At 36.0% G+C, this 72,089-nt stretch overlaps 1 protein-coding gene across 1 annotated transcript; it reads left to right on the plus strand.

Annotated features, from left to right (window-relative positions):
* The first annotated feature begins 24,296 nt into the window (after window positions 1-24,296).
* On the plus strand, window positions 24,297-41,698 carry SPACA1 (sperm acrosome associated 1). Its single transcript, XM_058734681.1, has 7 exons — window positions 24,297-24,615; window positions 30,292-30,348; window positions 33,942-34,043; window positions 34,811-34,917; window positions 35,561-35,696; window positions 40,803-40,923; window positions 41,451-41,698. The coding sequence occupies exons 1-7, from the start codon at window positions 24,396-24,398 to the stop codon at window positions 41,605-41,607; spliced, it is 900 nt and encodes a 299-aa protein (XP_058590664.1). The 5' UTR covers window positions 24,297-24,395; the 3' UTR covers window positions 41,608-41,698.
* Window positions 41,699-72,089: the final 30,391 nt, after the last annotated feature.

Raw genomic sequence — 72,089 nt, forward strand, 5'->3', positions numbered from 1 at the left:
CACCCTGCAGATGTGCCCTGACCTCTCAGCATTATTTTTGCTGAGGACAGTGTCTGGAAAAAAGAAATCCATGAGAGTTACTCACCGACTCTGGAAGATATTAGCAATTCAAGCACTATGTCATAGAAAACAGCATCTCATGGATTTAAGATGTTCCACAAAATGAATACTTCCATTATACTTGAAGTCTATCAGGTTATCATTTGAGAACACATGAAAAAAAGATAATGTTTTCAGCCAGTAGCTGAAAATTGCTGCATAGGATGCATTACAAAGATATAGATGTAGGTGATCATGTGGCATTCACTGAACAAATATTTATTGAGCATAGTCTATCGAGCATTTCTATGAGAAAGAAGAATGCTAAGTGTCAACCCCGTCAGCAAGAGTCATAAGAGTCTACTGATGCTTTTTGAACATTTAAAACCAAATTCTACTTTCATTATTGAACAAGTCAAACCTCTGCCAAGAATGATCTAACTCAAGAACATTTCATTTCTTTCTTTTCCACAGAATTTAGGAATAATAGGCAACCCACTGTTTATTACCTTTGTTTCAAAAATAAGAAAACTAAGAAACTAGGTTGTCTAGATAGCATAAATTGCAGTGTAAATTGGGCAGTTTCCAAAATTTGCTTGATGCTGATGGCCAAACCTGACAGAACACTTAAAATATATGTGTATACGTAGGTATGCACACACACACACACACACACACACACACACACACACATATACGCAAGCACATGAATTATCTGGATTAACTAGGTAAGTAAATTACTCAAATGTTTATGATTTGTTACTCAAGAATGGTCCTGGGGCCCCTGGGTGGCTCAGTCAGTTACGTGTCCGAATTCGGCTCAGGTTATCATCTCAAGGCTCATGAGTTGGAGCCTTGCCTTGTGCTCTGTGCTGACAGCTCAGAGCCTGGAGCCTCCCTCTCTCTCTGCCTCTCTCTCTCTCTCTCTCTCTCTCTCTCTCTCTCAAACATAAATAACATTAAAAACAAACAAAGACATAAAGAATGGGCTTTAGACCAGCAGCATCACCTGGGAACTTGTTAGAAAGGAAGACTCTCAGGACCCTCCCTAAATCTACCAAATCAAAGTACCATTTAACAAGATTCCCAGGTGATTCATATGAAATTAAACTTTGAGAAGCATTGCTTTAACATATTTCAAGGAACAAAGTGAGATGAGAGTTGAGACAGTTATCTAAGGGGGAAAGTCTGTTTCAATTATCTATAATTTTTAAAAAGTGATTTTGGTGGTGGTGAGGGTAGATGAGGGGATGGTCAGGATGTCAAATTATCTGGATTAATACCACAATTTTTTATATATTTTTGGCCAGTGTATGTACTGTCATGATGACTGTTCAAAGGTGATCATTCGAGTACCTTTAATCCCTAATGGATTGAGAGAGGGCTGTGCTATATAGCACTGCTCATCATTTAAAGAAAAATTATTTATTATACAAGCCATGATAAAAATTTAAAAATTAAAAATAAAACCTAATGTTATGTGGCCTTTTAAGGATTTGTTGGTATTTTCATTTTCACATATGATGTTTACGTAGTTGTACACTGATTTGTTTATTCCAAGCTAAGGAGTGAGTGTGGACAAACTTGTGGAGGTTCAATGAAAAGAATCTAATTTTTAAAGCTTTTGTATTCATACTTTTTCATATACTGCTATGTTGAGCTAATTGTAATCATGATTATTAACAATTCCAACTATAATCAAACTTCCTAATCATGATTTGTAATGGCTCTGTCACATTCCACTGAGTTGATGCACAAAGATTATTTAATCACTCTCCTATTATATGGATATTCAGGTAGTTTCCATGTTTTGTTATTATAAATAATGTGGTAACAAACATCTTTGTACAATAGTTTAAGTCATTAAATATATTTTCATAGCATAAATTGCCAATAATAGAATTCTTGGATTCAAGTACATATAATATTATAGAGTTTTGAAGACATGTGGATTTTAGAAAAGGTCTGTAACAGTTTATTTTGAAACCTGCATTGTCAGAGCATTCCAGCTTCACCACATCTGGCCAGCAAGAGAAATAATTATTTCCAAATTTGCTAATCAATTAGTATACACCTCATAAATTTTCAAAATAATTAAAACTACCACTAAAATTCACTTTTTCTCTCTTGTTTTCTTAGAACAAAATTTCCCTACAAATGTTCTGCAGCCTAAGCCATAAATGCACTGTAGGTGTGTTGACATATTGTGTTCAGTGATCTTCTGAGTAAGGCAGGAGGTAGCTAAAGCCTCCTGGATGATCACCCCCTCCCAAACAGGTTGAGAAAAGTTTGGTAAGTGCACCCTTATGCTCATTCTTTCCCCTACTTTGGCTCTCTTTCTCACTCTTTTTTTTTTTAATAAAAAATTAATATACTTATTTTTTGAGCAATTTTAGGTTCACAGAAAAATTGAGTAAAAAGTATAGGAAGTTCTTGGTATAAGGTATAATGGTATAAGGGAAACTCCACCCTTCCCCTCAACTCCCTACCTCCCCTTTCCCTTATTAGTACTGCCTGCATTAGTGTGACACATTTGTTACACTGATGAGCCAATATTGATACACTGTATTGATTAAAAGTCCATAGTTTACATTAGTGTTTCCTGTGTTGTACATTCTGTGAGTTTTGACAAATAATGACACATATCCACCATTACAGTAGCATACAGAATAGTTTCCCTGCCCTAAAAATCACCTATTCTCCTTTTTATCTCTCCCTTCCCCTCACCCTCTGGCATGATTGATCTTTTTATTGTCTCCATAGTTTTGCTTTTACAGAATGTAATATAGTTGGAATTATACAGTATGTAGCATTTTCAAATTGACTTTCATTTAGCCTTATGCATTTAAGTTTCCTCCATGCTTTTTGGTGGCTTCATAGCTCATTTCTTTTAATTGCTGAATAATCCATCGAATGGATGTAGCACAATTTGTTTATCCATTCACCTCTTGGTTGCTTCTAAGTTTTAGCAATTATGAATAAAGCTGCCATAAATATTTGTGTGAAGGTGTTTGTGTGGATGTAGGTTTTCAACTCATTCTGAGTAAATACCAATGAGCTCAATTATTGTATAATACAGTAAGAGTATGTTTAGTTTTGTAAATACTGCCAAACTGTCTTCCAAAGTGACCATACCATTTTGCTTGTCCACCAGCCATGAATAAGAATTTCTACTGCTCCACATCCTTGCCAGTATTTGGTGTTTCAGTGTTTTGGATTTTAGGTATGTAGTGATATCTTTGTTTTAATTCACAATTCCCTAATGACGTATAGTGTTGAGCATCTTTTCACATATATTTACCAACCGTATGTCTTCTATGATGAGATGTCTATTCAGATACTTTTAAATCAAATGGCTTGTTTTACTGTTGAGTTTTTAAGAGTTCTTTGTATAATGTGGATTATGAGTCCTTTACCAGCTTGTGCTTTGGAAATATTTTCTCTCAGTCTGTGGCTTGGTCTTTCCATTCTTTCAACAGTGTCTTTCACAGAGCAGAGTATTAAAAATTTTAATGAAGATCAACTAATCAATTTTATCTTTTTGGTGTTGTATCTAAGAAATTATTTCCAAATCCAAGGTTCCCTAGATTTTCTCTTCTAGTGGTTTTATATTTTGCATTTTACATTAAAGGTTAAGATCCATTTTGACTTAATTTTTTTGCATGTGGATAACCAGTTGTTCTAGCACCATTTGTTAAAAGGTGATCATTTCTCTATTGGCCTGCCTTTGCTCATTTGTCAATTTGTCTGGGTCTATTTCTGGGCTCTCTGCTGTTCCACTGAACTATTCATCCATTTTTGCTCCCAGTATATCACATTGTCTTGATTACTATACCTTTATATTAACTCTTAAAGACAGGTAGTGTCCCCATCCTCTTTGTTCTCTTTTAAATATTGTGTCGGTTATTCTGGTTCTTTTACATTTCCATGTAAACTTTAGACTTAATTTGTTGATATCTACAACCTGAGATTTTGATTGGGGTTACACTGAATTTACAGATCAATTTGGAAAGAACTGACAACTTGAGAATATTGAGCCTTCTCTTCTGTATATATTGAATATCATTCCATATATTTAAATCTTCCTTGATTTATTTCATCACAGTTTTACAGTACATATCATGTGAGGTTTGTACTTAAGTATTTTTTTTTTTTGGTGCTAATATAAATGATACTGTGTTTTTATTTCAAATTCCAATTTTTAATTGCCGGTATGTAAGAAAGCAATTGACTTTTATATATTAGTCTTGTATCCTGCAACCATGCTACAATTGCTTCTTAGTTCCAGAAGATGTTTTTTTTATATAGACAATTATGTCATCTATAAACAAAGATTTTTATTTTTTCTTTCCCATTCTGTATACCTTTTATTTCCTTTTCTTGTCTTACTGCATTAGCTAGGACTTCCAATACAATCTTAAATAGAAGTGGTGACAGTAGACATCCTTGCCTTCCTCCTATTTTATGGAGAACTCATCTAGTTTCTCACCATTAAGTATGATGTTAGCTGTAGCATTTTTGTAAATGTTATATTTCAAGTTGGTGAAGTTTCCCTTCTATTCCTAGTTTTCTCAGTTTTTATCATGAAAGGGTGTTGGATTTTGACAAATGCTTTTCCTATAGCTATTGATATAATCATTTGATTTTTCTTTTTTCAGCCTGTTGATATGATGGATTACATTAATTGATTCTTAAATGTTGAAATAGTCTTAAAAATTCCACTTTGTCATGGTTTATAATTCTTTTCATACATTGTTCTATTCAACTTACTAATATTTTGTTGAAAACATTTGCATCTATGTTTACAAGTTATATTGGCCCGTAGTTTCCCTTTTCTAGTAATGTCTTTGTCTGGTTTCAGTATTAGGGGTACTATTGGTCTTATAGAATGAGTTAGAAAGTATTCATTCTGTTTCTATTTTCTGGAAAAGCTTGTAAAGAATTGGCAGAATTTTTTCTTTAAATGCTTGGCAAAATTCACTAATCACTCAATCTAGACCTGATGCTTTCTGTTTTGGTGGGTTATTATTAATTGAATTTCTTCAATAGATATAGGCTTATTTAGATTGTCTATTTCTCCTTATATTAGTTCTGATAGATTGTGTATTTCAAGGAATTGGTCCATTTCACCTAGGTTGTCAAATTTGTGGGCGTAAAGTTGTTCAGAATATTCCTTTGTTACCCTTTTAATATCCATGGGATCAATAGTGATGGTTCCTCTTTCTTTTCTGATATTAGTAATTTGTGTCTTCTCTCTTTTTTCCTTAGCCTAGCTAGAGGTTTATTAATTTTACCAGTCTTCACAAAGCACCAGCTTTTGGTTTTGTTGATTTTCTCTACTATCTTCCTATTTTCAATTTCACTGATTTCTGTTCTAGTTTTTACTATGTATTCTCTTCTGCTTACTTTGGGTTTAATTTTTTTTCTTTTTTTACTGTCTTAAGATAGAATCTTAGATTATTGATTTCTGGATTTTTTTCTCTTCCAATACATGCATTCAATGCCATAAACTCCCCCTAAGCACTGTTTTTGCTGTATCCCGCAAATCTTGATAAGTTGTACTTTCATCTTCATTTAGTTCAAGATGCTTCTTTTTCAAACCCTTGAGATTGATTGACTCCTGTAGTTTGGAAGTGTGTTGTTTAATAACCAAATATTTGGAATGACTTTCTAGCTATGTTTCATTGATTTTAACTTAATTTGATTATTGTCTAAAAATATCCTTTGTATAATTTCATTTTAAAATATCTGTTAAGGCATGTCTTGTGGTTCATAATTGTATATCTTGGTGAATGTTTCAGGTGAGCTTGAGAAGAATGTGTATTCTGTTGTTGTTAGGTGGAGTATTTTATAAATGTCAACTAGATACAGTTGATTTATCATGCTATTCAGGTCAACTATATCTTTACTTATCTTCTGCTTGCTTAGTGTCTTAATTATGTAAAAGATAGGTGTTAAAGTCTCCAAATATAATAGCAGATTTGTCTATTTGTCCTTTTAGTTCCAACATTTTTTTTCTTCACATATTTTGATACACTGTTGTTAGGTATACATACATTTAGGATGGTTATGACTTGTTGTACATAAATATATTCTATCTAGCAAGTAAAGAGTAATTGTGTAAGATTAATCCAAGATTCAAAAAAATCAAATATAAGAAGATCTTTCAGCTGCAACCTCTGAATAGTATTCACAATTCCATCAACTGTATCCTGTAGATTTAAAAGGGAAAAAGAGGAGAGGGAGCAGGAAGATGACAGTAGAGTAGGAGGACCCTAGGCCTGCCTTGTCCCACAAGGGACACAAAATTTTTTTCAATGAAAACTTGGCAAGCAAGAACTAGTGGCATGATACATTTAAAGTTCTGAATGGGAAAAATCTGCAGCCAAGAATACTCTATCTAGCAAGGCTATCATTCAGAATGGAAGGAGAGATAAAGAGTTTCCTGGGAAAACAAACTAAAGGATTTTGTGACCACTAAACCAGCCCAGTGCAAAATTTTAAAGGGGACTCTTTGAGTGAAAAGGAGAGACCAAAAGTGATAGTATAAAGGCAGGAAACACAAAGCAATACAAATGAATATTTCTGTAAAAATCAGTCAAGGAACTCTCTCTCTCTCTCTCTCTCTCTCTCTCTCACACACACACACACACACACACAAGGATATGACATATAATAACACATACCTAAAATGTGGGGAGGAGAGGAGAAATGAATAGGTTCAAACTTGAATGACCATCAATTTAATATAGACTGCTATTTGCAGAAGAGGTTATATACAAACCTAATGATAACCATATATCAAAAGCCATTAATAAACATGCAAAGAATAAAGAAAAATAAATCCAAATATATCACTAAAGAAAATCAGCAAAACATGAAAGAGAGAAAGACAAGAAAGGATCAGAGAAAATCTCCAGAAACAACCACAAAAACAGGTAATAAAATGGCAGTAAATACATACCTATCAATAATCACTTTGACTGTAAATGGACTAAATACTCCAATCAAAATGGATATGATAAAAATCCAGAATGGATAAAAATCAGAATGGATAAAAAAAAATAAGACTCATCTATATGCCTAAAAGAGACTCATTTTAGAACTAAAGATACCTGTAGATTGAAAGTGAGGGGATGGAGCAACATTTATCATGCAAATGGTGTCAAAAGAAAGCTGTAGTAGCAATACTTAAATCTGAAAAACTAGACTTTAAAACAAAGACTATAACAAGAGACAAAGAAGGGCACTATATAATAATAAAGGGGACAATCCAACAAGAAGATATAACAATTATAAATATTTAGGTCCCCAACATGAAAGAACCCAAATATATAAAACAATAACAAAAGTAAAGGAACTAATTGATAATAACACAGTAATGGTAGGAAATTTTAACACTCCACTTACATCAATGAACAGATCATCTAAACAGAAAATAAACAAGGAAACAGTGGCTTTGAGTGACACACTGGACCAGATGTACTTAACAGATATATTCAGAACATTCTATCTTGAAAGAGTAGAATACACATTGTTTTCAAGTGCACATGGAACATTCTCCAGAATAGATTACATATTTAGTCACAAAACAGGCCTCAAAAAAATATAAAAACACAAAGTCATACCATGTGCCTTTTCTGACTACAATGCTATGAAACTAGAAGTCAGCCACAAGAAAAAATCTGGAAAGACCACAAATACATGGAAATTAAGCAATATGCTACTAAACAATGAATGTGTCAATCAGGAAATCAAAGGCAAAATAAAAGAATACATGGAAACAAATGAAAATGAAAACACAATAGTCCAGAACCTTTAGGATATAGTAAAAACAGTCCTAAGAGGGAAGTATATAGTAATACAGGTCTACTTCAAGAGGCAAGAAAAATCTCAAAAAAGGTACCTAACCTTACATGTAAAGGAGCTAGAAAAAGAACAACAAATGAAGTCTAAAGTCAGCATAAGGAGGTAAATAAAGATTAGAGCAGAAACAAATGATATAGAAACTAAAAGAATAGAATAGATCAATGAAAAGCTGGTTCTTTCAAAAAGTTAATGAAATTGATAAATCTCTAGATAGACTTATCAAAAAGAAAAGAGAAAGGACCCAAATAAATAAAATCACAAATGAAAGAGGAGAAATAACAACCAACACCACAGAAAAGCAAAAATTATGAGAATACTATGAAAAACTATATACCAACAAATTGGACAACATGTAAGAAATGGATAAATTCCTGAAAACATATAAATTACCAATGTTGAAGCAGGAAGAAATAAAGAACTTGAACAGACCAATAACCAGCAGATAAATTGAATCAGTAATAAAAAAACTCCCAACAAACAAAAGTCCAGGACCAGATGACTTCACAGGTGAATTCTACCAAACATATAAAGAAGAGTTAATACCTATTCTTCTCAAAGTATTCCAAAACATAGGAATGGAAGGGAAACTTCCAAACTCATTCTACAAGGCCAGCATTATCCTGATTCCAAAATCAGACAATTATTCCACTTAAAAAAAAAAAAGAAGAAGAACTATAGAACAATATCCCTGATGAACATGGGTGCAAAAATTCTCAGTAAAATACTAGCAAACCAAATCCTGTAATACATTAAAAAATCATCATGAGCAAGTGGGATTTATTCCTGGGTTGCAAGGGTGGTTCAATATTCTCAATCAATCAATGTGATACATCCATTAATGAAAGGATAAGAATCATTTGATCATTTCAATAGATGCGGAAAAAGCATTTGACAAAATACAGCGTCCATCCATGATACAAACTGTGAGATCATGACCTGAGTCAAAATCTAGAGTCAGATGATTAACCAACTGAGCCACCCAGATGCCTTCGATTAATCTATTTTAAACGTTCTTAGAATTGATTAACACGTAGTACTTGCATAAAAGCTGATTAACTCAGATCTATAGGGAAAAAAGCCATCTCAAACTTGGGGAAATTAACTAATGTCTAAAAATGATGTCTAGCAATGTCTATTGGCCAGTACCCCCTAAATACTTGGCTCCTAGAAGAAACTACTCTACCAACTAGTCTATTAATGATGAAAATTCAGAGAATCTCTAGTCACAATCAAAAGTGGTTCTTGAGGTATAGAAAATGTGGAGCTGGGGAAATTACAAAATTTGTCCTTCAAGAGAAAATCCCAGAGCCTTATCTGTGAGACCTAATCTCATCATTGCACTGTAATGTGGACTAACACTGTAATTGGACTAACTCCTTATTCATAAAATTCAACTGGAGCTTTCTAAAGGTCTGCATTTCCCAGACTGTCATTTAAAGAATAGGAGCACAGAAAAAAATCCACTACCTACAATATTATTGAAACTCCTGCTGACTTTGGCTTATGCAAAAGATGGAATAAGAGGGATTAGTATTACTATGCCACCTCTAGCAACTCTCCACACCCCAGTCCTCCTCCAAAATCAGGAAAAAATATATGAGAAAACAGTTTTCAAGACACTGGCCATCAGGCAATGAAGTAAAGTCATCCCTGAAAAATGGGAAATAGGTGAATCTACAGTTGCCTCGGTATTATCTTGAGAAAATTTCCAGTCTGTGGCACAGGGAGGGTGAAGCCAATCAGAGCCTGGTCGACTCCCTGAATTGAGAAGATGGAGTTGACATTATACAATCATCAACAGGTCAATCTACCACAAAGACATTGCAATTCTAAATGTGTATGCACCAAACAATAGTGGTAAAATGTGTAAAGCAAAACTGACAGAAATGAAAGGAGAAAGAGATGACCCAAAATTATAGTCAGAGACTCCAACACCACTTTCCTAGCAATACATATAACAAGTGGACAGAACAACCAGCAATGATACAGAAGAACTCAACAGCAACATCAACCAACAAAATATAATTGACATTTATAGAACATTCTACCCTAAACTGAATACAGATTCTTTCCAATTGCCAGTGGAACATATACCAAAACAGTCCATATCCTGGGCCATAAAACAAACCTCAACAAATTTAAAAGAACTGAAACCATACAGAAGGAGTGTTCTGAATACAATGATATAAAAGGGACTCAATAGCAGAGAGGTAATAGGAAAATCTCCAAACACAAGGAAACTAAAGAATACACTGACAAATAATCCATGGGTCAAAGAGGAATTCTCAAAGGAAATAAAAAATAGTTTGAACTAAATGAAAATACAATATATTAAAATTTCTGGGACATACCTAAAGTAGTGCTGAGATGGATATTTAGAGCACTAAATGCTGACATTGGAAAAGAGGGAAAGTCTCAAATCAATACTCTAAGATTTCACCTTAAGAACCTAGAAAAAGATAAAATAAACCCAAATAAATGCAGAAGAAAAGAAATAAACATATGAGTAAAACTGAACAAAATTAAAAACAGAAAATGAAATTAATAAAACAAAAAGCTTATTCTTAGAAAAGATCAATAAACCTGACAAACCTCTAGCAAGTCTGAAAAAGAAAGAAAAAGAGAAGACACAAATTATCAATATCAGAAATAAAACAAGGGATATCATTACTAACCCTGCAGACATCAAAAAGATAATGGGGGAATATTACAAAGAACTCTACACCCATACATTTGGCAGCTTAGAGAAAATGGACCAATTCCTCAAAAAGCACAAACTACAAAAACTCACCCAACATAGAATAAGATAATTTGAGTAGCCCTACAACTGTTAAGAAAATTGATGAGAAAGAATGAAATCTGGCCATTTGTAGCAATGTGGATGGAACTGGAGAGTATCATGCTAAATGAAATAAGTCAGGCAGGGAAAGACAGATACCATATGTTTTCATTCATATGTGGATCCTGAGAAACTTAACAGAAGACCATGAGGGAGGGGAAGGGGGGAAAAAAGTTACAGAGAGGGAGGGAAACAAACCATAAGAGACACTTTAATACTGAGAACAAACTGAGGGTTGATGGGGGGTGGGAGGGAGGGGAAAGTGGGTGATGGACATTGAGGAGGGCACCTGTTGGGATGAACACTGGGTGTTGTATGGAAACCAATTTGACAATAAATTATACTAAAAAAAAAAGAAAAAGAAAATTGATTTTGAAATTTAAAAATTCCCCCCAAAGAAATATCAAGGCCCAAATGGTTTCACTGAAGGATTCTACCAAGTGTTTAAAGAATTAATACCAGTTCTATACAATCTCTTCCAGAAAAGAAATACTTCTCCATTCATTCTATGAGGTCAGCTTTACCCAGATATCCCCAAAAGACAAAGACAGTACAGCAAAAGAAAACAGACCAATATTCCTCAAGGATTTAGATTTTTTAAATCCTTAAAATATTAGCAAATAAAATTCAGCAATATATAAAAAAGGAATGATATATTATGATGAAGTGAGGTTTATTCCAAGAATGCAAAGCTAATTCAGTTATCGAAAATTGATCAATGTAATCAATCATATTAACAGGCTAAAAAGAAGAAAATTCACACCATAATATCAATTGATGCAGAAAAAGCATCTGAAAAATTTAATACTCATTCATGATAAAAATTCCCAGAGAAACAGGATAAGGAGAACTTCCTCAACTTCTTAAAGAACAAATACAAAACCTACAGCTAACATTGTATTTAATGGTAGAAGACTGAAGGCTCTCCTCCCAAAGTTGGGAACAAGGTAAAGAAGTCTGTTCTCATCACTTTTATTTAACCTAGTACTGGAACTTCTAACCAGTGTAGAAAGGCAAGAAAGTAAAATAAAAATGATACAAACTGGAAAGTAAGAAAGGGCATCATATGCCCTACTTGCATATGATGTGATTGTATAAAAAATTCCAAGAAATCTGCACAAAATTTGTAGAATAAGTGAGTTTAGCAAGTTCATAGAATGCAAGATAAACATACAAAAATCAATTGCATTTCTGTACATGATGAATACATCATGTATAGAATGGATACACAGAAACTTAAATTTAAAATACAATACCATATAAAATCATTTAAAAATAGGCATAAAGCTAACAAAATGTGTATAACACACATGGTAAAAACTACAAAATAAATAAATAATAATTGCAGATAAACGCCATGTTAATGATTGGAAGATTCCCATAGTAAAAGTGTTAAGCCTTCTCAAATTCATATATAGATTTAAAAAAAATTTTTTTAATGTTTATTTATTTTTGAGACAGAGAGAGACAGAGCATGAGCAGCGGAGGGGCAGAGAAAGAGGGAGACACAGAATCTGAAACAGGCTCCAGGCTCTGAGCTGTCAGCATAGAGCCCGATGCGGGGCTCGAACCCACGAACCGTGAGATCATGACCTGAGCCGAAGTCGGACACTTAACCGACCCAGCCACCCAGGCGCCCCGTCAAATTCGTATACAGATTTAACGCAATTCCGGTCAAAATTATTTCTAGACATTGACAGATTATTCTAGAATTTATATAAAAAGGCAAAGAAACTAAAATAGCTAAAAATAAATTTTGAAAAAGAAAAATAAAGTGGGAGAAAACAATCTATCCTATTTCGAGATTTATTATGTAGTTATAGTAATCAAGACTGTAGTGTTGGTAGAAAGATAGACACATGGATCACTGGAACAAAACAGAGAACCCAGAAATAGACTCACATAAATATAGCCAACTGATCTTTGACAAAGGTGCAAGCACAGTTCAATGGAGGAAGAACAGCCTTTTCAACAGACTGTACTGGAGTAATTGGATATCCACAGGCAAAACAACAACAAACTCTAAGTCTCAAAACTTATACGAGTATAAAGACTTGTATAGAACACAGACTTAGGTATAAAACATAAAGCTGTAAAACTTTAGAAAGAAACATACAAGAACACTTCAGGATCTAGAACTAGACAAAGAGTTCTTAGACTTGACACCAACTGCATGATTCATCAAAAGAAAACTAACAAACTGAACTTGATTAACATTAAAAACTTTTGCCCTGTGAAAGACCCTTTGAAGAGGATGAAAAGACAAGCTACAGACTGGGAGAAAATAGTTGCAGGCCATATATCTGATAAAGGACTAGTATCTAGACTATAATACACCAAAATATATAAAATATATTTTTTTAGGTGAAAATGCCAAAGTTGGTGAGGTTGCAGAGAAACTAGAACACTCATACATTGCTGGTGAGGAGATAAAATGGTACAGCCACTCTGGAAAATGGTTTGGCAGTTTCTTTTAAAACTAAACATGTACTTAGCATACAGCAGTAATTGTGCTCCTGGCATTTATTCCAGAAAAGTGAAAACTTATGTTCACACAAGTATCTATACACAAATGTTTATAGCAACTTACTTTTTAATAGCCAAAAAATAGAAATAATCTAGATGTCCTTCAATAAGTGAATGTTAAACTGTGTTACATTCATACCAGAGAATACTACTCGACAACAAAAGGAAACATACTCTTGATATACACAGTACATGGAGTAAAAAAAAAAAGTTACACACTGTATGATTCCATTTATAGAACATTCTTGAATTTACAAAATTATAGAAATGAACAATAGATTAGTAACTGCCAAGGGTTAAGGAGGGGGTTGAATAGCAGAGAAGTGGGTGTGGTAAAAAAGGACAACATGAAGGGTCTCTGAGGTGAAGAAAATGTTCTGTATCTTGACTGTATAAATATTAAATTCTGATTGATCTTTTACTATAGTTTCACAAGATGTTATCATTGGGGAAAACTGGGTAACGGGCACATGAGACTCCTCTATATTACTTCTTTTTTTTTAACTTTATTTATTTGAAAGAGACAAAGACAGCATGAGGGGAGGAGGGGCAGAGAGGGGGGGAAGAGAGAGAGAATCCCAAGCAGGATCTGTGCTGCTGCCAGTGCAGAGCCCGACATGGGGCTCAAACCCACAAAATTGTGAGATCACGACCTGAGCTGAAACAAAGAGTCAGATGCTTAACTGACTGAGCCACCCAGGCTCCCTTTCTCTACATTACCTCTTACAACTAACTACATGTGAATCTACAATTGTCTCAAAATAAAAAGTTTAATTTGGCAAATAGTAACTATATGTTGCCTACCAAAAACACAACTTAAATAAAAAACCACAATTAGGTTAAAAATAAAAGGACAGAAAAAGATATACCATGCTAATGTTAGATAAAAGAAAGTTGACTTAACTATTTTAGCATAAGAAAAAACAGATTTCAGAGAAAAGGATATTTCCAGAGGTTAAGAAGGTTACTTTGGAAAATAAATGGGTTGTTAATTATGAAAACATAAAAATCTTAAATATGTATACCCGTAATAATGGAGCTTCAAAATACAAAAATTGACAGAGCTCCAAGGAACAACAGGCAAAAATCCACAATCATAGTTAGAAGGGTCAGTGCCCCACTCTCAATACTTGATAAAACAAGTAAACATAAAATCAACAAAAATATAGTTGATTTGACAAACACTATCAACCGATTTGACCTAACCAACATTTATAGAACACACTGCCCATCAAGAGTAGAATACACATTCTTTTCAAGTGCACATGGAACATTTACCAACATAGACCATATCTAAAACCATAAAACTAATCTCAATAAATTTAACAGGATTTAAATTTAAATTTAACAGGATTCAAGTAATACAAAATATGTTCTCTGACCATTATATAATTAAATTAGAAACCAATAATAGAAAAAATATCTGGAAAATTCTCACATATTTGAAAACTAAATGCCATACTTCTAAACAACCCATGGGTCAAAGAAGAAATCAAAATGAAAACTAGAAAATATTTTGAACTGAATGAAAATAACACAACAGCATATCAAAAACAATGAGCTAATGCTAAAGCAGTACTTAGGAGGAAATTTATAGCACTGAATGCCTATCTTAAAAAATAAGAAAGGTCTCCACTGGATGACCTCATCTTTCATCTTAAGGAACTAAGAATAAAAGAGGAAATTAAATCCAAATTAGGCATAAGAAAGGAAATAAAGATCAAAGCAGAAACCAATGAAATAGAAAGTATGAAAGTAATAAAGTCAATGTAATCAAAAGCCAATTTTTTGAGAGTATATTAATAAAATTGATAAACTTTCAGCCAGACTGAGAGAAAAGGCATAAATTACTCAAATCTGAAATGAGAGAAGTGACATCACTATTCTACAGATATTAAATGGATAATAACAAAATATTATGAACACCATCATGTCTGTGAACCTGGCAACTAAGATGAAATGGATTCCTTGGAATTCACAAACTGCCAAAACTCACTCAAGAAGAAACAGATAACCTGAAGAGACCTCTACCTATTGAAGAGATGGAATTTGTAGTTAAAAATATTCCCATGAAGAAATATACAGGATAATAATTCACAGGTGAATTGAACCAAACATTAAAAATTTTTTTTTTAATTTTTTTAATGTTTATTTTATTTTTGAGAGAGACAGAGACAGAATAAAAGTGGGTTAGGGGCAGAGAGAGAGGGAGACACAGAATCTGAAGCAGGCTCCAGGCTCTGAGCTGTCAGCACAGAGCCCAATGTGGGGCTTGAACTCACGAACTATAAGATCATGACCTGAGCTAAAGTCAGACACTTAACTGACTAAGCCACCCAGATGCCCCTGAACCAAACATTTTAAAAGGCAATAATGAAAATTTTACCAAACTTTTCCAGAACATCAAAGGAAAGAATATTCCCCAACTCATTCTATGATGCCAGCATTGCAATAATACCAAAACTAGACAAAGATATTACAACAAAAGAAGACTACAGACGGATATCCTTTATGAACATACACATAAATATTCTAAACAAAATTATTAGCTAATTGAATGCAACAATACATAAAAAGGATAATACATTATGACCAAGTAGATTGCACCCCAGGAATGCAGGGTTGGGTTAACATTAGATAATCAACCAATATAACTCATCATAATAACAAACAAAAAAAATCATCTCAATAGACACAGAAAAAAACATTTGGCAAAATCCAACATTCCTGATTTAAAAAAAAAATCAGCAAACTAAGAATAGAATCTGATAAAGAGCAACTGTAAAATACCTACAGCTAACATCATACTTTATGGTAAAATATTGAATTCTTTCCCTCTAAGATCAGAAAGAAGACAAGGAGGTCTACTTTCACACTTTTACTTAACTTTAGACTGGGGATTCTGGCCATTTCAATTAAGCAAGAAAAATAAATAAAATATATCTGGATTGGAATGGAAAAGTAAACATGTCTATTCACAGATGGCATGATTATCTATGTGGAAAATCCAAAGGCATGTACAAAAAAATCTATTAGAACTAGTAAGTAAGTTTAGGAAGATTTCAGGATACAAGATCAATATATACAATTTGATTTTATTTTTATTTACTAGCAATGAACAATCAGAAATTGAAATAAAATAGTACTATTAACAAAACCATTATATATGAAATACTTAGGGATAATTCTGAGAAAAGATATAAAAGGTCTATATGCTAAAACTACAAATCATTGCTGAGAAATATAAAAGAAGATCTACACAGATTTACTTTGGGGGCACCTGAGTGACTCAGTCAGTTAAGCCTCTGACTCTTGATTTTGGCTTGGGTCATGATCTCATGGTTCCTGAGGATGAGCCCTACATTGGGCTCCATGATGACAGTGCAGAGCCTGCTTGGGATTCTCTCTTCCCCCCTCTCTCTGCCCCTTCCCCCAGCTCATGTGTGTGCTCTCTCTCTCTCTCTCTCTCAAAATAAATAAACATTAAAAAAATGTTCATGAGTCTGAAGACTCACTAATGGTAAGAGGTATATTATCCCTAAATTAATGAATTCATTGCAAGCCTAATCAAAATCTTAGTATTTTTGTTGGAACTGACATGTTGACTTTAAAATTCATATGGAAATGCAAAGACCTAGAATAGTAAAAAAAAAAAAAAAAATTTAGAACAGTAGAACAAAGTTGGAGGACTAAAACTACCTGATTTCAAGATTTATGATAAAGCTACAGTAATCACAATGTATGATATAGGAGTAAAAATAGACATTATCAATGCAACAGAAGAGTACTGAATTAGATTCACACATACGTGGATAACTGGTTTGTGACAATAGTGCAAAGGCAATTCAGTGAAGTTTTTTTTCAACAAATGGTGCTGGGACAATTGAATATCCATTTGTTAAAAAATTAAATTGAATCCATACCTCTGCTCATAAACAAAAATTAGCTCATGATTCCCATGCAAATATTCCTTAGATAGGATACCCAACAAGATCCATAAAAGGACAAATAGATACAATGGACTAAATAGAAATTTAAAATTTCTGCTCCTGAAAAGACACACTTAAAAGAATAAAAAGCCAAACTATAGACCAGGAGAAAATTTGGCAAAAACACATATCTAGCAAAAGATTTATCCAAAATATGTAGAGAACTCTCAAAAGTCAATATTAAGAAAACAAATTTTTAAAAAATGCGCAAGAGACTTGAACAGGCACTTCACAGTAGATCTACAAAAGGCACATGAAAAGATGTCCAACATCCTTAGGCATTAGAGCAATACTTGTAAATTAAAACCACATTAAGATATTTCTTTATACCTATTAGATATAAAACCACATTAGATATTTCTTTATGCCTATTTCATGTATACCTTTATACATGAAAAGATGTCCAACATCCTTAGGCATTAGAGCAATACATGTAAATTAAAACCACATTAAGATATTTCTTTATACCTATTAGAATGGAAAATCTTGACCATACGAAATTTTGGCATGGATGCAGAGGAATTAGAATTCTCCTACACTGCCAGGGGTAATGTAAAATTGTACAACTACTTTGGAAACCAGTTTGGCAGTTGCTTACAAAGTTAAACATACATTTACCATATGATTCAGCCATTCTACTCCTAGTTATTTACCCAAGAGAACAAAGCATATGTCCACACAGATATATGTACCAGAATGTTCATAGTAACTTTCTTTATAATAGCTCCAAATTAGAAACATCCTCCCAATGTCCACCAACAGGTGAACAGATAACTGTGTTATGTCCATACGATGGAACACTACCTGGCAACATTAAGGAATAAACTCACTAACATATGACAACACAGATGAATCTCAGAATACTTTGGTTGAGTAAAGGAAGTCAGATGCAAAAGAATACACACTCTAAGATTTCATTTATATATAATTCTAGGGTTGTCTGGATGGCTCAGTTGGATGAGCGTCCAACTCTTGATTTCAGCTCAGATCATGATCTCAGAGATCCTGAGATTGAGCCCTGTGTTAGGCTATGCACGGACAGTGCAGAACCTGCTAGGGATTCTCCCTCCCTCTCTCTCTGCCACACCCCTACTTGTACTCTCTTTTTATCTCAAAATAAATATATATTTTTTAAATAAAAATTCTAAAATAATACAAACTGTAGTGACAGAAAGCAGATCAGTGTCTACCTCGGGACAAGGATGTGGATATAGGGAAGAGTAGGTGATTACAGAGGGGATGAGGAACTTTTTGGAGTAGTGAATATGTTCACTGTCTTGATTGTGGTGAGAATTCACAGGTATATATAAATATATATATATATATATATATATATATATACACCAAAATCTCTCAAAGTGTACATGTTAGATCTGTGCAGTTTATTGTATGACATAACACAATAATTCTATTTTTCAAAAAGTCTCATTTGGGGACAGATTCTTTAGTAGCATCTCAAAGTCCTCAGTGTATTTTTAAGGTGAGTACAGGTGAAGTACACAACTTAATTTTGGTAAGTGTAAAACTTATTTTTACCTGCCTCTGAAACTCTCTTCCTGAGAATACCCATCCTCTGCCATTACCCATTTGAAAGTAAAATGGAAATCCCAAGATAATATTTTAGGGGCTTAAGGTATTTAGTGATCCCATGCAAAACTTCCTACTAATCACAGTAAAGATATCCAGTTCTATGTTTCTTCTCAACTTACATGCAGAAAAGGTATAATAGTTCTGGTATGACTGGGCCTGAGTATATCAAAAAATAGTATATGTATTGTTAACATATATCCTGAAACTATGGCAGTTATAACACCCTGTGGGGTTGGTCCTGTTGTGGTGGTAGGGAGTAGAGTTACAGGTAGAACTATTAAGAAATGAGATTGGGTAGGAGGGAAACTTTGAGTTCATAAATTACAAGTTTAGGCTTGTCACCTAGAAGTCTATGTTCAAAATGCAGGGTGAAAGGCATATCTTTTTTGAAGGAATTAGATGAACAAAACAGGAAAGAAGTTGAGTTGGGTCTGGAGCATGGGTAGAACAGTACTTAAATGGGATTGTGGGATGGACTTTGTTCCTGAGTAACCAAGGGAAATGAGAGTACTGGTTCCCACTATGGACTCAAAATTAAAAGAAAGAAGCACACTATAGATCACAAAAATTGCAGGGGAAATCCAAATCAGGGATAACTCTAAAATGGTTTTATGTATTAATTTGGGGCACATATAGCTGAGTGGAGCTGTGTACCTATAACCTGAATAACTACAGACAGGGTACCTTATTCAATCATAGAAGATGTAGCTTAGAAAGCCCTACAAATAGAGGAATTTGAGAGTACTATATGTTTTCTATCAAGACTTATTCACAATGTGACACTTATTCCTTTCACAAAATGTGACCACATTTCCCTAGAACATGATTTAACTTTCAATGGCCTTTTCAACCCTTGTTATTAAAATAGAGAAAGAACATCTTTTGGGCACTACTCTTTCCCTGATATATTGTAAATTCTTATTGCCTTAAGAAGGACTTTAAAAAGAAAGGCCTTTATGGGCAGCCGCATTAGATGAGAAAATAAAGGGGTGGGGGAGGCTGAGGCTGGAATAAAAGCATAAAGTTCTCAATGAACATGTGATAGTTTGAGAGGATGTGACTGTTTTAAACCACCATTCCTATATACAAAAATTCACAGGGCTTCTGACAGTTTCGACCACAAAAATCTCCCCCATGTGTAGCAATAAAGTTTTAACTAATAGGCAGAAGATGAGGGGTAAGGGTGCTGAACAAAAAGCTCTGCTCTTAAAAACTTGTCTCAAGAAGACAAAATTCTTTTCTCTTAGAGATTGTAAATAGGATAAAGTGGTTTGAGGGCCTTCTCTCTGGGAGATTATTATGGGGAATGCTTTTTACTAATTCAAGCTAATTATTAAGGCCAAAATCAATTTATCTCCCAGACACCTATTTTCATAAATACTACAGTAGTTTTAGTAACTTTGTAATGTTACAGAAATACTTAGAATATCATATTAACTGGATGTACATATGTATTTTTCATGCCAATCTTTTCACTGGCAGTGGTTTTTTACCTTCTGGCCGTGTGTGTGTGTGTGTGTGTGTGTGTGTGTGTGTATGTATTTGGTCATCTTAAGCTGCCAATGTACATTTCCACTTGATTTCTTTTGATACCTCCAACTTAACTTTAACCTTAAGCTTTTGATCCCCAAATTAACCTGCCTAAACAAAACAGCTACTGATTTTCCTAATTCCCTTTATTTTCTTAAATTTATTTATTTATTTTGAGAGAGAGTGCTAGCAGAGGAGGGGCAGAGACAGAGGGAAACAGAGAATCTGAAGCAGGTTCTGTGCTGTCAGCACAGAGCCCCATGCAGGGCTTGAACTCATGGAAACTGTGAGAACATGACCTGAACTGAAATCTAGAGTCATGACCTGAGTTGAAATCTAGAGTCTGGCCCTTAACCGACTGAGCCACCCAGGCACCGCACCCCACCCCCCCCATTCCCTTTATTTGGCTCCTCTCCTCTCTCTTAGGCAGCCAGTCATTCCATTTTGTTAATCTTTCCTTTGTAATTTCTTTCATTCATTTCTTTTTTTCATTTTTATGGTGATCCTTTATTTAGGCCTTTGTTATCTTGGGTTTCCATCACAAATCTTCAAATTGGTGTTCCTTTCCAGCCCTTGAGGTCCTCTAGGGTAAAGAGTGGAGATTAGATAAAGGAATTTCACTGCCTCTAGGCGTGCCAAGTATTCTCACACAAAGGAAGTTCAAGAAAGGTGCATGCAGACCTGGAGAGGTGAGATAAATTTGGGTGGGGTAAGGAAGAGGTGTCACAGAAGACTGGCATAACCCCTGCGCCTTGGAAACTGAAGCTAGGGGTAGAGACGCTTAAAGCCAGACAGGACGAGGGGAGCTGAGTGAACTGAAATGAAGTTGGTCAGAAGATTGAGGATGTAATTCCTGGTCCTTGGTATCTGAAGGTTAGAGTAGGGTCAATCCCTCTTGATAGTGTGTCCTCAATATTTACCTTTCACTTACTTGTGGCTTCAACTGGAGATAGTGTAAGTCTGTTGAGGATAGATATTACACATTTTCTCATAACTCAGGTGAATAATACAATATTTTATAAGTGATTTGTATTGTTGCTATCACAGATATTATTTTAACATTCTTTATTTCATAGTCAAGTCTTTCAGCTCCTCTTTGAGACCTTTAATTTCCATTTAGATTCTCTTTGAAGCCGTTTATTTGGTCATTAATTTTTCCTTGAGTTAAATTATATATCTTGAGAGTTTATGGGACTTGCTTTGCCCAAAAAGAATACTATTTTCAGGAAAATATGTGTCCTAAATTGACTTTTGAAGCATTTAACAATGTTGCCTATGAAATACCATACATCTCCTTTTTAAAGTTTATATTTGAAAACATTATTTTTCTTAGTATTTAAAGGAAAAATTTTGACTTATTAATTTGACCATGAAACTAAGGCCTTTGTATCTCAAGACCATTCCTAAATTTCCCATTTTAATTTCCCTCATAATTTGTCAGGCACTATAATATTTTTTATGGTATTTTAGTTAATATAAAATATTGTCAGAGACTCCCTACCAATACCAATTCAAACTTCAATGCTGATCATTTTAGAAGTCCTTGTCTTTTACTTATTTCAAAACTAGAAGATTTTGTGAGAAAAATTCAAATAAAAATTTCTGCTTTTGTTTCAACTAATCTACTTTTGTTAAAAATAAGTGGCTCTAAAGACCGTCCTAACACTTTTCTCGGTTATGTGCCTATGTCGGTCTGTGATGGCTGGATGTACATATGTTCCAAAAGCCAGAGTTTATGCCTTAAATTCACTTTGCAGTAGGTTATTCTTCAGCCCACGTGCCATAGGAATTGGTGTTAAACCTCAAAGTATGGGATAAGGTCATGTAGAAACAGTTAAACGAACTCTGTTTCAAATTTCACATTTAAATCCATTGAACCGTCTATTCATCAATATTCTCTTACTACCACATTGTAGCTATTAGGTCTAATCAAACTTGGAATAACAAGATAAAAACATTTCAACCCTAATTTGTTTTCATTGAACATTGCTTGAACTCTTGACTCTCTATTACCCCACTGAATGCTTTTTCATTGTTAACTTTAAATTATATGAATCACTAAGCACCCAGTGAGCATTCAGGAGATATGGTTGTGAGAGCCTGCTTTACAAATAATTTGCGGGATGATCTTATGTGAGGCATTTACTAGAAAGCCAGTTCTTAATCTCCTCACTGAAAAATGAAGGGATTGGAGTATTACATGATTTCTAAACTTTTGATTACAAAGTCTATGTTTCTGTTCTTAAAGAAGCCTAAATTAATTAAAGCAGACTTGTTGAAATTAACACTGTTGCATCCACACGATTCCTGAAACAGAATGCTATGGGCACCAGTGACAGTCACAACAAAGTTTATTGCAATGAGAGACAAGGCTGACTGATCGGGACCAACACACTTGACCAGAGTGCGGCCTCGAACATCCTGGGTACAGAGTTTTATAGCCGACCACATCATCTTATCATCACCTGGGAACAAAGAAATAGTTCCCAGATGGGGGTGGAAACAGTTCAGACCTTCTGCGGTTAAGCCGGTTAAGCCGCAACCAGCTGACCTCCTTGACCCTGCCTCTGGCCCACTTTTTCAAAGTTCTCAACATGCCCTTGGCCAGATCCAATCAAACACCAATCCAGTTGATTTCTCTTGAACTTTTGTTCCCTTGATTGATAGGACAAGGCTGTTATCTCTTAACCTACAGTGTCAAAACAAAGCTGTTATTTCCCAAGGCTACAGGTTAGCCCTACACTACAATTTAACCCTTACAACACCATCATGGAAGGAATTTAATGGGATTTCATTTATTTCTATGATATAATTGGGCATATTGACACTGAATACCATTAAGAGGGCAATGGGGAGTTATACTTATATCTAAGGTTTTTTGATTCAAGTGGCAATGCCATGGATTCTTGCTTCCAGTCTGATTCAACCTTAGAAAAAGGCGGGATTTCTTTTTTGGTAAAAGAATTGATTCTTGGGTTAAATCAATGTGTGGATTAATGGATTATTGTCAGAGAATGGCCTCTTAGTGCTTTATTCTTAGCTTGTTGCCCCTTTTAACATTTTTGTTACTGATCTGAAAGAGACATATTTTCCAAATCAAACTTGGGAGAACTATCTAATATGTTAGACGACAGATTCAGAGTTGAAAAAAATCTCAATGAGGCTTAAAACACAGGCCCAAAGCAAGAAGACAGAAATTAACAGGAACAAAGGTTACGTTCTAGATTTGGTTACAAAAACATCATCTATCTAAATATTGAACGTGGTAGAAGAAGCTTGGCAACAGACGCACCCTCCCCTTTTCCTTTTTCTCTCCCTACCACCTAATCTAGCGTAAAGAAGCCCTACGGGGAATTGGGGAATTGATGGCACAGCACAAAATCTTAAAAACTAAACAACACTCCAGTCTATTGTTAACAACAGATTTCAGAGCCAAGAAGGAGGGTCCTATATCCTCTGCAGATCAAGCCTCGCCTGCAGATATGGATCTGGTTTGCGGCACCATACTTAATGAGGTTATGACAAATCCTTCTTGATACATGCTGAGTAGGATATCCTGTACAAGGAATCTGGATCCAAGTCACATGAAGAGTGCTTCGTGGGTCTAGGGATATGGTTTGGAGAAGAGTAAGCGTAGGAAGGACGAACGTGTTTCAGAAGAGACAAGGGTGAGCAAGCAAGACCAGAGGGAAAAGCTGGCGGGTTGCTTAGTAACTGAGGAAATGAGCGCAGCTCCTGCCACCGCCTGAGCACCTGCAACGCCAGAAAGCGAGCCGCGCGGCCTAAGCCCAGTCGGAAGTGCCGGGCGAGGCGCTACGGGCGGCCTCGCGCGCGTTCCAAGGGCGCTAGGAGCCCGGGAGGCGTTCCGCTTGCCGGTGACGAGCTGTGACGCCTCAATGGTTACCTGGAGCGGCGCGGAGCTTCGGAGTCTGGCGGCTCCTCTCTTCGACGCACCTCTTGTCGGGAGCGGGCGGCTGCGACTGTGTCTTGGTGGGCCGTCGGGGCCGAGAACCATGAGCCCCGGGGGCGCGGGCTGCTCCAACGGGCTGCTGCTGACCGTGGGTTGGCTTCTCCTGGCGGGCCTCCGGTCCGCGTGTGGGACGAACGTCACTGCCGTCCAGGATCCCAGCTTGGCCCCCGAGGGCGAGGGCGAGAATGAGGGCGAGGAGGAGGCCGAGAACGAGGCCGAGGCCGAGGCTGAGAGCGAGGCCCAAACTCTGCCAGAAGAGGATGGTGAGGGCGGGAGGCTCCTTAACGTGGACCAGCCGGAGGCAAAGCCCTGCTTTCTGTCTGAGGACAATGAGAATTATTATCCCTGTTAGCATCTGTAGAGCTCAATTGCAAACAGCCTGACTTTATACTTTTTTTCATATGCCTATTGGCCTTGTTTTTCATATGCCTATTGGCCTTGAAGAGACTGTGCCAAGAAAAACAAGCACATGATAGAAATTGTTATATGTGCTTTTTTGTTGTTGTTGTTGTTGTTAAGGAGTAGGAGTAGGAAGTAGCCTCTCACCAACAGGAATTATTTTGACTCCTTGTAGTTCTATGTCTTTCCCATTTTATTTTTTTTAATTTTTTTGAGGTTCCAAATTACTTTGAGGTTGTACTACTTTCCACATTTGATCTTTAGGTTGGAACTCATTGGAATTAAGAATCCCCCTCTCTGTGACACATCTTAGACCAAAATGCTGACAAAACTGCCCAGAAGCCCCTTGCCAGCTTCATGCAGCTCCACCTTTTAGCACCTCTGTAGCCTGGTGATACGATATTTGTACGTTCCACTTCTATCCACAATGGAATGGTAGTAGTAGGAAACATCTATTAAGGATCCAACTAGTGGTTTTGTTGGATAATACCTGTTAGCCAAGGGGGAATGAGTCTGTGCTTGTTTCGTAAATTTGCCTTATTCTGCTGGGTCATTAAGCAATAAAACTTGACAAGCCATTAAATATGTTTTATTGGTTAGTAACACATTCTGGTTGGTAGAAAACCAGTTGCAGATTTGCAGCTCAAGGAGACTGATTCCCTTACCCCATAAATGACCTGGCTGAGATTCTTTTAATTTCCTTGGCAGTCTCACATCTCCTAGACATACAGAATAGGTGCTGTATTTATTAGCCTTTCTTTTATTTCCTGATGACATAGTGACCCTCAGCGACAGAAAGAAATTGACTATCTGAGGTTAATGGTGAGATGTAGGTTTGTATTGCCTTGATAACATTACAGGGAGTTTGGCGAGGTCCTTGACTTTGGAAGTGTGAAAGAGACTAGGCGAGAAAACATGTTTTAAGGCAGAATCGCTGTTGCTTCACTCTAGTTTTAAAAATAATTAACAATTTTAGTATTAAACTGTTCAAGGGATAGTTCTACCTGTAATGTGCTAAATAGAGTTTAGGCTAAATCCAGACAATGAAGTTATAATGTCTTAGATACAATTCAAATGTAGGCAAGGTATTTTATTCTCTCACTGTCTCAGTTTTGTCATCTGTGAACTTTAGGGGGTCTACCTTTTGGAATTTTATATGTACAATTTCATGCGTAGTTGTTTTTTCCTGGGAAGAGTGAGAATCCAGAACCATAACTAATTGGAAGTGTCTAAGATTGGAAATTTTCTAGAGCCATTATTAAAATTTGACAAAGCCCCTCAACCCTCCACGGACCAGTAAAAGCAGTCATCACTATTTGCTATCCAGTTCACTTTTTTTTTAGATTTTAAAGCATTTTACAAGTAATTTACAAGAATAAAGGGTTAATGAAGCAACTTAAATGAAATTTTAATAAGAATGTAAATATGGAAAACTACAAATTTTTATTCCATATTTCCTGGTTTTGAAGATGTATATACCCTAGATGGGCAAGGCACTTTGAATGCAACTAAATGCTCATTAACTGTTATGTATGAATCTGGAATGTATCCATCTTATAAATACTGATTCCAGATTTCAAGTACATCTCTAATAGATTCTAGTTTATTCCTTTGGTTCTTTTTGCACTTGCATTGTCAAAACACAATACTTTTGAAAACTATGAAGCCACATATTTTGTTGATGAGAAGATGGCCATGTTCTTTGCTCCCTAATTGCAAAATACTTTCATTTTAGATTTATAAATACCAATTAGATGATTGACCCAATGAATTTTATTCATTTCTACATCATCTATTTTCTCTTAGTTACCTTTGTATACATACCTGCCATCATGATCTGTCCATTTACAAACCTTATCAAGTAAATTTTGGGGTATAAGGAGCTTTGAAAAGAAAAGAATATTGTCCATATCCTTTTAGCAAAATAGTATGGTCCAGTTTATTTTCACAAAACATTTCAAGATCAAGTCTTTCCTGTTGAAAGACTAACTGAATGAAAATACTATATATCCTTTTCATCTTTAGAAATGTAATACTCATTAATCCATTGACTCTTGAGTTATAGAAAATTCATCTAGGATATTTAAGTTATCATCTCTCCTTTTGTTTATGGAATCAATTTCACCATCATCCTTAGCATTTAAGGTGCTGCTCTCTATCTCTATGTTCATCTTCCGATTCATCCAACAATTGTGAAATGTTTCTCTCTGTCAATTTTCTTCTCCTTTTATGGACCAAAAACCAAAAAACGAAATTCAAAAACCTCAACTATGTTCAATGAAAGATGAAAATGGACGAGAAGAAAGGTGCATCTAGAGTTCTTTTATATCTTTCTGAAAGATGATGCAATTTTTTTGGACAAAGAAATAAAACAAAGGATGATATAATGGTTATGATTTATTTTACAGCCACATCATCTTTCTAGGCAATTCCAACCACTCTTCCATTTTGTTGTCTTAGTCTTTAAAAAAAAAAACACACAGCTAGGAATGATCAATAAGTAATAATGAAATCAATCATTACAGATGATGAAATAACAAAATGTTTAAAAATATAGGAAAAATTACTAAGATATTATGTTAGATTTATACTCATACCCCTTATACCCCCATACCTTTTATACCTTTTATAAACATAATGATATACCTATACCTAAACCCTTAGATTTATAGTTATCCTATACCTATAAGCTTACATTTATAAAAGAACCAAGAACAGACCTACATAATAATTGCAAAATAAAAAAAAAAATAATTGCAAAATAGAATGAGTTTCATTCTATAAAATAAGTTTTATCCTATATAAATATAACTGTATTTTCTCTTTTTCTTTGGAACACCTCTAAGAAAGAGTAAAAGTTATGAAATATCAACCTTACATATAAACTCTTAAAAAAGAAACTCAAAAGTTAAAATTGGATTCTGATGGTATATACCAACAGTTAAAGTGTGATGAGAATTGAAGAAAACATTCCAGGATTTGCCAGAACAAAAAAGATGAGGATCATTATCTACATCATGGTGGATGCCAGGCTTTTATTAGTAAAGTCTAAAACCCAGTAGATTTTTAAGGAAGACTCATCACATTCTTGACTCCTATTGAAGTTACTATTGAAATTTCTACTCATTTTCACCTGTTCTTCTATCAAGTTAAGACAGCCTGTTAGTATTTTGGGGACAGTTAGCTTTCGGCTCTATATGTAAGATTTTTATTTCTCTTAAGGTTTCATTTTGTTAGACTTGCCTGGTATTCCAACCTGTCATTTTTAGAGCCAGATTTATTTTCAAACATATTTGCTATCCTTTCTAGTTTTTCAGAATCTCTGGATTCAGTCAGCAGGATACCAATATTTTCCAAGTCAGTAATAAAAATATTAAACAGGACAGAGTCCTGTGACACATCATTCCTTACAAATTGGCACCAAGCAATTACTTAGCATCAGTGGATATTACTGTTTAGCAAGTTACACATAAAAAGTTTACTGACATTCAGACTGTATTTTTCCTTTTTACTCATAGATATATAACAGGAAATTTTGACAAATATCACACTGAAGTCCAGGTACATGTAATTTCTGTGACTCACCAGTATAGGATTCCCATCAAAAATGAAAGTTGGGGGCACCTGGGTGGCTCAGTTTGTTAAGTATCCAACTTTGGCTCAGGTCATGATCTCGCAGTTTGTGAGTTCGAGCCCCGCATTGGGCTCTGTGCTGACAGCTCAGAGCCTGGAGCTTACTTTGGATTCTGTATCTCCCTCTCTCTCTCTCTGCCCCTCCCCTGCTCATGGTTGCTCATTCTCTCTTTCTCTCTCTCTCTCAAAAATGAATAAACTTTAAAAAAAAAAAAAACAAAAACTCTGATATTGAGGTGTGCCTGGGTGGCTCAGTCAGTTGAGCATCTGACTCTTGATTTCAGCTCAGGTCATGATCCCAGGGTCATGGGGATGGGCTCCATGCTGAGTGTGGAGTCTGATTAAGGTTCTCTCTCTCTCTCTCTCTCTCTCTCTCTCTCTCTCCCTCTGTCCCCTCTGCCCCACCCACACTCATTCTCTCTTTCTCAAAAAATAAAATAAAAAGAAAATCATTGAATGACCTAATGGGCAATCAAAGCCAAAAGGGACTTTAGAGATCATCTGATTAAATCCAGTCTTTTTCTGGAGTTAGGAGAGCTTAAGTAACTTTCCCAAAGTTGCATAGGTAGTGAATAGTGGCGCTGATTAATAGTTTTTTCTAATGGTTTTTTAAAAGAAGTTGTATTTAAAAGCTAATACTCATCTTCCTAACTATGTTTTCTATGTTCAAGATTTGTCTTTTAATTTATATCTCATAATGTGCCAGCAGAAAGTATCCAAGCATTTCAAGCAAAAATGTCATTTCAAAATTGATCATGATAGGCCAAATAATTTAACAAAGTCAATATTAATTTACTTAACATGTATACACCAACAGCATACTATTATTCAGTATGTTTGGTGCTTGTAAGTATAGAATAACAGTGTTTATGAATGTATTGTCTTACAGTAATCAAAATAGGAAAAACTGTGATGTGCACTGACTGTGAATGAAGTTATGCTATCTTAAGCATGTTTGCAGCAGTAAATAAGTTACAGAATGTTTTCACATATGTTATCTCATTTAATTCTTACAATCATCAAATAAGATAGATTTTCCTTTTCAGACTTTTGCAGAAGAGTTAAGTAGGCCTGACAGAGTTTTAAGTAATTTGATCAAACTCAGATGATTAGTGGTAGAAGAAGCAATGTGGACCCCAATTCCAATGCACTTTCCCATGTAATATTGTTAATTTAGGATGCAATGCTTTAAAAAAAATTCTAACCCCTCATGTAATATTTTTTATATTGAGATATTAGTTCTAATCTGCTGTGAAGAATTGGCTGGTGGAAATCATGCCAGATTAGAAGCAGAGAAATGTGATTTGAAAGCAATAATATTTAACTACTCAAACACATGTATATTCATAAATTATCCTGATAAATAAAGTGTTGGGATAAATTCTTGGGAATAATCTATCATCTTAACTTAAGAATGTATAGAACCAACCTATAACAGAGATTTTAGTGAACATTTGGGATAAAGACTTATTTTTGGATGGAAATGATGCACTCACAATTTTTTTTTAGAAAATAGAGAATAGAAAAAATCGGGCCTTACAGTTGGTAGGCTTTTGTTTTGTTTTGTTTTTCTGACCTATAGAACTTTAACTCACTATGTATTAAGTTGATGAAAAAACATTATTTTTAATTTATATAAGAGTTTAAATATAGACCTTCTTTGCAAGGTATTTCCTAATTTAATTCATTACTTTCACGATTTAGGCTTCTTTTGATTTAAGCAATAATAGAAGATGTACTAGGAATGACATTACTTTTCTGATTTAAAAAGTTAAAAAACTTTTTTTTGATTAATGTTAAAAACTATCTGCTTCCCATGAATGCTTGTATCCTTCACCCTCAAGTAGTTTTTCACTTAAAAAAGTTTTTACATGATCAAATAATGTATCTTTGCACTTTATATTTAGTTTCAAATAATACAGCAGTCAAAGAAGTAGAATTTGGGATGTGCACCGTTACATGTGGTAAGTAGCATAGAGCAGATAAATCAACAATATTATAATTTGGCGGGAAGGAAAGGTAAAAGCTGTTGACAATTTTTATTTGTAATTTGTGTGCCCTTATTTATCTCTTAAACTATAATTTGCACACAAAGCTCAAAAGGTAAGATATTGTCAGTTCATAACCCCTAAGTCTTATTTTAAGCCGGCTTCCTATATTTTTTTGGCACTTAAACTGCCTTCACTAAGTAAAAGTTTATCTCACAGATGTTCAGAAGATGAAGATCTTCCGATGCATCTCACAGATGTCTTCCCACACACTGCGTGGCAAATCTATCAAGAAATTTGTGTATTTGTAATACTCTATTATAAATTCTACATTTCTCCAATACATATGTTATGTCTTGGGGAAAAGAGGTATTAGCTTGGGGGGAAGATAATATTCACAAACTATGACTTTTTTCCATCATTCCATGAATAGAAATTGGACATAATATCTCTCATATGAGGGTGGGATTAAGGGTACATGTGCTATAATAGACCAGTGTTTCTCAAACTTAAGTGTCCACCCTAAGTGCCTGCAGAGCTTGTTAAAACCCAAGCTGCTGGACCTACCCTGAGTTCCTAACTCACTTGGTCTTTGGAGGAGCCTAAGAATTTGTATTTCTAAACAAGTTTACAAATAAAGCTGATGCTGCTGGTTAAAAGACCATCTTTTAACAACCACTTTGAGAACCACTATAGACAGACTAGCATGCTGAGAAGACAATAGATAACTCACAATGAAATTCCGTTTATTCTAAATTAGAACCTGTCTTGCAAAAAGGATAGTGATGGGAGGGAAAGACAAAAACCAAAGGGTAAGAAGACAGCAATCCATGCAGATGTAGAGCAGAATTGCTTTTTAAACTACACCTGAATTATTTATATTTAAGATAATATATTTTCATTGTGGCAAAATAAACCTAACATAAAATTTACTATTTTTATCATTTTTAAATGTACGACTTGGTAATCTTAAACATGTTCATATTGTTGTACAATGATTACCACCATCCATCTCCAGAATTTTTTCATCATCCCAAAATGAAAACTCCATACCCATTAAACATGAACTCCCTGCTCTCTCCCCTTCCCCCAGCTCCTGACAACCACTGTTCTACCTTCTGCCTCTTAAGATAATTTTAAAACTATTTTTTTTTACCTTAACTTCTTACTGGGTCAGAGTCAGAAATGAGAGGAATACATGTAATAAACCTGTGAATATTCATTTGTAATTTATATCTTTATTTTGCTGCTTGCTTGAGAAATTTTCACAGGTATAGAATTATTTTTAAGACAATTCTAGTAATTTATAGTGTATTACTCTATTATTTAAAGATGTGTTTCAAAAATTATATATTTGCTCATTCATCAAATCATTTTTTGAATTTTGCCTACTATGTGCCAGGCATTGTTACAGGTGCTGGAATAAAGCAGAGGAAACTCCTTGCCTTCAAGGAGTGTATATTTTAGTAGGGGCAAAGAGAAAAATAATATTCAAACATGTAACATGTCAGATGGTGATAAATTCTAAGGAGAAAGATAAACCATAAAAGGTAATATTTCACATCTAAAATATTTTAAAATATTTTCAAACTTTTTTGGTTTATAACAGAACTATTTAGAGGGGAAAAATGTGCTTTGGTGATGATTCTATTGAACTCCCAAAACAATATTTTAGCAGTCAAAAAATTTTCTTTTTCTGGAATACCCAGGCAGATTTTTAGGTTTACTTGGACTTACAGAAAATCTCACACCTACACATATCATCGCAATGAACTATATTTGGCTAAATAAATTCCTAATTGAATTTGCTTGGAAAATATTTATGCAGTTCAGAATAAGGCTGTGCATCTAGTGAGGTACCTTTCATAAATTCAAGCAGAGCTATACTGCAACCATTCTCAGGCATCTCTTTTAATCAAAAGAAATCTTTCCTCAAAGAGTATACTTATCATGATGAGCACTGAGTAATGCATAGAATTGTTGAATCACTATATTGTATACCCAAAACTAACATAACACTGTATGTTAACTACACTGGAATTAAAATAAAAACATAATTTAAAAAAAGACCTTTTCTCTCCCAATCTTCATCTCCTTATCTCATGTAGAGTCCTCTCCCTTGCTACTCAAAGTTTGGTCCATAGACTAGCTGCATCAGCATCTCCTGGGAGCTTGTTAGAAACGCAGAATCTCAGAACCTACTCCAGACCTACTGAATCAGAATTTGCGTGTTAATAAGATTTCCAGGTGATTGCATGCACTCTAAAGTTTGAGAAGCACTGTTGTAAGTCATCTGTCACTGTTGTAAGTTGACTTCAACTTGCCCTTGAGAATGGGTTTTATGATTAACATCTTTAGAGGCTGAAAGAGGGAATCTGGTAGACAAGGAAATCAAGATGTACTGTTCCTTAGCCTGTGACTACACTGTCTTATCACAGGTTACTTATCCATACAACATGTTTATCATGTCACTGATTGAGCATTTATCATGTTCCTCAATTCTGGCAATGAAAGGCAAACCCAGTGGAGATCTGAGATCTGTTAGTAAAGACTTGATTTCTTGTTGTAAAAAAGTGTGGTAATTCTAAAGAGAGTATCTTACTAGCAATTGAGATTTAATAGTTTCTCCTCCTATATTTAATATAGATTTTACTAATCTAAATATTTAGATTTTACTAAATCTAATTTAGATTTTACTAATCTAAATATTAAAAAGCATCATTTGTGTTTTAAAATGTGATTCTGGCAGGGCACCTGGGTGGTCCATTTCATTAAGCTTCTGACTCTTGATTTCAGCTCAGGTCATGATCTCACAGTTCTTGAGTTCGAGCTCTCTGGTTCTACACTAACAATGTGGAGCCTGCTTGGAATTCTCTCCGCTCCCCCCCCCATGGCCTCTCTGCCCCTTCCCCCCTCTCAAAACAAATAAATAAACATTTAAAAAAGAAAAAATATAATGTGATTTTGGGAATGTTCTCTAGAGTTCCAAAATCTCTTCTAAAAGTTCCATGCCAGATGAACTTGGGAGATCCTGTGTACTACTGTATTTCATCAAATCTAAGACTTTATCAGCAATAAGAAGCATATTTTATGCACCTCTAAAATGGAAAAATGCGGCCAATTTGTCACATGTTGTCAATTCAAAGGTAAATTCTGATTTCAAAAATGTTAAAATGTAAAAATTTTAATTCTTCAATCAGTGAAAGCTTATACACTATAGCACATTAATTTCCTTAGCATATTCAAAGTTCTCCCCAAATTCTGTAAATAAAGAGGACCCTTTAATTTTATTTAATGTATCATTTTCAAATGTCTAATTGTGGAATCCCTTTTCTTATGCTAACAACCAGAGGAACTAGTGTTTCATGTAACTCACTTTGGGAAATGCTGTTTTATGAAATAATTCAAAATGAGGGGCATAAAATAATTCTAAGCATTACCTCCCTGAAGTTAGGAATTTAACTTCTGAAATTAGAAGTCTCAAAAAAAAAAAAAAAAAAGCCTAGGTGGAAAAAGAAAAGAAAGTGGAATGAATTTTTCTTAACACTTGCTGGTTTCTTTTACCAAAGGTGTTGGTATTAGAGAAGTTATCCTAACAAATGGATGCCCTGGAGGTGAATCCAAGTGTATTGTACGGGTGGAAGAATGCCGTGGACCAGTAGATTGTGGCTGTGAGTTGGACTCTGTGTTGGGGGGGGGAGACAGAAGGGAAAAGTTTACTGTGGGGAAATAGCCTTAACCTCAGGCTGCCATGAGTGGAAGGAGCTGATCAATACTGAAAGGAAACTTAATAAAGCTTAAAATTCCAGTTTTCTAGACAGTAATAGCTCTGAGTACCTTTCCATTTTTGCTTTACATTTTTTCAGTTATGTCTAAAATTTAACGTATATTCTCTGTAATACACTAGAACCTTATTATACTCAGGGCCTGTGATCAAGGCTGTGCTATAGTGAAATACTTTTGACACTTTGGTCCTGACAAGTGATTGGCATGATTATCAATAGATTGGCAGACTTTAAGCTGAGAACTTTGAGGTCTGTTCTATGTCAAATTACACTACTTTGAGAGTTCATTACCTCTAGTGGTAATCCTAATCAATAAATGGAATCCCTAACCAATAAATGGAAAGCCACTAGCAGATCTCAAAGTTTAATCTAATAGATCACTAAATTGGTTGCCTTTGCTATATATTCTGCAGAAGGAACAGACAGCTATGGTGTCTCCCAACTGCTTCTTTTAATGACTTTACTTTGCATCCATTATTCCTTCTGCTCTTCTACACTCAAACTCTCAATAATAATTTTGATAACGTCCAGCATATAATTGATTTAAAAAGATTGATTTTATAATTTATATAGTGGCTTTTAAAAGTAGCCTTTGTATAAAGCAATTTATAATGCCCAATGGTATATATGTATTTAATTTTCCTTGTTTTTAGGGGGTAGACCAATTTCAGAAAGTCTTGACAGTGTTAGAATGGCATGTACTCATATATCTCCTGTAAATCGTTTCAAATATATTTGGAAACTTCTAAGGCCAGAGCAAGTAAGTCATGAATGTATGTAATGTGGTGCTTTCTAGTGAGTGATAAAATTTGTGTCCCCGTGCTTGATGGCTTTCAGAAAACTCTCTCTTTAGAAACAGTTTGCAAAAATGAAGTTAAAAATCTTACAACTTTGTTATTACTGAAATTTAAAATTTTTCATTATTAAATGGGGCTAAGTCTTTATATATGTCTTGGGGTCAGCTATTATCAGAACTTAAAAACATCCATTTTATATAAAGTTTTCTACTTTGGAAGCAAATTTTTCATTTGTTTGCCTAGGAGTTGTATCAGGATAATAGTAGCTAACATTAATTGAGGGCTTATTAAGTGTCAGACATACACCAAGTGCTACAATTTCTGTTAACCCACATAACAATCTATGAGGTAATCCTTATCATTACACCCATTTTACAGATAAATAACTGAGAAGCAGTGGGAAACTTGTCCTGGGTCACATAGGCAGGAAATGGTAAGGTTGGTACTTGATTGTCTGGATTGCCTGACTCTAAAATCCATGTGTATAATTAATTACTGTCCTAGACTGAAAGACAGTGACTACTCTTTTGTTATGAGGAATAAATTGTTTCCTGATCTTAAGTCCACATAAAGAATATTAGGACTTTTTTTTTCCTTTTTAAATAGCAACCTGTTATCCTTGCAAATGATTCAGCAATCCTGGAAGTACGCAGGGAAGTTCGCCCCTTGGTTTTCGAGTGTGCCACCTTGGATAATAATGAAATAGTAGCATCTATTAAATTCACAGTCTATACAACAAGTGGTAAGTGCCCAGTAATGTTTTTGTTTGCTTATATCAAATTTTAAAAAGCATCAAAATCATCTGGAGGACACCTTGCAACACAGATTGATAACCCTACCCCCAGGGCTTCTGATTCAGTAGATCTTGGGTGGGGCTGGCAGAATAGTTTGCATTTCTAACAAGTTCCCAGGTGCTGCTGGTCCAGAGACAACATTTTGTAAATCACTGGTTTTTATCATTTAGACTTTCTACAAGGTGATGCTAAATTTCTTTAAAAAGAATTTTTTTTTACTATTTATTTATTTTTGAGAGAGAGATAGGCAGAGCACGAGCAGGGGAAGGGCAGAGAGAGACAGACACACAGAATCCAAAGAAGGCTCCAGGCTGAGTTGTCAGTACAGAGCCTGACTCGGGGCTTGAACCCACGAACTGCAAGATCATGACCTGAGCTGAAGCTTAACCGACTGAGCCACCCAGGGACCCCAGTGGTGCTTAATTTCTTTTTCACAAAGTAGAGTCAGATGTGTTTCACTTTGAGAAACTGGTGCATTCCTGAAGTGTTTCCAAAGAACAGTCCTCTAACTTGAATTATATTATTTTACTTCTATCACAAAAGTGAAAGTGCATACATAGAATTCTCACGGATACACAACAATTTTGGCACAGTAAAATAAATAAAATTAAGAAACGTTATGTCAAAACATGGCTTTTTAAAAATTATTCATTTGAAGAAATTATTTTTTTGATGAAACAATAATGTAGTCCTCAGTTTTTGTCACAAAAGGCAAATCTTGTCCTGAACATAACTTTAAATGTTAGAAACTGTACTTCTCTTGCAAAATTAATCCATGGGCGTATCCTTCCAGTTTAGACTACAATGTCTAATATATCTAATTATTTTCTTTTGTTCAGTTGTTCTTAACTAGTTTTACCATTGTTGTCATTGTTATTGACGGTATGAGGGGGCTTGGTCACAAGGTCTTTTGAGAATCCAATCAAGATTCAAGAGGCTTTTCCCAGAAAAATGCCCACATAAACAAACATGCCAAGAGCTACCTGTTATTTTAAGAGAGTTCATGGATTTCTTGAAGCTATTTCTCAATCCCATGTAAAGAATTTTTGCTGTAGTTTCGAGATACCATACACTGTAGAGATAGCATAACACCGTTTATCAAAATGGAAAAAAGCTAAAATATTTTGGAGATGACTTTTAAAAATAAACTATAACTTTTTTTGATGTGTTTAGTGTCTTTAAAAAAACATTTATGGTGAAAGCTAATAATCTTACTCTTCAGTTGAGATATCAAGTGTTATTAAAAGGATAATTTCAATAAAGTACTAAAAAAAGGCAAGAAAGGGCCAAACCTCATCAAACTAAAACATATCTCAGTAAGTACTAACTAGTTCAGGGTATTTATGGTTTGGGGGCCATTCTCTCTTTTTGTCCCTACAGCCTAATCCTTGTTAAGACCATACCTCTTCCTATGATTAGAAGTCAGTATGCATTTGATATTGTGTAAGCTAAGGGCTAGAACACAGACCCCAAAATGTTAGCCCTTAAATGAGACAAAGTTGACTTCTCTCTTGTAGCAAGTAGTCCAGGGCTGATGGGTTAGCTCTGCCATCTCAGGACATGCACTGGTTAAATGACAAAATGTTTTCAGAACACTTTGGTATCAGTTTCTTTTGACAATTGGGAACATCACTGCGATAGACCCTTTTGGCTATTTGGACATTGAACAAATATTTTGTCTATAAATGTATAAATGTCACCACAATATGGCACTGGCTTGAAACAAGTACACAATTGCAATATTGTTAGGGTAAATATGATTTAGTTAATGAAAATTTCCCATCCATTCCCTTTACATCAGATTTTTCACTTCCACAACAGTTGTCTTTATAATCAGACATTGTTATGGATTGAATTGTGTTTCCTTTCTTAAGTCCTAACTCCCAGAACCGCAGAATGTGACTGTATTTGGAAATAGGATCATTGCAGATGTAATTTGTTCAGTTAACATAAGGTCATACATACTAGAATGGAGTGGGCCTTTAATTCACTATGACTGGTATCCTTATAAGAAGAGGGAAATTTGGACACAAATACAGAATGAGAAGGATGAGAATGTCATGTGAAGACACAAAGACACACAGGAAGAAGACAGCCATGTGAAAGCAGAGGCAGAGATTAGGGTTATGTTGCCACAAGTCAGGGAACATCTGGGGCCACCAGAAGCAGGAAGAAGAAAGGAAGGATCTGCCCCCAGAGACTTTGGAGGGAGCAAGGCCTTACCAACACCTTGCATTCAGACGTTTAGCCTCTAGAACTTTGAGACAATAAATTTCTGTTTTCAAGTCACCCAGTTTGTGGTACCCTAGAAAACGAATGCAGGCATAAGCTTAGTTTTTCTAAGAAGTTAGAACATCGAAATTCACCTATTTTTATTAAAAAATTTCAATAGGAAACACAGCCCCCCTTTTTTTAAGGTATAAAAGTAATCAAGATATAAAAATAATCCATGCAAGAAGACTACTGTTGAAATGAAGTATCTAGATACTACCATCAACATTTTACTATCCATCTGTCCATCCTTCTATAAATCCATTGATCCATATTATCTTTTCAATGCATTTCAACATAATTTGCTAATGTCCGCATACTTCCCGTAGAAATTTCACTCTCCATCCTCTCTAGGCTAGTATTGCAGGGTAGTGAATAAATGACAAGGAATTTTGCCGTTTCTTCTTCTCAGGTTTTAATACTAAAAGGTGTCTTTCATTCGAGCTTAAAAATTCTCACTGCCGTCTCTAAATCTAAAATTATCGAAAACAAAAAGATTTTTAAAAGTCTAACAATGTTGGAATATCAATATGATGTGATTTCTCTGTCATACTTGAAACTATTTAGTGAGATCACTAATTGAGTTTATACCTCTGGCATTAGAAGAAAAGTGAAAAATTGTACTCCTTCATGTTTAAAGAGTAGGAAAAAAATCCAGACAAATAAGCAGCTGAAATTGCACATACAGGAAACTATTACTGATAGGGTGGTACTTACCAAAATTAAACTATTACAAGATATAAACAGCTTGCACAAATCATTAAACCTCCCTGAACATTGGTTTACTTATCTGTGTAGTTCAGTAGTTGCATTTGGTAATCTCTCTGGTCCTTCTTCACACGAATTCTTTATGGTTCTGTGATTTATGAACTGGGAAGAACCACAAGAAAACTATATAATTGGTAAGGTAAGTAAAATTTGATATAAATTGGCTTTTCACCAATATACAACGTAACAATGTTATAATACATACGGTAGACTGGCTTTGTCTATTTAATAGACTTATTTGCAAGAAGAGCAGAAAGATATGGGAGAGAATGTCTAATTTAAAAGTAGTCTGTGGATATTTGTATAAAAACATAAACCTCTAGCCCTATCTTACAACATTTCTAAAAATTAGAGATATATCATAGTCCTAAATGTAAACACTGAAGCCATAAAGCTTAAAAAAGGAAACATAAGAAAATATCTGCATGATTCAGGAGTAGGCAAGTGTTTCTTAGATATGACTCAGAAAACAATCACCATAAAAGGGAAGATTGATAAATTAGGCTTCATCAAAATTAAAAACTTTAGCTCATTAAAAGAAATCAATCAGTTTGGGTACAATCAGTTTGGGCAAAGATCTTACAGTTTCTTGGAAAAATAAAGTGTACCTCTACTTTATGACCCAGCACTTCCACTCTTAGGTATTTATCCAAGAGAAATGTACATTTGCAGATGACTTGAATAAAAATGTTTGCAGCAGTTTATTTGTAATAGCCTAAAGCTGTAACAGCCTGAATGTCCATCAGTAGGAAAATGAATAGACAAATTGGACTACTACTCGTCAATAAAAAAGAAAAAAAAACTATTGATACATGCAGCAGTGTAGGTGAATCTCTAAAACAGGCTGAGTAAAAAAAGCCTTACACTAAGGAATATATAGTGTATGTTTCCATTCCTATAAAGTTCTAGAACAGGCAGAACTAATCTGTAGTGGAAAAGAAAATCAGGACAGTAGTTGCCTCTGGAGGATGGGGCAAGGGTTAACTGGGAGGGGCTAAAGGGAGTCTCTGGGGTATAACAATAGCCTGAGTCTTCATAGGGTTTGAATTATATATGTGTGTTTGCATTTGCCAAAATAAATGTACATTTAAAATCTTTGTGCAATTTGTGGTAAATTTTACCTCAAAAGAAAAATTATAAACTAGTTAATGATATGCATGTTGAAGACTTTTGTGGGGAATTGGCAGAAATTAGCAAATTACGTTGAAATACATTGAAAAATTAAGATGGATCAATGGATTTATAGAAGGATGGACAGATGGATAGTAAAATGTTGATGGTATCTAGGTGGTGGGAATACAGGATGTTCACCGTTAAATGCTTTCAACTTTTCTGCATGTTTGAAAAGAACATTTCATGTCCATCAACTGATCAATGGATAAAGAAGATGTGGTTTATATATACAATGGAATACTACTTGGCAATGAAAAAGAATGAAATCCTGCCATTTGCAGCAATATAGCTGGAACTGGAGGGTATTATGCTAAGTGAAATAAGTCAGTCAGAGAAAGATAGATATCCTATATTTTCATTTATATATAAGTGGAACTTGAGAAACTTAACAGAAGACCATGGGGGAAGGGAGGGAGGAAATAGTTACAAACAGAGAGGGAGGGAGGCAAGGCATAAGAGACTCTTAAATACAGAAAACAAACTGAGGGTGGATGAGGGGTGGTGTAGAGGGGAAAATGGGTGATGGGCGTTGAGGAGGGCACTTGTTGGGTTGAGCACTGGGTGTTGTATGTAAGCAATGAATCATGGGAATCTACCCCCAAAACCAAGAGCACACTGTACACACATATGTTAGCCAATTTGACAGTAAGTTATATTAAAAAAGAAAGAAAGAAAGAAAAGGACATTTCAAAGGTGATGAGCAAGCTTACTAATAACTTTCTTTCCACTAATTCTTCCTGTATTTTTCTAAAGTTGTTTTTTAGATATGAAGTTTCCATTTAGATATGTATCTCCTTTTTTATACAGTGGTAATAACCATCAGGTGTGTGTGTTTTCTCTAGAATTGCAAATGAAAAGATCAAGCCGACCAGACACTGATGCAGTCCTAGTTTTTGTGCTGACCATAGGAGTTATTATCTGTATATTTGTGATCTTTGTACTGATATTCATAATTATAAACTGGTAGGTAAAGGGCTCAGCTGAGTCATCACCCTTGCTTGATGTCCTCCTTGTCTGTCCCCACTTCTTGTTTGATGAATCCAAAGCTCTGTCCATAATGCCTCCCATATGTATCTTGAAACAGCCCAACACCCTCTATACCTCCTGCAACTATTCCAGTTCAGGCTAATCTCATGACTTGCTTCCCAGCCACAAAAGAGCTTGAAATGCAATTTTTAGAATTTTATATAGTAATTGCTAAAAAAAGTGTTTTGAATGTATATGTGTGTTGTCCAGTTGTAGTTCCCACAACTCTCAAACTTGGTTAGTATAAGCTACTAATTCATTTTTTAAAATATTTCTAATACTTACCTGACTTTACACTCTGGTACAGTCTAAGGACTCATCTACTATCACCATGTAATTGATACAACACAAACTAAAAATAAATCATGACTAAGGAGGCACTTCTATATAGAACAAATTATATAGATCTATTTAGTTTTGGTTTTCATTTCACAAGGGATTTTTGTTTTTGTTTTTTTCTCTAGGGGGGCAGTCAAGTCTTTCTTGGGGGAGAAATCCTCATCAACTGAGATACCGTCTGAGCTGAGCTCAGTGAGATACAAAGATTCAACTTCTCTTGACCAATCACCAACAGAAATACCTGGAACTGAAGATGATGCTTTAAGTGAATGGAATGAATGATATATGGAAGATACATAAGAAACAAAAGGAGATTAGAGCATATCAGATTCATTACTATAAAAATAAAATATATGGTCAAATACTTTAATAATTTTGCAAGTGATTTCCCACAGTCTGAGGGTAATGCAATATGAGAAGGGGCTATTGTAACCAGTGTCTTCATGGTAAAGTTATCAAAAATTATTTTAATTTGGGGGCGCCTGAGTGGCTCAGTTGGTTAGGCGGCCGACTTCCGCTCAGGTCATGATCTCACGGTTTGTGAGTTCAAGCCCCGCGTCGGGCTCTGTGCTGACAGCTCAGAGCCTGGAGCCTGTTTCGGATTCTGTGTCTCCCTCTCTCTGACCCTCCCCCGTTCATGCTCTGTCTCTCTCTGTCTCAAAAATAAACGTTAAGGGGCGCCTGGGTGGCGCAGTCGGTTAAGCGTCCGACTTCAGCCAGGTCACGATCTCGCGGTCCAGTCCGTGAGTTCGAGCCCCGCGTCAGGCTCTGGGCTGATGGCTCGGAGCCTGGAGCCTGTTTCCGATTCTGTGTCTCCCTCTCTCTCTGCCCCTCCCCCGTTCATGCTCTGTCTCTCTCTGTCCCAAAAATAAAAAAAATAAAAATAAAAAACGTTGAAAAAATAAACGTTAAAAATTTTTTTTTTAAATTATTTTAATTTGTTCTCAACGCTTGCCATTTCAGGTAATCACTTGATGACATTTACCTAAAGAGGTGCACACACACACACACACACACAGAGTATTCTAAACACATTTTTGATCAATTTGGTCACTTCTAAGGTGATATGCCTGTTTTGTCCCAAACAAGAAAAATGTCATATAGAAGATGCCTTGCATATTAGACTTTCTTCCTTCTGGGAGCACTGGATTGAACTTCCTAAAGCAAATCATACTTTAGAATTTCTGCAGGGCATATGAATATACAGCATCACTTGTAAAACATGAGATAATAATAATAATAACATCAACAACCACCACCTCCACTTAGTAACTATTATGTGCCAAGCATCGCTTAAAGCATTTTACATATATTAAGTAATATAACTATGATTGTATATAGGAAATATGTAAGGAGGAAGTGGGGTGGAACTTGGAGATGGCTGAGTAAATGATACATATTTAACATGCCCTGTATTTCTCACAGAAAAAAAAAAGTGCATTAAGAACTTTTGAATGTCCACTGGTAAGAACCTTCTTTGTGCTTGGTATACAGATGATAACATCTCAAAACCAAGGTACTTATTTCTGAACATCATTACTGTCTTTTTGTATTGTGTCATTATGTGATATTGTTGTGGCCAACTATCATGAAAGACAGCAAGGCACTAGACAGTTTGATTTGGTAGACTTAACAGATTTTCAGAGGTTTTGATAGTAGCACAAAATATACTGAATTTTTTATAGATGAATTCTGTGCCAACTTCATTGCTCTTATTACAAGATTTTCCTGATGATAGCATTAACTCTGCACATCTGTGAAGAAAACACTGTAAATGGGCATTTATGGTCTACCTCCCTCCAGTAGCCTAGATATTGGCTATGTTGTAGAATTATCCATGCATTCCATTTTATATTTGTATTTGAAAGAAGCAATGAAGAATTGGCTGGAAAGTGATTGTTATTTGTTGTAGGAATTCTACTAGAGACTTTGAGTGAAAAGAAACTGTTCTATTAAAATCTCCCAAAATAATTGTGGGGTTTTGTTTTTTTGTTTTTGTTTTAATTTTTGTTTACTTTTTTTTGGTGACACCCCTTTTCCCTAGATAAGTGTGAAAAAAAAAAGTCAACCTTCCATTTCTTATTCCTGATTAAGTATGGCATAGAGGTGTTAAACATTCTTCAATGGTAATTGTCATCCTTATTTTTAGAACTGTGAACAGCAGTGGTTTCTAACCGTAGTTCAGTGACCATTAATGTTCAGTCAGGTGAACAGGTTTAGTTGTATTTCTGGCTGTCTACTCTCCAGGCATGTGGTCAGATGGGGACCATGTGACTAGTTCTGGCCAATGAGTTATGAGACAAAATTCCAAGTTTCACTTTCAGACTAGAACATTTCACTGTGAAGACATCCAGAGCTTATCTCCTCTCTGCCAGAGCGACCAAAAATGCTTAGATGCTGACTGTACTGACACCTTGGATCCCAGAGTGAGGCTCACATGACACAGGATCTCCAGTCAACCAACTATGGATATGCAGCATGAGATAGAAATAGACCTTGTGATTTTAAGCCACTGAAAGTTAGAGGTTGTTTGATACAGCAGGTTTACTAAGACTATCCTTATTGAGACATAAATGTTTTCTAAAAAACGGGTTTCCATGGTCCTATGAGTTGAAGACTTCTTTAGTGCAGAACTTCCCTTCAATATGCTATGCACATTGTGACTCTTCAAGAAGGGGATATAGGTATAATTTTTTTAATATTTATTTTTGAGAGAGAGTATGCAGGGGGAGGGGCAGAGAGTGTGGGGGACAGAGGATTGGAAGTAGGCTCTGCACTTAGCAGCGAGCCCAATGTGGGGCTCGAACACACAAACCATGAGATGACGACCTGAGCCAAAGTCAGACGCTAAAACCGACTGAGCTACCCAGACACCCTAGGTAAATTTTTCAAATTTATTGCTGGTCTGTTGAACAAAAGTGAAAGCGTGCATGAATATTAATACTATACCAACTCAGAAATACAGTTTTGAGCAGGACTGTCTGATGAGCAGGACTGTCACAAGGAGTTAGGCAGGGCTCAGTGAACTAGTCTTTCATAGTGTATAACATACCACATATCAACAATGCACCTTGACCATAGTAGATATCTGGGTGTTCAAGACTTTCCTTGATGGCCTTTCTTAAAATCATCCTATTCCTGAGTCCTCTCTTGAGGACTGTGACCACACTGCACTAGGTTATAATAATCAGCAAACCTTATACTGAAGTAGATTATAATATGTTCGAAGCCTCCATGAAATCACTCCAGGTCTCACAAAGACCCTCTGTCATTTGCCACTTGGTCACAGTCTGCCTGTTGGGGAATCTGTGTCTGCTCTGGTACATGAGGACTCCACTGTACATCGCTAAAGATTTATGGGGCCAGTCACTTCCCTCACCAGGAAGACTCACCCAAGGCATCTTCCAGTCCTATCCACTCCCAAATTCCAGGCATTTGTTACTTTTCTTGGTCACCAAAATGTCCACAGGGAAAGCCTTGAAGTTTGCATCTGGTTTCAGAAGGTAAATGAAGCGAAGCAGTTATGTATCCAAAAGAAGCCTTCCTTTTTTGTACCTCAAGGCATTGGTCTGTGCAGATGCAGCAGCAGGACTTTTTGAAGGGTTCAGGCAACAACCTACTCAACAAAAAAAATCCTACATTTGTCCTTTCATTCAACTAGTATTCATTGAACCATTCCTATGAGCCAGATACTGTACTAGGCATTAGAAATACAGTTTGGAGGGGGGCAGATAAGATCCCTCTTCTTTTGGAGTTTGTCATTTACCTAGGAAACAGACATTAAATTAACCATAACCGAGATTAATATATTGAAGAAAATCTGCAAGCTTCTGTGAAGCTGTAGGAGGGGAAATAACATTAAAAGAGACTTAACCCCTGAATAGGTGTTACTTTGGTTAACAGGGGGGAGAGCCTAGGCAGAGGGAAGAGCAGGTGTGAGGTCTCTGAGTCAGGAAAGAGCATGACACATTCTGAGAGAAGGCTAGCTGAGCTGGAGTGTGGAAAAAGGAGGAAAAAGTGGTGGGAGATGAGGCTGGGAATGTATGCAGGAGCAGGTGATATATATACATGTAAAATAATATAGCCAAATGGCCTGAGAATATGTATAGGAAGGATTCAGTGTTGAAATTGGTACTCCTGAATGTTTTGCCAAACCACATTACCACATGACTTCCTGGACATTCATTATAGGCCTTTTGATAATGATGATTGTTGATCCTTACCTAGATAAGGTTGTCTATATTTTAATCTGGGTTCCTTTGAGTGAAATGCAACATTTCCTTAATCAACCCTAATTTTCTTCCATAAGAATTCCTAACTCACTCTCATGTTATTCAGCTAAGACCTAGAAACAGGAGTTTGAGAGCTTCCAACAATGACTAGGGTTGGTGGGCACACCTCTAAGCCAGCAACAAGTGAGAAGGTGGTTAATAGACATAGTAGGCTACAGTTTCCTACAATTTTGGACATGACATATAATGAATCAGATAACGTTATTCATCATGTTGAAATACATTCCAATTTCCTTCTGTTAATATATGCATAATATTTCAATTCAAAATGATTTTCTTCCCGGAGTAGTTCTAATACAATCTGTATGTTCTCTGTTTCTGTCTTCTTGATCTCTTAAAAATGGATGTGATTTTTCTATTTTGGTTCCACTTTAACTATATTTTAAATCTACTTCTCCAGTTATTTTTTGTTATATCCTGGAGGACAATCCTTTTGGAATTCATAACCTATCTCTGTTGTGATCCACCATCTGTCTCAAGGAACAGAGAAGCCATTTACACGGTTATTTAGGCTTTGAGGTTACTGCAATTTTATTATCTGTGATCAAGTCATTTGTATGATGGAAAACAGTTTGTCTTTTACAGTTTTCTGATTCCTGTTGAAAATAAAACTTGGATGTTGCTTATCAAGTGTTTGTTCACCATATAAAGGAAACAAAATGCAGAAAAAGGACACATCTTTGATATTCAATTTCTACATTTTGTGGAAGTGTCAAGTGTATTTAAATTAATGATAGGTATTTAAGTCTTTTTCTTGAAAAAGTAAATTTAGGATTAAGCAATAATCATTTAAATCATGCTCTTAGAGACATGTACACTAGTTTATTATTTTTCCTTATGTATTTATAAATAGAGATCTTATTTGAAATTAATTCTGTATGCTCTATAGTGAATATTTTCATCAAAAATGAAGTGTATTAGTATCTCTGCTAAGTGAAACTTGAATGAGCAAAGGTTCAAAGGTGACAATTAAAGAGGGTATAGTTCAGTGGTAGAGCATTTGACTGCAAAAGTGGCAATTAAATATTGCTTTATATGATGACAGGATATGTCCTTGAGAAATGCTTCCACAGCGGTAGAGGATTTTATGCTGAGCTACCTGTAATGCCCACTGAATTTCTCTTTCACTCAGATAAATGTTTTGTGTATGTGTGTGTGCATTATTTGTTGAGGACAATAGAAAAATCACAGCTTCCTTTCTGTACGTTAATCTTTTTTTCTTGACAGATATGGTCTTCTTCCAGGCATCACTGAGACAAAACTCAAGTTGCTTTTGGACACACTGGTTGGGTTTAAGCCCTCTCATCGAAGAGGCATTGTGGGATTTGTATTATTTACGCGGTACCCCAAGGTAACACCAATAAGTGCTTTACAAGGAACAGAAATCATCTGACAGTAATGAAATCATGTTCTTCCAGAACAAACAATATAAGGCCCTAGAGGTAATAGGGACAGGAAAGAGTACAGTACAAGCAATACTCTTTTGTATACTCTGGGGGAAAGCAGCATACGGAATACAGTTATTAGAGCTAGCAAGCTTCATAAAGGAAGTGGATCTGCTGGGTTTCTTTGCAGCAGGACTAGGAGCTGTATTGTGCACACAAGTTGGGAGGTCTGTGGGGGAGGATGATGTCGGGTATTGGCCTGAAGTCAGGAGCACCTGAGTCTGACGGTTGAAGATGCCAGAGTTGATGACAGGGCCAGATGAAGGAGTGGGGGTGTGTGTGGACTGGGGGCATGTAGGAAGGATGAGGAAGAATTACAAGCAGGTGGAGTTGGGGGAAAGGCTGGAAGGTGAAGAGAAGCCAAAGCAGAGTGGGAGAAACATAGTCTGAACAGCAGGAAAGGAAAATGGACTTGGCAGTAACATTTGGCAAAGATTGGAGTAGGAACTGATGAGAAAGAGGCCAATGAGAAGGAGTTTGTGTAAATCAAGGCAGGATGTGATGAGTGTCTTGGCAGCAGAGAGAAGTAAAAAAGAACAGATTTTAGAGAAAAAAAAATTTTATATCTGTCAGGATATACAGATGAAAAGAACATGAACCCAGAAGCCAAGTTCATTCTATTTCTGTAGTTGCCTTCTCTCTCACTTACTCTCATGTCAATTTGCCCCTATTTTTATCAAAAATCCTCCTTGGCCTTCAATAACAGTGTTCTTTTTGTTGTTTTTCATCTATTGCTCTGTAATTTTTTTTCCTATGGCTTTAATCTCTCTTTTGGTTACCTCTAATTATGTATCTCCAACTTGAACAGATCCCCAGAGCTTTAATTTTACATTTCTGCTGTTGGATATTTCCTCATGGATACACTGCTATCATATGAAACTAGTTTCCTTTACATATATATATATATTTATATATATATATATGTAAATATATATATATAAATATATATATAAATATAAATATATATAAAAATATATATGTAAATATATATATAAATATATATATGTAAATATATATATATATATATTTTTTTTTTAAGTACCTCTTCTGTGGTATTAACATCCTCTAGTCAGCAGGCTCAAAATCTCACCTCTACATACCCAAATAGTCATCAAGTCGTACAGATGTCTCCCCAGAATCTGTTCTTTCTTTCCATCAGTTCAGACTCCCCTTTCCTTAGCCCTCTGGTAGCTGCTTCTGTTCATTCAGCACCCTTCTATCAAAACATTGGTCTCATTTCTTATGTGAAGAATTTTACTTTATTATGTAGCTTGTATTTAGTTAAGTGCTTCTATAGTTTTGTGCAAACCCAACTTGAACTTTGTCTTTAACCCTTCCTGTATGTACATCTTTACCTTCAACAAAATTGATCTGTCAACTCTCCCTCAAGCATGCCATGTGCTACATCCACATCTTTGCTCTCCTTTTTAAATTCAGAACTCTTATTTTCTTTCTTCCTCCATCCCCTCATTTTCACCTCCTTTTTCACCTAAATCTTAGCCACCTTTAAAGGCATTCCATCACTACACTTCCTTTTTACCACAGTACAGGTTAAGCTACTATAATAGAGAGTCCACAGTATTTAATAACTCAAATAAGATAGAGACTTACTTTATAATACAATAGTCCAGAGGCAGGCAGGCAGGCAGTCTGGAATGGCTAGGCCACTCTTGCCTATGAGATAAATCAGAGATTTTCTATATATTTTTTTAAGTTCATTTATTTATTTTTGAGGTGGGGGAGGGACAGAGAGAGAGGGAGAGAGAGAATCCCAAGCAGGCTCTGCACTAACAGAGGCTGGAACCCACAAACCGTGAGATCATGACCTGAACCGAAATCAAGAGTCAGACGCTTAACCTATTGAGCCACCCAGGTGCCCCTCTGTCTTGTTGCTCTACTCATCCATATGGTGAAAGCTTTATAAAGGGCAAAAGACACAGGTCATGTTTCAGCTTATAGTAAAGGCAAAAGAGAAAGTGGTGGGTAGAGTAGGGTTTTTTTGAAAGGTGTGACTTCGAAGTTGTTCACACCATTTACCATTCACATCTCATTAGGCAGTACTTTGTCACATGGCCATACTTGGCTGTAAGGGAGGCTGGGAGAGAGATGTGGTCTCCATCTGGAGTCTGATCCCAGGTAAATTCAGTGAGTTACTAGCAAAAGAAAGAAGGGGAAATGCTGGGGGGTGAGAGGTACAGAGTGCGTTAGGGGTAGAGGAGGGGGAATTAGCATCTCACACTACAATTACAAACCCCACAAGTATCTCTATTGCCTCTAATCTTCTATATTGATCTGCTTACATTGAATTTATGCTCCTTTATTTTTTTAACATTTTCCTTACCTCTCCACCTAAAATAAGCTCTTTGAGGACTCTAACAGCATGATATAGTCTTTGTGTCTTATGTATCTAGCATGGTACTTGGTACATAGTGGGTGTGTAAAAATGGTTGTTCTCACAAATTATGGTGATAATTATGCCTTTTGGATCTGAAAATTATTGGACTTTATGGCGCAAGCTGAGAGAGAATAATCTATTCTGAACAGTACGTTAAGACTTTTTGGTGGGCAGGGGGGTCACAAGCTCTGAAAGGGCTGAAGAGTGAGTGTGCTGCTGCTCTCTAGAGGTGAATACTCTCATATAAGGAGGCTCAAAATAGAAAACGGTGGGACTTGTATTTTCTATATGTTTCTCAATTTCCTTGTGTTCATTAAGAAGGTTTTCCTACGCACTTAGAAAGTGCAAACATAATGCATGCTTCTGGCTGCCATGTCCAATCCAAGGGTTGTGTTGGGTGGTATGTTTAATGGCTGACCTATAAAATAGAGGTAGTTCATTCTGTCCTTTATATCCAACCAGTGGCAACACCAAGGGGAAAACTGGGGGTTAGGGGAACGGTTGGGGGAGTTTTAGGCCCTCATAATTTCACCAGCTTCATCAATTTTTTGATACAGAAAATAGAAGATTCCCCATGCTGTGCAAATGTAGCTTTCCTTTTCCTTCTACTATACTAGAATGCTGTCCCTAATTTCTGCTTTTACAAAAACTCTTCAGCAATTATGCCCAGATTAGCAAGGTATTAGTGTCTTCTCAGATGCAATGGATGAGAAGATAACAGAAGAAAATGATCTAATTTTGTGGCATACACTTTGTACACATATTAAATTTTTTACCTAAAAGTGCTTCAACATCATTTAACTAATCTTCCTGATGCTGTGGGAGATGTCCTTGAGTATAAAGATAATCAACAGACCGGAAGAGTTTGTGTCCAGGTTTGTGATCTCATTGAATCCTTATAACATCTGTGTGAGGTAAGTGTTAACCTACTTTTAAAGATGAGGAGACTAAGGCTTAGTAGACGTTGAAGAACTTACCCCATATTATATGAGTGTTAAGCGGTAGATTTTAACTCTTGTTTTCTAACCTCAAGTCCAGCTTCTTTCCCACATACCACTAATTTATGAGTATGCTACATTTAAGGTAGCAATGAGATAAACAGAAAGTCTGAACATAAATAAGATTGATGTTTTTAAGAAGGAAAGCAGAATTTAATAGGCAAACCCATGGAACCCTATGAGATCACGCAGTCGACTGTACTCTTGGGTTAGAACTTGGGTGAGACCTAACAGAAGCCATGTTGTAACATTTTGATGTAAATGCAGTAAAAACCTCCCATTACTTCAGAAAGCTAAAGGTCATGGTTTAGGTACTAAATTGCTATAGGCAAATTTCAGACCAATATATTGACTCTGTCAGCTATCTGAAAAGGTAAAATGAACAGTGCAAGATGGCCATGAGAATAGAATGAGAGCTGAAGGATTTCAGAAAAAAGGAAAGAAGGGATTACATGTGAATAGACAGGGGACTGTTGTCTTGTTGGTTAGGGATTAAGTCAGTATGCAAAACCCTATAGAGAAAGGCCAAGGTGTGTGTGAAAGGAGTCATAGAAATACAAGGAAATGATCATCTCAACAAGGGAAATGGAATTTAGGAGCATAAGCAAATAACTTACTACAGATGGCCAAAAAGTCATTTACATCATTAATAAATGTGGCCACATTGAATGAAATTGGCAAAACCTAGTACCAAGTTCGTCTCATAAGAAACTAGAAGAAATGTGAGGTACTGAGATAATCAATTAATAATTTAAAGGCTTCTAGAAAAATGAAGGGTGCAGATGAGGCTGAGTGACAAAAGAAGTTTTTGAGGTGACAATTTTAAACAAGGGACTGTGGTTTTGAGCGGTGCTAATTTCACTAAGGAGACCCAACTGGATCCCAACTCCTTTGTTGTGTTGGTAGGAACCCACAGACTCTTCCATTGCGTGATTAAGAATGGTTCAAAGTAGGGGCACCTGGATGGCTCAGCTGGTTAAGCGTCCAACTCTTGATGTTAGCTCAGGTCATGATCTCACAGTTCATGAGATTGAGCCCCACATTGGGCTCTGTGCTGACAGCATGGAGCCTGCGTGGGATTCTTTCTCTCTCTCCCCTACCCCCCTTGCACTCTCTCTCTCTCTCCCTCCCTCTCTCTCTCTCCCAAAATAAATACACAAACTTAAAAAAAAAAAAAAGAATTGTTCAAAGTATGCTTTCACTAGGAAAAAAAGTAAGTGCCTTTATGTTATTAAATTGTTTATTAGCAAATGAATACAAATATCAGATTTCTGACATTATTTTGGTCCAAGGGATCCTCTGTGGACATTTGCTTTCTAGAAAGAAAGATATTGGGAGAAATACTTCCATCAATATATCTTTTTCTCTTTTTAGAGAATCTGGTAGGATCAACTGCTTTTTGTTCTGTTTTAACAATGAGATTGGTAACATTTATGGTAATATCAATAATATATTGCCTATGCCTCATTTTACAGGGTGCTGTACCTGAGACTAGACCCTCCATATTCTTTCACAGGGTTGGGGATAAGTCTGAAACTTCTATTAGAGGTGGGGATATGAGTTCAACTTTAAGAGAAAAGTTTTTTGTATTGGGAAAACATCTATTTTAGCTTCATGATTAAGCAAAGATGAAGCAAAAACATTTTTGTTTGTTTTAAGTGGTAAAAGTAGGAGGGGTGAGTTTCATCATGCAGGCACAAGTTTGTTCCCTTTGTGAGAGGAGTAATATCTCAGCAGAAGCTTCTCTGAGTCTGGGAGTGAGAGGAAGCCTCTGAGAGGTGGAGGGCTTAGACTGAGTGAGAAAGGATGGTCAGGTTGGCACTGGCACCTGGGAAGAAGGTCATGAGACACCAGGAAAGAGACATCAGTAGTGGACCCTGTAGGTGCACAATCTAGGGACCTTGGGCATATTCTAGTTTTATACCAATTTTTAAGCTTTTTATAATTTCTTTAATTACCTTTTATGATTCCTAAACCAGTAGTAGGGTTCAGCTAAATGTGATGGTCTTGGCTGAGCTTTGGAGAAGTGAGGAATAGATCAATGCCCTCATTTGGCAGAAGTAGTGAAAGGAAGGGGGCAGCATGTGAGGGGACATAGGGGTTAGTAAAGGGTCAGGGGTGATAGGGTACAGCCAGACATGTGGGCAATTTGCAGCACTCCTGGGGGAATCAGTGAGGGAAGCCTTGTAAAGCGCCCAAGTCCTGCAGTCAAGTGGACTGGAAGCTTGAGCTATTGCTATCCAGGACTTAGAAAGAACTGCTATCATTGAAATGTGGAGGGGTAAGAAACAGCGGGATTCAAACTTTGACAAAAAATGCCAAAAACTGTTCCTCTCTGTGTAAAAATTTTACACATAAATATGTTCTAATTGTCAACTAAATATTAATAGTTCTTTGTTCCTGTTGATTGGTTCATGCAATGTCTTGAAATAGCTCTTTTCCCATCAATTTTTTTCTGTTCTATCAGAACCAAAGGGCCCATCCAGGTATTGCCTGGAGTTGGACTATCATCTCTTTCTCTGCAAGCTGGAGCATCTTCCTCTGGAACTCGTAGGTTTCCCTTTGGTCAAACTAGATACCTGTAAGGCTGAGATCTCTAAAGCCAGGTTCCCCCTTCACCATGATCCCTAAACCAATATAACCCCTCATCTCTCCTCTGCCATTTTTTTCAACACTCCAGAGGACAATGTGAGACTTAGAGCCCAGAAAAGGTAGTGTGGGAGAGTGTTGTAACTTCAAGGACTCAACCCTCAGTTAGTAGTCATGGCCCCTTTTGGGAACCTGGGATAAACTTTATAAAAGATACAGCATCCTTGGGGAGCTAATTCCTGGGAAATTTTATTGGCCAGATGGCATCTTTCATGCAATGTTCTAGTTCAAGGACAGCTCAAAAAAGGGAAATGTTCTAAAAGAATTGTTAGCCCAAAATGTCACTACGTTTTGTCTTGGCCTCTCAGCTCACCACCTCATTACCAGCAGGAGATACTACCTAGGTCAGGAGTTTTGTTCTCTGTGATCATCTGTGATTTATGCCACCACAAATGGGTTCCTCATTGTGCTTTGGATAAACTTACGACCTAAATTTAACCCACCAGGAGGACTAGAAATTTGGAGAAAAAGAAAGCCATTCTAAACCAATTAGTTGAGATCAGCTGAAAGAACAAAATGATGATAAGAAAGTCATTATGCCAACATTACCTAATCCAAAAAATTTCAGATAAAAAGCAAAACCTTATATGGGGGAAGGAGGCAGTCTCAAGAGTTTTCTTTTTGTTTTTTAACAAAAAGTACTTTCCATGCTATTGTTGCTGCTACTACTGCTGTTTTTAGAATTTCCTGTTCTGTTTTGATAATAGAAAATAATAGGTCTCTGAAACCTTATTAACATTTATCCCTCAAATGATATGGGATTTGAGGTTAGAGAGACATGGAAATGCATTGTGTCTCTGCCTCGAATTTTGTGTGTGACCGCCGGGAAGTTATGTACACTCTCCGAATTTATCTTTCATTATCTGTAATTATATCTACCTCCCTGGGTTTTGAGAGAGGTAAAAGAGATGCAAGGGCAGAACACCTACAAGGTGTGTGGTACATCTTAGACACAATAAATTGCAGCTGTTATTACTATTACTACTATAGTTTTTGTAACTACTGCAGCACAAAGCCCACATTCAAAAAATTATAACAGCAGATAGATGCGTAACATAATGAAATCTTGGAACTGCATTTGCTCATTACAGCAACTTAATAAGTATCAATTTTATTTGCATGATTCAAGCTCCTAAGGAATACTAGAAGTCCCAAAACACAATCCACAGACATTCGTATTCACCATATAACTTTCTACTGTAGACAGATGAAGAAGAGGACAGCAGGCCCTTACTGCCAGGAGCCGGCCTGGCACTCGTGACGAGGCCCCACTGTTCTGCCAAACACAAACAATTTCATAGAAAATCATCTTCAGACAAAAACATGAACATTTTCCATATCACAAAAAGAATCAAATATCCCCCTAGTCTGTCTAATTTGAGTGGTTGTTGATTCTTTACCAATCACGACTTTAGCCTTGCTAAATTCTTCTCTCTCTTTTTTTTTTTTTTAACATTTATTCATTTTTGAGACAGAGAGAGACAGAGCATGAACGGGGGAGGGTCAGAGAGAGAGGGAGACACAGAATCTGAAACAGGCTCCAGGCTCTGAGCAGTCAGCACAGAGCCTGACGCGGGGCTCGAACTCACATACCGCGAGATCGTGACCTGAGCCGAAGTCGGACGCTTAACCGACTGAGCCACCCAGGCGCCCCTCTTCTCACCTTTTAAAGAAGAATTATTTGGGTACTCAATCACAAAAATACTGCTGCTTCCTGACAGCACTTAATCTAAAGAAAAGCCCCACTTCCTTGAAACCATCTCAGTTCTTGTATGTACATAATTTCTTTTAGAAGTTTGTAGACACTGATCTGTGATTTACAGCATTAATTATTACTGAAGTCTCTGGGATCAGCTTGGTTATTTGTGCCTCCTTAGAAACTTATTTTTCTACATGTGGGTAGACTCAAAATTCATGTTTTGTTCTTGAAGATCAGTAAACTTATCATGATATAGCTTGGTACTGATTATTCTGTATCATTTTTTCCGTGTCAAGGTTTTTCTTCCAACCTGTAGATTCAGTTCTATCAATTAATTATGCCAGAAGAGTTTTCTTCTATTGTATTGTTGGATACTTTTCTCTGTTTCTGTATGTTCTGTTTTATTCTTCAGAAATTCCATTCATGTGCATGTTGGATCTTCTCAGTTTGGCACTTTGGTTCTTATGTTTATCACCTCTCTCAAATCATATTACCTGCTTTTACTGTAGCCACTCCCTCTTGTCTGATATATAGCCAAATCTTGTTCTTCTAATTACAACATCCTTGCATAGTCTTTTTGGACGGTGACACTTATTTTAGCTTCTCAGTATTTTGCCAGAGGTCTGATGAAGTACATGTTGTCTCTCAATATCCTTATTTATTTTGATTCCAGTGTTATAATATTTGGCAGATATTTTATGCTGTGCGATTTGAGGTTGTCCTGTGCCTTGTTGTATCTCTTTTTTTTTTTTTATTTTGGGTAAGTTTTAAAAGAGAGAAATTTCATTTTTAGCTAAAAGTATCAGAGTTGTTTTTAATAGCTGTTCTGTAGTTCTGGTACAAAAATGGTGTGGTTGGAAATGATCATTTTCTCCTTGATGCCCATTTCATGCCTTCACTTTGTATAGAAGTCCTGTGATTGAGGGCATGACCTCAGTTTCAGAGTGTGGCATGCTCCTGATTGGGTGTGTGACAATGAGATGTGAGATGAAGTTTGCAAAACTTTAAGAAATATTTTTTCCATCTTAAGTGAGAACGCAGCAAAGGGCAGTGTTTTTGTTTCCCTGTTATTCTGCATGGTTGTGAGGCCCAAAAGAGATGCAGCCACCTTGATTTCATCTTAAAGATGAATCTAACATAATATATTCAGAGACATAGATACCAAAGGGTGAAAAAAAAAATTAGATCCACTAAATTAGCTAACCCTCAAGCTATCCAACCTTTAGACTTTTGTATTCTAGCAAATGCCAAGATATTTCCTTATTGTTAAACATGTTGAGTTTTCTGGTACTTCCATATTAAAACCACCCTGAAGCTCCTGGGTGGCTCAGTTGGCTGAGCATCTGTCTCTTAATTTCAGCTCAGGTCATGATCCCAGGTAGTGGGATCCAGACTCAGGTCAGGCTCCATGCTAAACGTGGCACCTGCTTAAGATTCTCTCTCTCCCTCTGCCCCTCTCCCCCACCTGGGTGCTCTCTCTATCAAAAAAAAAAAAAAAAAAAAAACAGCCAACCTAACCAAAAAATACAGCATTATCGTTCTTGTTTTACCTCACCTGGGCATGCTTTGTGTGACTGGTGTTTCACCTCACTATGAAGTTCATCTAGAAATATGCCAAGGCAGGTCAAGTAACTACACTGGCAACAAATGCAAGCTTACCTTGGATGTGCTGACCATGGTATGTGCACTGAAATGTCTTGGTGAAATTTTTCTATTTCTTTTCATTGTAAAAATTACAAGTAATCATAGATCAAAGACCTCATTGGCTCTAACTCTGTGATTTTTAGTAATAGCTATGACTTATTGCCTAGAAAAAGTAATACTTCCAGAGCCAAAGCCATCATACTGAAGTACAATACAACCTGAATATACTTCTTGCTCTCCTTCTGGAAATGTTCAATGGTAGTGATAAACAATATAGATATTTGGGAACTATAGAATGATTCAAGGTGGTAGAATGGGCCACATATGGATAGAGGAGGGTCTTTATACCCATCTACTTCTTTCCATTACATTTAACTGTATACTAGAGGTAATTTTGTTTAAGATAAAATAATTTAATTTAAAATAAAGTTGACTTTTTTATGTTAAAAAGAAAAACGCTATCATATTTCCACTTCTGAATTTTTGAATCAACTAGCTATATTTTTATATTTAATTATTAATTCTTGTGTTCAATACCCATCTATTGAGAACTATTTGCTTGTCATGGTGCTAGACACTAGGGCATCAAGGGGAAGTAGGGACAAGAGAACATAGGGATGACTAAGGAGATTCTCAGTCTTTGAGGAGTTCCCAATCTCTGAAGACACAGACACAAGGAAACAACCCTTTAGAAGGAGTAAGACCAATAACATGATTAATAACCCAAAGGTGATGAAGATAGGGGAAGGGAAGGAAAAATAAGATAAAAACAGAGAAGGAGGCAAACCATAAGAGACTCTTAGATACAGAGAACAAACTGAGAGCTGCTGGGGGGTGGGGGTTGGTGGTGGTATGAGTTAAATAGGTAACAGGCATTAAGGAGGGCATTTTTCAGGATGAGCACTGGGTGTCAAATGTAAGAGATGAATCACTGAGCTCTACTCCTGAAGCCAAGACTACACCAGAAGTTAACTAACTGGAATTTAAATAAATAAATACATAAATACATAAATAAATAAATAACCCAAAGGTGAAAATGGGATAATTAATGTAATGCCAACTAATTTATGCTAATGTGTTCATGCTTTACTGTGTTTATTCTCCTAAGGATATCTTTTTTTGTGAGAAGAACTTCTTGGATACATGTTGTAGTTCCTAGCAATGGTGGACAGTAAAGAAGAATTTTGAAGAAAACAATTCTCAAGTAATATTATGCAGAGAGCCACTTCCTCTGTCCAGGTATACTAAAGACCCAGCAAAGACATTTGCATTTATTTTTAGCAAATGGAAATAACAGTGAGTTTGAGTTACTATTTATAATGACAGACATTTTGAACTAAACCAAGATTTCCTGTTGCAAAACTTTCTTCAACCCTTAGATAAATCTGGAGGTTACATTTTTTTCTTCAGGTTATGCAAAAGCTGGTCATTAAATTAAGGCTGCAATGTTGTATTCAAACACCAGGGATCCAAAGTGTTAAATCTGCTTCAAAAGGTCCCTCTTATATTCAGGAAATAACTCAGAATACCTAGTTCATATTTATGCTTATGATTTGGAACTCTCATTGACAGGTTAGAATATATCTTCAAACCCTATTATCATGAACACAAGTGACTGTTAGAATGGAATTTACAGGGCAAGGATTATTATATGTCTAGCTTTTGGATTATTTTTATCTTAGAAACTAGCACAGCTTTTCCTCCCACGATTAGCAATGGACATAAAGCAATAGTGTTCTGGAGAGGAATTAGCATATCTCTTGGTAACATCTTGTAATGGTAACTGGCATTCAGGGCAATTGATTCATCAATAAGTAATTTGTGGGAATTTTACCCTGGAGAAGTAGTTAGAACTGTCACTCACAAGTTACAATACCAAGCCTTTTTATGATGATGATCCTATGTTGTTATAGAACTTTCAATCCTAGCCCCAGATTTTTCTATTGAAAATGGAAACTCACAAAAGGAGTGTAGAATTAAAGCTCAAGATAGCCCAAGAATGTTTTCATGGAGTGCTGAATAGACCTTCTTTGTGGCTGAGCTCACAGGCTTTCATCATTCCCCACATTTGTGAAATTAGGTGCAAGGTGAGAGGAGGCTCTAGTTTGGGGGCTTACTGCCCCTATCTGCTGCCATACTTTCCATTCTCTTCTACTAGATGTGATTTCTTCAAATATTTCACTTCTGGGCATATCCAGGACCAACTCCAACCACAAAACCACACAAGAGATCTGTTAAATATAGGCCCTTTCCCACCTAAGATGATTTGACAGAAAGCCATCTTCTTTTTAGAAAGTCTCAAGAGGTCATTAATAGAGGTGGTCTTCTGACTAGGCTCCATATGGAACACATTTGTCTGACTTTCAGACTAAGTGCTCCCCAATTCCTACCCCTGGCCCAAAAACTCTTAAGAGGCATTGAAAATTTTATTTTCTCTTTAACATCTCATGTCAGACTGTCTCTGGGGACCTCTGTGTTCTGCTGATGAGTGACTCCCTTTGACTACCTGTGGCCACAGGTAACCTAATTTTACTAACAGATGCCCTTTTCCCCATTACTCATCAGCTTTTTGATACATAAACCAAAGAAAACCTGAAGTTAGTCTGAAAGACTATAGTATACAAACAATAGATCCCTTCCATCCCAATAGCTAGACTGAGCCTGTGTGTAGAAAGACATCCAAATCTCCTGCTTTACATGAAAGGACTATAGGTCTGATTTTCCGTTTGAAAAAAGGCTCAGAAGTAATAGAGGAATCATCAATTGAGCTAGGAGATCCACAAATACCACTGACTCGTGGTTCATGCAAACTTGTAGAATATCCACCAAAGGCAAGGGACCCAGGATGTGCATCTTCGTCCTATCTTCTTATGTTTCTTATGTCTTGATCCAACACGACTGGGTTTTTGATGCTTCACTGGACATGCAGCTAACTTCTAGAGCTTTCTGAACTCCATGTGTTTCCTTCTGGAAAATCCCTGTTCTCTTCTTCTATCTGCTAAAATTACACTCAGTGCTAACATTGCATTCTCCTTGGTGAAGGCTGCACCGCTCCACCCCTCTGGCAAACTCAACCGCTCTTTTGCCTGTGTCCCCTGTAGAACTTTTGCCAAAGCTTACTACATAGGTGGTTTTATGAAAACCTCTTATCGTCTGTAAAGCTTTGCCTGAGAACAGCATCCACCGAACCACTCTCTGCCTCCTAGACAATGCCTGTGAAAATAATTTCTCTGAGTTAGAAAGGAGGATAAACTTTATCTCTTATAAAGAATTAGTATGCTTTCTCCTTCCAAGTATTTTATTTTCCTCTTTGCCTTTACTACCAGGAAACTCAAAAATAAGTTTGAGAGACCTATTGAGGAAACTCAAAAATAGGGGGCGGGGAGAGAGAAAACAGACTTTTAACTATAGAGAACAAACTGATGGCTACCAGAAGGGAGGTGGGAGAGGAATGAATGAAGTAGGTGAAGGGGATTAAGAGTTCACTTACATGATAAGCATTGAGTAATGTATAGAATTGTTGAATCACTATATTTAGCTATTGTACAGCTGAAACTAATATAACGTTGTATGTTAACTATACTAGAATTAAAACTTTTTAAAAAAACTAGGTTTTCTAATCCTTCTCAGTAATGGTAGGGGCTTTAATACCTACTTTGGTCCTGATAATCTATTCATTTTCTATTTTTATTTCTATCTGGCTAATTTTTTTGTATTTATCATTTTTGTGAACAAACTCAAGTTATTTTTATAAATAGATAGGGCATAAACAAAGACAAGATCAGAGTGATACATTACGGTGATTCTTAGGGAAGGTATATTTATGTGAATAGCTACAGGAATTAGGTGCAGTGGACAGCCTCCCTAGGACTGAACTTAGCCAGATATAAAGGTTTTTGAGTGCCTAGGGAAGAGAGAGACTCTCTCAAATTATTTTCCTTACAAAGCCAATGTCTTAATCAATTTTTGGATAAAAGTGAAATATCAGATGATTTAAATGAAGGTATTGGGAACGTAAGCAAGTTGAGTGAAAGAGAATGTGGATCTATGACTTCGGGCCAAAGAGAGGGAGAAGAGACCTAATTTGGAAAACTATCCCTGAGTCAAGTGATTTGATGGAGTGCTTCCACACTAAAGCTTTCGTGGATGAACCTTGACTCCGTGGGAGAGAGGCTTAAGCTGCGAAATTCTTCTTGCTTTAAGTTCAGTGCAAACTCAAGGGAGAGTTGCAGAGATAAAGGGAAGAGGAAGAGTTCAGTGGGTTCCACTCTGGAGAGTGGGGAAGAATAAAAGCAAGAGAAGCAAGATTGGGGTTGGACATGTAGACTCCGTGCTGGCGTTTTCCTTGCCGAGTTTCCTAGTGACTGATGCCTACTTACCATCCAATCTAGTCACACTCAGTCTATCCCTGCATCACCGTGTTTTAGCAGGAGCTAACTGAGTCCAAGGAAACTAACAGCAGGTGGATGCCAGTAACCAAATATTTCCTACTATCCTCATAAAGTCTCAGGTGGATTAGCCACAGCCCTACCACCACCCCATTCTGGCCACTACCACCTCATCCCTACCAGCCACCTCCAAATCCCCGGTCAGAAGAAACTGGGGAGGGAGCATAGATATGTAGGGGACTTTTATCTCTCAGGGCTGCATTGTCAAATGTAGATGGGAAAATAGAAGGCAAGGAAAGGAGGCACAAGTATGATTCCTGTTAATACTTTAAGATTAGCCATGAACTCTTCAAACAACAACAATCTTCTAAGGATGCCAAATACTTCTCAGAAAAGTAGACAAAACTGATTTGTTTTTCTTAATAACTTTTCTGGCCAAGACAATGTCAAAAGAAGCAGCCTTAAGGCAGAAGACTCCCCAGCCAGGAATGTTACTTTCTCTATGAGGAACTTGCGTTCCCCTGCCACCACCAATGACAGGAGCTTTCAGCTTCCTCACCCCTCAACTTCTGTTTCAATTTCTTATCTCCAAAGGGGACTCTAACACTCACCATTTCTGCACATTTCTAATCCTAGAGAGGAGCTCCCACTGGAGAGCCTGACAGAGAAGGTAATTGTTTCAGTCCCAACTTCAGATGGAATTGGTGATGATGGTTCCCTGAAGGATTCCATTTTTGACTTGTCTACCTTTCCTCTGCCTGTGTGCCAGTCTATCTCCATCATCAGCTGTATCCTCTTTGTGTCTCTGGAAGCGACCCTTTCCCTGACAGCTGCTGGATTTCTCATCAAAGGACAAGCAAGCCATCTTCATCTGCCACAGAGGGTACCTAGAAATCTGTTCTTTTTAAAAAAATGTTTATTTACTTTTGAGAGAGACAGAGTGCAAATAGGGGAGGGGCAGAGAGAGAGAGGGAGACACAGAATCCAAAGCAGGCTCCAGGCTCTGAGCTGTCAACACAGAGCCCAACACGGGGCTCAAACCCACAAACCTCAAGATCATGACCTGAGCCGAAGTCAGATGCTTAACTGACTGAGCCACCCAGGCACCCTTCTTCTGTTCATTTCCTACCCTTTCCTCTCCTCAATAACCATTAATATTTAAGTGAATTATTTCCAAAATAATCCCAGATATGAAAACCCTATTAAGCATTTATTATCTCAACAGTGATGCATAGTTTATGGGTCAACTTTTATCCTGAACCTCAGCACAGCTTGTTTTTTAAAAAAGGTTTCTCGCAACATATGAAATTAGAAATGCTTCCAAATTAACAATTTACATAAGTGTTTATTTCCGTAAATTTAGCTTTCGTGTTTACTTTGGATAAAAGAAAACGGTATCTTGAAAATGTAACATCTACTTAATTAGGCACCCAGAAAGCAGCCCTCTCTCCTCTTCTGTGTTGAACTCAGCCAAAGCAAGGAAGTTACGATGAGAGGCTTTATAAGAGGAGTAACAAGTCTTAATAGAAAAGATATATTGGAGGTCACCTTCAAATTGGGTATTTATTGCCAACTCTTTGTTCTCTACTCTGGTGTGTGTGTTTTTTTCTCTACTCTGGTGTGTGTGTGTGTGTGTGTGTGTGTGTGTGTGTTTGGACTGCATTTTTGCCCAATATCAATGCAAATAGTAGCAATGAGGCATCTACACGGTAATGCTCAAAAATGTCACTGTGGTCGGATCTGAAAAGGAAAATACAGATACCAAAGGGGAAAAAAAACCAAAATGTAAAGTATATTTATTCTTTGAATTATGGTGCATTTCAGTGGAGGCTTTTGGATAAGTCTCAGGGTCTTCTGTTAGTCTATTTGTTTTTCCTGAGAATATCTAGGAAGTATTATAATAGATTTCAGTGATGAGAAGCTACCCTGGCTTAACATATTGATGTCAGTGGACCTCACTTTAGATATTAAATAAGACTGAAGTTTAAAAAGACCTCAGTGGAAGGAAAGAAATAGACATCTAATCCTTAAGTATATATTTGCAGTGTGTCTCTGACAATATAATGGATGATTAGAAAAGCTCGATTTCTTTTCTAATATTGAAAAACATTTCCCCCCAACCACTAGTATACTTTCACTCATTCTCATACAAAGTTTTCCACAGTTACAACATCTAAAACTATAAGGAAGGGCGCCTGGGTGGCTCAGTCAGTTAAGCGTCTGACTCTTGATTTTGGCTCAGGTCATGATCTCACATTCGTGGATTGAGCCTTGTGCCAGGTTTGGACTGACAGCACGGAGCCTGCTTGTGATTCTCTCTCTCCCTCTCTCTCTGCCCCTCCCCTGATTTCTCTCTCTCTCTCTCTCTCTCAATAAATAAATAATCGTAAAAAAAATAAAACATTGATTAAATACATAGAACAACATTTGGATGGACTCAAAATCTGCTGTCCTCAAGTTGTTGCACTAATCGTGACAAGTCATTTTTGCCAACACTCTGGTTTCAGAAACATTAGAGTCATTTGCTGCGTATTCAGTTTTGATTGAGATCCTTCTAGTTCTAAAGCACTGACAATGCTTGTGTCATTGGCAGGATGCATTCATACTATAGTGTGGCAGATAGAATGAATATCAAGAGTTTGGAAAATACGGACTATAGATCTGTTTTCACTTATTATTTAAGGTAAGTTTGAAACACTTTAATTTGTTAAAGAAATGACCTCTGACTTGTTTTCTTTTTTATAATTGTCCGGGGTTGGTAATTGGACTGACAGTCATCTGGGGTTGTTCAATCCTATGGAAAACTTGGCGTAGTCTGGTCATGTACATATTTGACATTGGGTATGGAATGAGAACAAAGAATTGGATGGGTAGGAAGGGAGAAGAAAACTTACTACAGTGGGGATGTTCATATTCACTATTACCAGTTCTATACATTACTCCTACTAATGTCTTGTTAGTGAAGAACATGCAAAACATATAAAAGATTTGGCTTGATAGAAGGACGGAGTCTACATATTCTGCAGAGAATACAAATAGCCAGTAAAAAAAAATCCATCTTTCTTTAATTCTAAGATGTCTGTCAATTCATTTTCTTAGAAAAAATGTGAAGAATATTGCATTAAATGAATACATGGATTACAAGATAAGTCTTTATTTCAGAAATGTTAAAATGTGAAAACATGGTTTTTTTAGAATCCAAAAATTATATTATCAGTTCAATGTCTGGCATTGTGCTAAATAATATGGGAATATAAGAAACATAAAATCTATTTGAGCAGATACGACATAAATAATGAAGGCAAATTCCATCTTTTTTCCATCAATTTGGAAAGCAAAGCTTCATCTGGCTGTTATACCAAAAAAAAAAAAAAATGGTTACATAGATTATATCATTGAAACTCTGTGATTAATGAAGAAAATGAAAAGAATTTGGGACTGAATGGAGAAACAAGAGGTAAGAGAAAATATATTTGAAAGGTAAGTCAAGAAAAAACAATCCACTGAAGTATCTTGAATTTATCTGTGTATATATTCCCTGACTTTGAAGTTTAGAGACTTTTTGACATAAATTTAGAGAAAAAATTCCCCTAATCTCCTATTTATATCAGGATAAAGACTTAGTTTCTCAAAGTCATATGGTTGAATCTAATACATAAAATTTCAGTCTCCAATCAATCATTAAAGTCATAGAAAATAAGATTGAAAGGGAATATATTGAATAACAAAAACTCATTCTCTCTATCTTTGTCTCTCTCTCTCTCTCTCTCTCTCTCTGCAAAAACCAATTTTCAGGGCTTTCGGATGGTTCATAATAAGTATACGTCTACATATCTACATATGTTCCTTTGGGATTAGGCCATCTGGGAAACTCGCATATGTTCTTGGGATACTGTATCTCAGCTGTAGTCTAAAGTATTTCTGTTTCTCTATAACCTACATTTTAAAGTTATAATTGCTAAACTATTCAGCATATTGCCTAATGATTTTGAAAATACACTTGGCAAGGCAACCGGGTGGCTGGGTGAGGTTGGGAACAATAATGCTGCCAAATTAACTTCATTTAAACTTAAAAAAATAATCAAAGGCAATGAAATCTCAGTGTTGAGTGTTAGAAGACACTTTTGAATTCTAGTTTAGTCCAGTAGCATCAGATGAACTTCTGAGCCCCTGGAGGTAGGGTGTGACCTTTGGTATTAGCAAAGAGCTGCCTAGATAGCTCTAATGTGCAGCCAGGATAGAGAATAACTGCTTTAGCTCAATATCTTTCCCTGTACAAGAATTCCTCCTATAACATGCATGACAAATGAGCTTTCATTCTTCTGTTGTTGGTGTAGTATTGGGATTTTTTTTTTAGCTAGCTTTATTGATAGATAGTTTACATATAATAGAAGTTACTGATTTTAAGTATACCATTTGATGAGTTTTGACAAACAAATGCAGTTTGTACCCATCATGGAAATCAAGATACAGGAGATTTTTATAATCCCCAGAGGTTTGTCTGTGTCCCTTTGTAGTCAGTCCCCTATAGTCTCCCCAGGTTCCTAGACCACTGGTCTACTTTCCACAGAATTGACTTGTGAAATCACCTGAGCCAGAAGTTTTTTCATAGGAAGGTTTTTAACTATGCATTCAAGTTATGGATACAGAGCTGCTCAAGTTCTATAGTTTTTCTTAAATGATCTTTGGTAGTTTGTGTCTTTCCAGGAAATTATCCATTTCATCTAAGATTTGGAATTTGTGAACATAAAAATTTTTAAAAATATAATTTATTGCCAGTTGGCTAACATACAGCATATACAGTGTGCTCTTGGTTTTGAGGGTAGATTCCCATGATTCATTGCTTACATACAATGCCCAGTGCTCATACCAACAAGTGCCCTCCTCAATGCCCATCGTCCATTTTCCCCCTCTCCCACTTCCTCCCGAACATAAGACTTTTTTTTTGTAACATTCCCTTATTATTCTTTGAATGTCTATAATCTTTAGTGATGGTCTCTTTTTATTCCTGAAATAGGCAATTCATTTCCCTCTCTCACTCTGCTAATACTAATAATAATACTAGAAAGTTGTTGGTTTGCAGCTTTCTTTGGAGCTTCCCAGGTGAAATCTGAAATTAGCCTCTGTATTAAGAGGGCATGGAGAGACCAAAGAAAGAGAGAAAGAGGTCACTCCAGGTTGGCAGGTGGCAGTTTTAATATGTAAAAGGAACTTACATAGAAGGCTTGTCTTGGGTGGCCGCAAGACAAGTGGATCCCTGCCCAGCCCACCAAATCTTAAAAGTTTATAATTAGATTCAGTCACGTGTACCATGCAGGTGTTCTCAACACCACATCACATCTCAAGGAGCAGTGTCTGGGAGCAGCAAAGGCAGGCAGAACCCACATTCCAAGGACAGCCGAGATGGTGAGGAGCCTCTGATCCCCCAGGTCCAGGTTTCAGGTCAACTGGCAGTAGCGTCTTTTCAATGGCCATCCTCTATAAATGTTAGCAATCTTATTTATTTTTTCAAAGACCCATCATTTGGTTTCATTGCTTTTGTATATTACTTTTTAGTTTTTTATTTCATTGATACTTCCTCTTATCTTTATTATTTCCTTTCTTCTATTTACCCTGGGTTTAATTTGTTCTTTTTATTCTAGTTTAGATAGACATTTATTTCATTCATTTTGGTCTTTCTTCTTTTCTAATACAAGCATTTAAAGCCATAAATTTCTTTCTAAGCATTGCACTAGCTACATCTCACATATTTTGACGTTATGTTTCATTATCATTTAGTTACAGTATTTCTTATTTTCCCTTGTGATTTCTTCTTTGACCTAAGTGTTATTTAGATGTATGTTGTGTGGGGGTGCCTGGGTGGCTCAGTCGGTTGAGCATCTGACTTCTGCTCAGGTCATGATCTCACAGTTTGTGAGTTCAAGCCCTGCATGAGGGTCTGTGCTGGCAGCTCAGAGCCTGGAGCCTGTTACAGATTCTGTGTCTCCCTCTCTCTCTGCCCCTCCCCTACTCATGCTCTGTCTCTCTCTGTCTCAAAAATAAATAAAAACATTAAAAAAAATTTTTTAAGGAGTATGTTGTATAATTTCCAAATATTTAGGGTGTTTTAAAAATATTTTCTGTTACTTATTTCTAGTTTAATTCTATTATGGTCAGAAAATATACCTGCTGATCTACTATGATTTCAATACTTTTATATTTATTGAGACTTTTTTATCCCCCAGAATATGTTCTATCTTGGTACCTGTTCAATATACATTTGGAAAGAATATACAGTTAACCTTTGAAAAATGCAGGGGTTAGGGCCCCTGACCCCTATGCAGTCAAAAATCCATGTATAACTTTTGACTCCCTCAAAACTTAACTACTCCTAGCCTACTGTTGACCGGAAGTCAGACTCATACCACATCAACAGTTGATTAACACATATTTTGTATGTTATATGTATTATATACTATATTCTTACAATAATGTAAGCTATAGAAAAGAAAATGTTATTAAGAAAATTATAAGAGAAAATACATTTACAGTACTGTATTTACTGGAAAAAAATCCATGTATAAGTGGACTTGCACAGTCCAAACCCATGTTGTTCAAGTGTCAACTGGATATTCTTCTATTTTCAGGGAGAATAGAACTCCTTAAGAAAATATTCACAAATCAATATACATGATTATGTAACACACAATTATATACAAAGGATAATATATCAAAAGAAAGTGGGGATGATCCCAGGAACAGAAAGTTGGTTTAACATTCAAAAATCAATTGATAGATAGGTCACATTGGTTGATACTGTTGGTAAAGTCTTCTATATTTTTAGTGATTTTCTACCTATCTGTCTTATCAATTACTGAGAAGAGTGTTGAAATGTCCAATCTTATTTGTGGATGTTGCTATTTTTTCTTTCTGTTCTGTAAGTTTTTGGCTCATGTATTTTGAAACTGTTATTAGATGCATACATAGTTAGGATTATGTTCTTTTGATGAAGTGACACCTTTGTCATTATGAAATATCTTTATCTCTGTTATATTCCTTTTTTAGGGGCGCCTGGGTGGCTCAGTCGGTTAAATGGCCGACTTCGGCTCAGGTCATGATCTCGCGGTCAGTGAGTTCAAGCCCCGCGTCGGGCTCTGTGCTGACAGCTCAGAGCCTGGAGCCTGTTTCAGATTCTGTGTCTCGCTCTCTCTGACCCTCCCCCGTTCATGCTCTGTCTCTCTCTGTCTCAAAAATAAATAAACGTTAAAAAAAAAAATTAAAAATCTAATTTGTGTGATATCAATATAGCCAGTCCTACTTTGTTTTGATTAGTGTTTACATGTATGTCTTTTTCTATCCTTTCACGTTGATTCAATGTATATCTTTATGGTTAAAGTTGATTTTTTTTTTGTAGACAGTTTATAGTTGGGTCTTACTTTCTATGTAACGTTACCTCTGCTTTTTTTTTTAATTGAAATATTTAGACGATTAACATTTAGTGTAATTTTTTATAGTTAAATTAAATTTACTATCTTGATATTTTTTTAAACCGTTTCATTATACTAAAAAACACACACACATAACGTTACATTTACCACCTTAAGTGTACAATTCAATGTGTTTAGTATCTTCCCATTGTTGTGCAACAGGTTTCTGTAACTTTTTTATCTTGCACACCTGAAACTGTACCCACTAAACCCTAATTCTCTCTCCCCCTTCCTGTTTCCTCCAGGCCTTGACAACCACCTTTCTACTTTCTGTTTCTATGCTTTTGACTACTTTAGATACTTCATATCAGAGGAATCATATAATATTTGTTTTTACCTATTTTTTTGTTGTGGGTTTTTTGTTTGTTTGTTTGTTTTTGCCTCATAAGTTTTAATTTCCTGTCTTGTGAGGGATTAAGTGAGCATTGTTTAATGATTTCATTTCATCTCCTTTATTTTCTTTCATCCATACCTTTGTTGTATTTAGTTTTTTAGTTGTTGCTTTAAGGTTTGTGATGTACATGTTTAACTTCTTGTAAACTATTTCAAATAATGTTATATCACTTTATATATAGTGTAAAAACCTTACAATACACTTTCTCTTCCCTCTCGCATCATTTATGCTTTTGTTGTCATGCATTTTACTTCATATATGTTACAAACTCTATAATACATTGTTATTCTTTTTTATTTAAATAGCCAATGATCTATTAAAGACTTACATACATGAAAGTCTCTTATCTGTCCATATATTGACCATTCCTCTATGTAGACCCATCTTGTATCATTTTTCTTCTGTCCAAAGAACTTCCTTTATTATGTTTTGTAATACACATTTGGTTCTAATGAATTCTCCCAGATTTTTTTTCTGAAAGAGTCTTTATTCTGCCTTCACTTTTGAAAGATATTTTCTGTGCTATCAAATTCTCAGTTGACAGGTTTTTTTCTTCAGAACTTCAAAGATATTGCTCCATTATCTCCTAGTTTAATTAGCTCCTGACAAGACATCTGTTGTCTTTCTTAACTTTGCTCCTCTGTACATAATGTGTCTTTTTTCTCTGTCTGAAATTAAGACTTTCTCTTTATCACTGATGTTTAGCAATTTGATTATGATGTGACTTAGTGTAGATTTATTTATATTTTTTCTGCTTAAGGTTTGTTGGGTTTTTAATCATTGATTTTACTGTTATCAAGACATTTGGAAATTTCTTAGCCATTATTGTTTCAAATATTTTTACTCCCCCCATACTCCCCTTCCCTCTTTTTTGTGATTCCAATTACATTCCAATTCCAATTTTGTGATTCCGATTCCAAGTATATTTACTACTTGATAATGTCTCATAGGTCATTTTTTTTTTCCTCTGTGCACTTTATGTTGGAAAGTTTCTATTATGTTTTTAGTTCCACTGATCTTATCTTGGGCAGTGTGTAAAGTACACTGTTTATTCCTATCAAGTGTATTTTTAAAATGTTTATTTATTTATTTTTGACAGAGAGAGAGGGAGAGAGACAGAGAATCCCAAGCAGGCTCCATGCTGTCAGAACAGAGTCCAATGCAATGCTCAAACCCATGAACCATGAGATCATGACATGAGCCAAAATCAAGAGTCTGATGCTCAACCAACTGAGCCACCCAGGCCCCCCCAAGTGTCTTTTTTTAATATAATTTCAGATAGTGTATATTTCATTTGTACAATATCCACTTAGGTTTTTTTTTAAATCTTTCATTTCTCTTCTCATGAAATTCATTCTTTGCTGAAAAGCCTACAGAACACTTTAAATCATGAGTCTTAACAAAACCTGTGGAATCTCTAAACAAATAAATGCATTTGCTCATTGAGTAGGTCTAAATTATTAGAAAGTTCTTTGTATTATGAGTCAGACTCACATGAAAACCCTTTGCAGATTTGAAGACAATTGTAATAGCTGATCAAAAGCATTCTTGCCTCCAGGCTAAAAGATTATTCTCTCCTTATGTGTCCCTTTCCCCAGAGTTTTTGTCCTATGTTTTTAGGCACTCTAGGTATTTCTCTAGGTTATTGACAATCAACTGAGAGTAAACCCTCAACATAGAGCACAGTGCTACAGGTCTGTTTCAATTATATCCAAGCAGATTAGGATTGTCGTTTCCATATTTGAGACTATTTACATGTAAATGTAATTTAGGATTTCATTACTTTTTTCCCCAAACTTGTCATATTTGGAATCACATTGTCCTTGAAATTAACTAAAACCTTTTATCTTTTCACACACATGTAGTTATTTAGTGATTTCTTTTGTACCCTGTACATATGCTTTTGAAATTTGCTCATTCCTATTAAATTTTATCTTCAATAGGCTCTATCATTTCTGTTTCTGTTGAAACCAATTTTATCTCCAATACCCCAGCTAAGATTGGTTCCTATTATTTGTGATCCCTCAGACATCAAATACCACTGATAGCACAGCACATTGGCATTCTATCTCAGCATCTATTAATCTGTAAGATCCCTGAAATCAGGGAATTCTCTCTCTCTCCCTCTCTCTCTCTCTCTCTCTCTCAATAAATCCCTAGTGCCTATGAATCTGCCAGACACATATTATGTGTTCAATAAATGTTGTTTGTTTACAAATACTGAAAGTTGAGTCATTCAAGGCAGGGGAAAAAATCATTCCAAGCAGCTAAATTCTTCTCTTTGTGTCTGTTTGCTTATGTTTGCCGGAAGTTCTCTCATATCAATGTTAATTTTGCCCTTTACCATCTGATTGACATTTCTGCTTAACAGAAAAGACAAGCAAAATAGAAGTTGAGACATTTTACTTTCTTTCTGTCATTCATGCTATTTCATGTCATTCATCCACATCAGTGAAACAGTGTTTTACTTTGTCTTCTTGCTCCAAGTACAACTTTAAACAGTCTTTTGGTTGTTATGAACAATACCTACCAGACTCAACTCATTCCAGTATTTTGCCTTCTTTACATTTGTGGTAGATTAAAGATAATTGTAAATTCTTTGTCAGTCCCACCAAGATGATGGATTTATTTCTCAAACTTTCCAAAACTGAATCACAGGGTCCCCGTGGCAATGATAGACAACAAAAGTGAGACAGCTTGGGTCCCTGAAAATTTTAGCATCCCTCAAATCTTTGAACTTTCAGTTTAGAGTGAAACAAACTTCTATCTTGTTAAAATCACTGTTATTTGGAGTCTCTGTTACATGGAAGTGAACCTAACCTAAGGGATAGAAATTTGTTAATCAAGATTAGATCCAGAGTAGCAATTTTTAAGTAAATTTCTTAATTTTGAATGCTATTGCTATTCTCTTATTTATGTTTGTCATTCAAACATGGAAAAGAGGCTGGAGGTAGGATGCACTATTGACTAAGCAGCTTGGCAGGTGTGCCTCTGAAACACAGGATTTAAGGTCTGCTGTAAGAGTTCTGAGCATTTAGTTTTCTTGTCAGAAAATTATGATTCTTATGTCTTATTTTCTTTTAACATTTCTCTGGAAACCATTAAATCTTGTGTAGAGCACTAGACCCAATAGCACAATATTTTGTGTTACATTTTCCTTTATTTCTTATGTGTTACTATGAGGAAGGAGAGCATATTGTATACTTCCTGCAATACTCATAGTATTAAGAACCCTGCAAGGCATGTAATAAAACTGAATTATGTTCAAAGTCTGATAGAGAGTCACTGGAAATATTATCATTAATTTGGTTTATGTGTTTCTTCTATATAATGCTCAATGATTTTTGTTTATGACCTATTCATCATTTGTAGTAATCTTTTTCAAAGGACATAA

Source organism: Neofelis nebulosa, chromosome 6 (genome assembly GCF_028018385.1).
Source record: "Neofelis nebulosa isolate mNeoNeb1 chromosome 6, mNeoNeb1.pri, whole genome shotgun sequence".
NCBI classification, from domain to species: Eukaryota; Metazoa; Chordata; class Mammalia; order Carnivora; family Felidae; genus Neofelis; species Neofelis nebulosa.

Excerpts from the sequence above, each read along its gene's own strand:
- SPACA1 (XM_058734681.1), top strand. The coding sequence starts at position 24,396 with ATGAGCCCCGGGGGCGCGGGCTGCTCCAACGGGCTGCTGCTGACCGTG. Across the intron at positions 24,616-30,291 it reads AACTCTGCCAGAAGAGGATG|TTTCAAATAATACAGCAGTC; the intron begins GTGAGGGCGGGA and ends CTTTATATTTAG. Across the intron at positions 34,044-34,810 it reads TGGACCAGTAGATTGTGGCT|GGGGTAGACCAATTTCAGAA; the intron begins GTGAGTTGGACT and ends CCTTGTTTTTAG.